At 42.3% G+C, this 53767-nt stretch overlaps 1 protein-coding gene across 1 annotated transcript; it reads right to left on the bottom strand.

Annotated features, from left to right (window-relative positions):
• Nucleotides 1–5771: 5771 nt before the first annotated feature.
• Nucleotides 5772–33551, bottom strand: NCS1 (neuronal calcium sensor 1). Its single transcript, XM_075260763.1, has 8 exons — nt 33181–33551; nt 17458–17482; nt 11465–11603; nt 11124–11202; nt 9610–9698; nt 9354–9431; nt 8858–8978; nt 5772–6572 (listed from the first exon to the last, which is right to left on the bottom strand). The coding sequence occupies exons 1-7, from the start codon at nt 33242–33244 to the stop codon at nt 8880–8882; spliced, it is 573 nt and encodes a 190-aa protein (XP_075116864.1). The 5' UTR covers nt 33245–33551; the 3' UTR covers nt 5772–6572; nt 8858–8879.
• Between the last annotated feature and the right edge of the window lie 20216 nt (nt 33552–53767).

Here is a 53767-nt window from a genome sequence, read left to right as displayed (position 1 = left end):
TACAGGATAAGTAATGTAAGTACACAGTGACTGCACCAGCAGAATAGTGAGCACAGCTCTGGAGTATAATACAGGATAATTAATGTAATATATCTACACAGTGACTTCACCAGCAGAATAGTGAGCACAGCTCTGGAGTATAATACAGGATAATTAATGTAATATATCTACACAGTGACTTCACCAGCAGAATAGTGAGCACAGCTCTGGAGTATAATACAGGATAATTAATGTAATATATCTACACAGTGACTTCACCAGCAGAATAGTGAGCACAGCTCTGGAGTATAATACAGGATAAGTAATGTAATGTATGTACACAGTGACTGCACCAGCAGAATAGCTAGCGCAGCTCTGGAGTACAAGAGGCTCACGGGCGGACATTTTCAAGTGAATGGGTTTGAAAACTGACTGCTGGGTTTCTGTCTCCTGTCCAGTTTCTCCAGATTGCCTAAAGCAGAGCCCGGGCGCTGTTATAAAGCCGCCCTCACTGATTACTTTTAAAACCCATTGAAATGAATGAGTTTTTATTTGAACTGTTTGAAATCAGTTTTTGAAGATGTCAAATACTGATTACGAATGGAATGGCCACACAAGGAGGCTTTAGGGGAACTTTCAGACCCCCAGCTATTGGACACTTGTCCCCAATCTTGTAGATAAAGGGTAAGTGTCCTTAATGGCACAACTCCTTTAAACAAGTACCACGCCGGGCTTTCTCCTTCACATCCAAAATCTTAGCACGTCCCATAGACACGACGTCACAAATGACAAACGAATATTAAAGTGCCGAATGACAGATGTGTTTTATTGAACATTTATAAAAAATAAAATAAAAGTCAAATAAAATAAAATCCACTTTATAAATATTGTACATTAGTTTGTTCCCTTTGTAACCAAACCAGGGTGCGAGCATTGCACAGAGCAGAGCCGTCTCTCCTCTTATCTCCATGGTGGTAGAAAATTTGTAGATATTTGTAGCATTTCCCACATGCGGATTATAACACTGACAGGCGAGCGTTTATCGAGTCCTTTCCCCGCACTGACTCGGACTAGTCAGCCGTGTAGATGAAACTGTAGACAAGGCAACAAGACATGCAGGAGAGAAGTCAGCGGGCGCATGGACGGACAGCTCACAATGGTCGTAGTCCTGATCCGCTCCATCGCCCCACTATACATATATATCCAAGTGAGTGTCCACCCCTGAACAGGACTGTATTTATATGGAAAGCTCCACAGCTCCCCCTAGTGGTGACCGCAGGCAGATAGGATTTTATCCTGTTACTCTATGCAGGGTATTTGGAGCTTTGTTTCAGACAAATGGAGTTGCATTCATTATATTAAGACATGATTTAGCATTGACATGGTGTTAAAGATGGAGATTCACTTAAAGGTAACCACACACATTATAATCAACCCCAAAGCCGCCAATGACCAGTACACTGATATCATAGGGCCGTATAGCGAAATGTAGTAAGGCAATCCCTTGTGTTGTGTTCAGCTTAGTCCATAGGAATCAATACAGCAAACACTGAAGTCAATGGAAGCTGTAAAAGTCTCCTTACATAGAAGTGGCTGCAGGAAAATGCAATGAAAAAGGAGAATATCAGCAGCGGGCCCCATAGCAACCGCATGGTCTGCCTACATAGTAGGTATGCCATTGTTTGAGAGGCCGCTGCTGGACACCTCTGGTGTTACTCATCCCCATCCTGTACAATAAGGAATTGCATCAAAAACCAACATGGTGGATGATCCCAAAACCAGCAGCCCCCGCTGTGTGTGTCGCCACATGGTGTAAACCTAATAACGGTGTGATGGGGATGATTCACAGCAGAAGGTAGGTCCAGCTGTCCCGGTTATGTAGCCTGCAGCTCATGGATTAATAAGCCTATAATAGGTAAATTGTCGGCCTCTTTTCTCCTGCCGCTTTGTATTAGGAAGAAACTACCAAGTAATCCCGCAGCAGACAAATAGCACTAGACAGACTACTGGGCATTGTACATTGGTGGCCATGGAAGCCGGCGTCCTACAGAATGACACATTTACTGCATATCTGGTATATTATATAGAATTCCATAGGTCTCACAATAGGCACAGGTCAGTATGTCTGCAGAGCGCTAGTCACATAGCTGGTCCCACCTTCATACAAGTCCCTGCACTTGGAGGAGTCTGGTACATCACTGTGTGTGTGTGTATATATATATATATATATATATATATATATATATATATGTGTATATGTAGATATGTAGATATGTGTCATATAACACTCTAAAGAATTCACCATTGGATTTTTATTAAAAAGAAAGCTTTTTGACGCAGTTCTCTTGAAAGCTGCAATATTCAACAAGCCCACGCACCCGGAAATGTAAACAGAGTAACTCATTCTAGCGGGACGGGACTTAGGAGGTGCCCCAGGACGGATTTCATACTGACGGCAGCTGTATAAAGTTGGGTGTACTCAGCTCCATTACAGTGAATGGAAATGGCTTCAAACTCTGCATATACGGTTAGTGCAGATTTTCCACCTGGTTTCTGCATGTCCCTGTACATGTACCTTTATACCCCAAAACTCACCAGCATTAACCTCTTCAGGGTCTCAATAAAATTGTCATCACTTGCTAGGCAATAGTTTCCCTGCGCAGGGACCTGTACACTGTATACAACCTACAATTTCCTAATCTCCCCGTTCTCCACAATACAGCCCACTGGAAGACAGCAGCCCTGTATCCGACTCCTCTTCTAGAGGCCTGTACATCAGTGCCAGCTAAGATTTCCAGATTCCATTTTTTAAAGGATGACTTTTTATTTTGGGCGTCACTTTCCTTCCACATTCCTCATATCACGGCGTCCTTACTAGAGCATGGTTTGTATTAGGCTGCGCCCCGGGTGTTGGGGAATTACAGCAGACAATGCAGCTCTCAATAGAGGAGGTAGGATCACATTCACACCATACTAATATATTTTCCAGAGCTCACGAGTGCTGAGAAAAACAGGCCAAAAATTCAGGATAATGCAATGTAGATCCTATTGTTCAGAAATCAACAAGAGGCCTCGGAGACCAAAAAATATCAGATAATGGAAATTATGGAAAGACCCCCGATGGTTTGGTCTGACATTGGTAAAGGTCTCTGCAACCCCAGTAATAACACAGTGAGATTACCGACAAAACGCTGCAGATCACAATCAGGCGACTACCGGCGACCCAGCGATAATACTGCTCAACCCTCAGCTATACGGACCCTAGGAGGCTGCGTCTTACAGGGGATTCTCAGATTTCATACAAAGATTATCCAGATTGCAATGAGACGTTCTCCAATTGCATCAGATTTAGTCTGCGATGCTATACTCTGCAATTGTATAAGATCTAGTCTGCAATGAGACAATCTCCAATTGCATAAGATCTAGTCTGCAATGAGACGTTCTCCAATTGCATCAGATCTAGTCTGGGACGATATACTCTCCAATTGCATAAGATCTAGTCTGCAATGAGACAATCTTTGATTGTATAAGATCTAGTCTGCAATGAGACAATCTTTGATTGTATAAGATATACTCTGTGATGCTATACTCTGCAATTGTATAAGATCTAGTCTGCGATGAGACGTTCTGCAAATAGTTATGAATTGTTTTATTGTGGAGAGGGCAATAAGCCAATCCCTTCAAACACCTTTTCCCTCCTCCTGACCAGTCTGTCCCTCTCCAGACACCTCTGACTCTTCTCCACACCCAGGGGCACATCTATAACTATATATTCTATAGGACACTAAGTAGGTACCGTCCACATTACAGATTTTGCATTGGAACACAGAAGCTTCTAGTTATGTCTCTGTCCTGACTCCTGTCTTTTCTTGACTCCTTTGTCCCCTCCAGACATTCTTTCTCCAAACTCCTATGTCACCTCCAGACCCCTCTGTCAGTGGCTGAATATCCTTGTGAACCAACCACTGGCCATGGTAAATCCGCCACTTCCCTGACATCAGTCAGTACCGCACCCTATACGCACTAGATGATATTTATGGCCACCTTTACCCTGGGCACTGACATTTCCATTCACTACGAGCCACCAGAGATCTTACAGATTGTGGGGAGTTAATATGAAGATTATTAGTTGCAGAACCTTCCATTATACAGTTAATAAATTATTCATATAAAGCTAGACAGCCCATATAAAGCTGGACAGCCCATATAAGAAGGCGGCCATTGTATATTTACAGTCTGCAGCCGGGGCCCCCAATAATCTAAAGACGCTACTAAGTGACGTGTAATGTGGCTGCACAAAGCGGACTAGAACTTTCAGAATCCTCAAGACGCGCCAAGAGTTTAATACAAAGCAGTCACAGATAAGATAGTGCCTGTAAATCCTGGAGCCGCCCTAATCCTGGAACCTTCTCTGGTATGTGCAAAACCTCCGGTACCTCAATATAGAGTAGCACAAGGAATTCACCCAAAACTGAGCAATCTTAAGAGTAATTCCAAGCAATTCTGCCATAATACAGATCCCAAAATGTGGTCAGATTACTGTGTCCTTATACATAGTAACACTGCATCCCTGGCACGGCCATAGTCTTTGGCATTGGTAGTAAATGGGCACAAGGTGGGACATCATATCCCACCACCTACACTCCTGAAGCCTATGCCGTCCCTGTAGGGTCCGAGACTACAGCGCTGAGATAAGAAGCATTGCACATTGCAGTCGGTGGCCATTCCGAAGCATTAAAGAGTAGATTTACATTCACAAAGGTCTTCTGTATCCAGCAGCAAAGGGGTTAAACAGCATGTAACACACCAGCCGCTCAGGCTAGGAACAGGCAGTGTGTGTATATATATATATATATATATATATATATATATATATATATATATATATATATACACATACATACATACATACATGCACTGGCCTCCTACGACTAACCCTGACAGCACTGTAATAATGCAGTGCGGCCGGGGACACCGGGGGCTCATTGATGTGACCGATTGTAAGAAAAAGGGGTTTGATTTTGGCACAGGGATTGGCACATTTCTTCAGAAACCCTAATGCCTTACATGTGTTCATATCAGCAATTCCTCATATAATAGTAATACTTTAGGAAGAGTCTCCATAGACTTCCCACAGCAGCGGGGTCTACAGTCTCCTTCTATGGGGTCATGTTGGTCTCTTCTGCGCCAGGGTTTGGAGGGGTATATTTTGGGCACTAAGTTATCCAGTTTTGGGAGGCCAATAATAATGACCTGCTTGTATTCTGTATATTTTATTGGTCTCTTTGTGCTTCCACCACAGAGAAGCCATGTCTACCTGCCCTCAAGAGCGCCCCTTCTGGTCACAGACAAAGTACCAAGCCTGTCTGCAGGTCTGATAGTGCTCTATAGAGAATGGGAAGAGCCGTGTCAGTGTACCTGGGTGATGCCCTGATATCATGCAAGTGCCCAGGAGAGCCCCTTTATGTGCAAGGCCCTGCGCTCCATGATTGGATGTTAGAGCCGTCACTCAGAGAGGAGGAGCCCCTACATATAAAGGGGTCACCACTGGGGCAATAAAAGGCCTCACCCTGGTAAGTTCACACTGCTCTCCGGCCCCTATAGGGCACCGTCAGTAGTTTGAGGGGTCCGCCTGCCCAAAGACTTGCCTTAAATTTACGTAATTCTTACCAAACCAAGGAAACCCACAAAATCTAAGTGTAAAGCCCTAAATCTTACAATCGTCCTTAGGGATGTATCTCATGATCACACGAGACGGGTCAGGACTTCAGGACTCCCCTGGTACAGAGTTAGTACCTTTTTACCTTCTGTTTGTTAACCCTTTTGCTGCTACGGTAAAGATGCATTAATGTACTGTGAATGTCTTAGAAAAAAAAAAAGGTGAATCGCAGCCAACATGTCCCCCCCACCCCCACCCCCCGAGCAGGTGACAAAACAATGACATAAAAAATAAATAAAAAGATATGCTGTGTATATATATATATATGTATAAAAAATCACTTATTCACAAAAAAAGCACAATTCAGCATCATGTAGATGGAGCCATGGCGTGCCGGTCACTGCAGGCTCTGGAGCGCGCACGTCCCGCCATGTCCTTTCACATCGCTTTTCCCAGAAGTCTTTGTTTCTGAAAATACTGCAGGAGTGCGGACAGCCTCATCCGTAGTCTCTGGCCACGTCTCTTCCAATCCTCCCCTTCTGCCTCCCGGGGTGATACTCTGCTCCTCTGCAGAAGGGACAGTTTAAGGATTTGTGATCCTCTGGAAAGTGAAGGTCTGGGGGCCCCTGGTCCTGGAAATAGGGGCAAGCTCTTCCTTGTGAATAAGCAATCCTCTCCAAGTGCAAGATAACACAAGAAGCAGCAAGAAGGAGATGGGACGCTGTAAAGACTGAAGCATGTCTGGTACCAGGGCGGACTCAGCGGCGCCCCCCACCTGCAGGCTGCCAGTGCTGAGTGAAGGTGATCAGGGAAGATGACGGCATGTCAAAATGGGCGTCCTCATCCTTGTACTGTATGGGAGTGATCGATAAGAGGGAGATAAGCTGCTGACATTGGTCTGGTGGCACAGGAAAGATACGATTACCCCGGGCATCTGCAAAACATACGTAAGAACGACAGTGAGAGGTCAGACTGGCACAAGGACTCAGAAAGTTCCAGAACTTTTTATGATAGTGTTGACCTTTATTCACATAAAACCTAAAATCCCCCTTCCCATCCTTGGTGCTGTTCTCACCCTTGGCTGCCTATCTCACCTCTGCTAATCCTCTCCGCCCCTCCTCATCCTCAGCGCTCCCTTGTGGTCTGTTTTATGGACATTCCTGATGGTTGGTTTCTCTCTGGCTCACGTTCTGCCCCTCGCACAGGTTCAATTCCTAGAACTGACATTCCAAGTAGCAGAACTACAGCGGCCTCCTGTAATGTCTGACACCTTCTGTACAAAAACAGGGACTGCAGCGGATTTACTGGGAAACCCTGGAGTTTGTAATAATGCACGCAACCGATTGGGCAGCCTGGGGGTCTCCGAGGGGGGATCTAAAGCTTCGCTCTGTTATATATAGATTGTGAAAAAGGATCGGAACCGAGCCAACCCCCCCCCCACACACACACACACACACAGTGGTATCAATGGAGGACAAAGGGCACCCAGATGTTATCTAAGTGCAGTCCATTAAAAAGCAGTGAGCAGCAACTGTATACTCTGTCATGTACTCTGAGGATGATTAGATACACAGCTCAGCAGTCAGTATCACACAGGAGAGGATTAGATACACAGCTCAGCAGACAGTATCACACAGGATAGGATTAGATACACAGCTCAGTATACAGTATCACACAGGATAGGATTAGATACAGCTCAGTATACAGTATCACACAGGATAGGATTAGATACACAGCTCAGCAGACAGTATCACACAGGATAGGATTAGATACACAGCTCAGCAGTCAGTATCACACAGGATAGGATTAGATACACAGCTCAGCAGACTGTATCACACAGGATAGGATTAGATACACAGCTCAGCAGACTGTATAGCACAGGATAGGATTAGATACACAGCTCAGCAACTTGAAGAGATATGATACAATCTATTGCTCTCTGTTATCAACCATTTCAGGCTGGGGACAGACTGACTGTAGTGACCCCTCCCTCCATTATCGCTCCTTGATGTCACACACCTCCAGCACTAAGAACCTCCAGAGACCTGTCCATCCTATGTGACCGCTATCAGCCGCTCCTATAATTTAGGATTCTGGCCCTGCAGCTCCCCCTTGTGGTGATACAATCTTTGTCTCTGGCATGCACATACAATCTTGTCTCCCTTTCTTGCTGGGGTCATTCAGGGGCATCCTTGGGCTTGATACACAAGTGATTGTCTTCTATTACATGGAGCGCGCCAGTGTCAGCGGTGACGTCGGTGCGATCGCATCCTCTGGAATTCACACCTGAATCCTCACACTGGTGCTATGTAGGGCAACGCAAAGTGTGACATGGAGCTGTGAACAGCGGGAGGCCGGGGCGGCAGATTTCCAGGGGAAGCTCCTGTGGGTGTCTATCAGCAGATAAGACGGGGAAGGCACCAAAAGTGCCTCCCGAAAACTGCATAGTGTAAGCAGGGTCTTATTAGAGGTGTGGATGTGGACATGGCCAGAAACCAGCTGCAAAATCCACAAGTGTTACAATCAGACTGTGTTGCAGATTTGGCTTGTGCAGCGTGTGTATGGGCTTTGTCATATGGACTGCACTTTTCTTTGTCCTGCAGCTTCCGGGGTGACTGCAACTTTATCCACCATGTCTTACTTGCAGGGGTGAAGAAAAAATAGAGAGGACAAAGTGATCCCAATCCAAACAATGCATTGAATGCCCGGACATCACACTACTGTATGTGATGTATGACATTATGGTGTATTATCATGACCCACCATGACACCCCTGCACTGGCCCTCTATGCATCTGCTGGTGTCACAGTAAGGCTCTGTTCATTTCAAGTTTATGGCCTCAGTTTAACATGTACCAGTCAGATGAAGGGCAATACAACCTTCTTACATGGCCACCGTCTGGCTAGCCGTATAAGCATGCTTAGTGTTTCCTGCATATACATCACAACCTCCATGTGAACCCCAATACAACAAGTGCAATACAATATATCCCTTACAGCACTGCACATCTATGCTAAAGCACTAATGAAGGTGCTGAGACTTGTAGTTCTAGTAGTCGGGTCACCACTTGTATGAATAAGCTCTAGGTCTCTATTCACATCTGTGCTGTGATTCCTGTTGTCAATATAAATTACAATGCCGGTGTGAACAGAAGCTTTCATGTCAGTGTTACTGTGCCTATACAGCGGTATTAGGATGGCGCCCCCTCAGGTCACTTACACACAGTTGTGGTCGGTGGTCCCTATACCAGTCCATCATATAGTGATAGCGCTTGCACAATTGAGGGGTCGGCCTTTGATCCTTCTTGAAACTCCTGCAGGGTGAGCTTACCGTCTGAGTTCTGGAAGGAAGACACAAGGAGGATTAATCTACTGCTAGGACACATTCACACTCTGCAGATTCCTTGCAGTCCTTGCAGATCGGACTGGACAGCCGCAGAAATTTCTGCAACAAAACTGATGCGTGTGAATAGGCTCTTAGGCCTCCGTTCACATATTAGAATTTGCCACTGATTTTTGGGCCAGATTGCGCCCATTGAAACAGAATTGCAAAACGGTAAAAAATAAATATCCAGCTCAGTCTAGTCATGGATACTGCGGGAGCCAGAAAATGAAGAGGCCTCCAAGATGGATGTCCGCCACAAATTCCACTTCATTTTCCAGTGTGTGAACAGACTCTTATAGTCCTCATGCAGAAGAAACACTGAATCTCTCACCTTGTCCATCATTGCAAAAATCCGATCTACTCTCTTCTCTGGGGTGTTCTCTTCTTCAGGAAGCTCTACTGTGTTCCCCTGCCAGGACAGACATGTGAATAAAGACCACCATTAACCAAATGACACCCCCTCCCCATAAACAAGCATCATATACAATAGGTGGCAAGGCAACTCCAGCCCTGGAGACAGCAAGCAGGCAATGTCTGTGTATATACATATATACCACCCCAGCAGGGACACCTAAGGGTTAACTCACCACCATCTGGTAGATTGCATCCACTATGTCCAGCATCTCATTCCGTGTGATATATCCGTCATTGTCCAGGTCGTAGAGCTTAAACGCCCCTGCATGTAATATACAGCAATGTATCATCATAGCAGTCACATGTATCTAATCCTATCCTGTGTGATACTGTATACTGAGCTGTATCTAATCCTATCCTGTGTGATACAGTCTGCTGAGCTGTGTATCTAATCCTATCCTGTGTGATACTGTATACTGAGCTGTGTATCTAATCCTATCCTGTGTGATACTGACTGCTGAGCTGTGTATCTAATCCTATCCTGTGTGATACTGTATACTGAGTTGTGTATCTAATCCTATCCTGTGTGATACTGTATACTGAGCTGTGTATCTAATCCCATCCTGTGTGATACTGTATACTGAGCTGTGTATCTAATCCTATCCTGTGTGATATTGTATACTGAGCAGTATCTAATCCTATCCTGTGTTATACTGTATACTGAGCTGTGTATCTAATCCCATCCTGTGTGATACTGTATACTGAGCTGTGTATCTAATCCTATCCTGTGTGATACTGTTTGCTGAGTGGTGTATCTAATCCTATCCTGTGTGATACTGTATACTGAGCTGTGTATCTAATCCTATCCTGTGTGATACTGTATACTGAGCAGTATCTAATCCTATCCTGTGTTATACTGTATACTGAGCTGTGTATCTAATCCTATCCTGTGTGATACTGTATACTGAGCTGTGTATCTAATCCTATCCTGTGTGATACTGTATACTGAGCAGTATCTAATCCTATCCTGTGTTATACTGTATACTGAGCTGTATCTAATCCTATCCTGTGTGATACTGTATACTGAGCTGTGTATCTAATCCTATCCTGTGTGATACTGTATACTGAGCAGTATCTAATCCTATCCCGTGTTATACTGTATACTGAGCTGTGTATCTAATCCTTTCCTGTGAGATACTGTATACTGAGCTGTGTATCTAATCCTATCCTGTGTGATACTGTATACTGAGCTGTGTATCTAATCCTATCCTGTGTGATACTGACTGCTGAGCTGTGTATCTAATCCTATCCTGTGTGATACTGTCGGCTGAGCTGTATCTAATCCTATCGCTGTTGTATCTAATCCTGTCAGGTGTGATACTGACCAGTAAGTAGATGTAAAGAGACCCTTAGCCGTTGTTCACATGCTATGACGATCTCTTTGTGTTTTATGGAGATTTTGGTGTAAATTTCTCTCTATAATTTGTGCAGGTGAAGTCTGTGATGTGATAGACATGATGGAGGCCTGACCTGTCCATAGCCTGCCCACTACTGCCCCCTACAGCCCTGGCTCTTACCACCTCTACATACACATTGGATCTTGCACTATAAACCGCAGGAGATATATTATCACAGAATCCTCACTAACAGATATAGAAATTCTGCAGCATGTGAACTCAGCCTAAGACTATACACAGCCGCTTCCCTTCTCTGCACTGATGTCTGAATATTCCACAATGTCACTCACATCTCAGCTTCTCATCCAGCGTCCCACGTGAAGTGACCGACAAGGCCTGGATAAATTCTGAAAATTCAATCCTTCCATCCTGCAAATGGGAATTGTACATGAGTGATAGAACCAGCGTAAATATCCTAAATATCCAGCATAGACCTCTGTACAGGAGTAACCAGACCAGACAAGGACATCACTAAGTATCAGAGTGTCCATCCATTACACATGAGAGCGGCCTGATAATCCCCACAGCACCAGCTCAGACCAGCCATGGCGGTGTTACAGGGAGCAGCGGGTACAACACCCCCCTCCCCCCCGCTCAGGGGTCTTTAGTCATTACACTGCCGGGGACTTACTTTATTTTCATCAAAAACATTGAAGACAAAAGTGGCAAATTTAGTTGGGTCTCCAAATGGGAAGAACTGTTTGTAAATCTTCTGGAATCCGGCGGCGTCGAGCTGACCGCTGGGACAGTCCTTAATAAAGCCTTTATACCTGCAGGATGACGACAGAGCAGAATGACATACATTACAGACGGCCGGGGGGGGTCACAGATCATCCTGTATAATACACATTATAAGACTGCCCCCCCCCCTGACTCCGACCAGACAGCGTGCTCGGAATATCACCTCCATGGTTCATATCTAGCTAGATCATCTGTTTGGGGGTGATATTCCTCTAAATGTACGCAGTCAGGATATTACCCACACCATAAATCCCTCAGGTCCGTCAGTCATTGTGATATCCGTTATCTCACGCTGTTCATTTAATATTTCAACCACGTAAAAAGGAAGTCAACAAGAGGAGATAATATCACACTGAACAATATCTATTATACTACAGGGACAGGAATAAAGCAACATGGAATATGTACATATAAATAGTAATCACTAGGGGGAGCTCACTGTGTATACATCATACAGCCACCACTAGGGGGAGCTCGCTGTGTATAGATCATATAGCCATCACTAGCTCACTACATACAGATTGTACAGTCACCACTAGAGGGAGCTCACTACATACAGATTATACAGTCACCACTAGGGGGAGCTCACTACATACAGATTATACAGTCACCACTAGAGGGAGCTCACTACATACAGATTATACAGTCACCACTAGAGGGAGCTCACTACATACAGATTATACAGTCACCACTAGGGAGAGATCATTATATGCATATTTATTATTGAGGTCAAAGAAAGTTGTATGAATAGACAATTGTGATGGCAGCTCCAGCTGTATTGCAGACATTGCTGGGACTATTTGTGACTTGTACTGTGTTCACAGGACCTGCAGACCACAGATGAATGGCCTGATATATAATGCCCCCCCCCCTCTCCATGTGTTGTATTTGTGCTTCCTCCTTGCTGTCACATCTCCTGCACCCTGTTCGTTGCTCCCCTTGGATGGTATCGGAGCAGGCGCCTCCTCCGTATAACCATCGCTGTCCAAATCCCACTTCCTCCTTCCAGCTCCTAATTAAGCAGAAACTGGAAAACGCCCAATTTCACCCTAAACCGCACAAGATGCAGCAAAAATACATAACAGGCGCAGCATGCCAGAGCCTGGAAAACACACACGTGTGGGAGGGAGCAGTCTGTCCATCTGTGCAGCACTAGGAGGGAGAAAGTATGCAGTATGTATGTATACAGTCAGTATACATTATCTGCATCACAATCATATCCTGTGACATTATAGGATTCCTAGGGACTGGATCACACATGAGAGGAGATACATTGGTAAATATAGCGGAAGTTACACTGTAGTGGACTGAGTTCTGAATGTGTCCGTCTTGTCATCTCCAGTGATATTTATAAGGATGTATATAACACACACATATATATATATATATATATATATATATATATATATATATATATATATATATATATATATATATATGTACACCTGTCGTATACATTACAGACTGTGGGTCTGGATAAACAACACAAGCAGTGTCTACCCGTGATATAAGGCTGGTTTATACGTTCCGGACGGTATTTATGTTGGATACACACCTGCAGTACACATGGCAATACTGTGACTCACAATACAGCAGAGCACAAGAGCGCAGGCATGTAAGGAAAGCACGAGAGATGCTAAGAAGGGGTCACATCCATAACCACAGCGGGGGGCTGCAGGTCGAACCCCAACATCTCTTCACATAGGACCCAGGAGAATTATGTGCACAGCAGGAGACATTCATATCCCAAATACTGTATATGCTAGAGGTTATACATCTTCTTGCATATAGTCCATGCTGGTATAACCTGGGTATCTCCTGTATATAATGCTATATGTACATCCGGTATAACCTGGGTATATATATACACAGCTGGTATAAATAACCTGGGTATCTCCTGTATATAATTCTATATGTACAGCTGGTATAACCTGGGTATATACTGTATATAATTCTATATGTACAGCTGGTATAACCTGTGTATATACTGTATATAATTCTATATGTACAGCTGGTATAACCTGGTTATATACTGTATATAATTCTATATGTACAGCTGGTATAACCTGGGTATATACTGTATATAATTATATATGTACAGCCGGTATAACCTGGGTATATACTGTATATAATTATATATGTACAGTTGGTATAACCTGGGGATCTCCTGTATATAATTCTATATGTACAGCTGGTATAACCTGGGTATCTCCTGTATATAATATATATGTACAGCTGGTATAACCTGGGTATATACTGTATATAATTATATATGTACAGCCGGTATAACCTGGGTATCTCCTGTATATAATTCTATATGTACAGCCGGTATATAGTGACTATATATATAATTTTCAGTATTAATGTGTTTGGCGCTGGCTCTCGCCCCAGACCTCGCGGTCTCCTCAGTATATACAGATATTCGGCAGATGGACATCAGCATGACTGAGTCTCAGTTTCCCTTCATTTACCAGCGGGGAGTATCACAGGGATCTGCTCACATGGATGGGGTGAGATATAAATGTCGCAGAGACAGGACACGCAGTGGTCACGGCTTCTGACATTATATTCCTGATTTTGGAGATCTGATACAGTGTGATGAAACCTATAGGGGGCGTCATTCTTAGATATTTACATAGGGGAGATCGATATGAAGCCTGTGAGGTTTATTGTGCCTCTCGCCTCCCGGACAATATCAGCTACTTATCAACTGAATACGCGCAATATTAAGCTATAACACCCCCCATATGGATATATATATATATATATATATATATATGTAGCGGTTTGCAGCGTGCGTAGGCGCGGGGCGCTCTAATTGTCCTGGCGCTGTAATTACACAAAGCAGATACTGAAATAGACGAGGCTGGAGATTGTAATAATATAGAGGATTCCAGGCGAGGAGAGCAAGGCTGTTATTATGTCAGGAGCGCAGACATCATGTGCTATGTACAGGAATGGGGACAGGTCAGGGAGGCGGCCATGATGTGCCTGGTTCTCATGGTAACCCCGCAGCATCACAGCAATTGACTGTCTGGTCCGCTGCTCCATGCCAGTGGTTTCACACCAGCGTGTAATGGAGACCTGTGTGTTATCTCCAGAGACACGCGTGTATACAGACGGAGAGTCCCTGTAAAATAATCATGTGAGGAATCACAGGGGAGGTCTCAGGCATGAACGAATGGCGGCAGCGGAGGTTGTCACAGCTCCGCCCCTCACAAGAGCACCCAGTATTCCTATTACGTCTTGTTAAAGTGATATGGCACTGGACATTAGAGAGGGATCTATCTGGGGTTTCATGGTCCGTTCCAGGGATCCACAAATTAAAGGACTCCTCCGGCCAGAAGAGATTTACTCATGTGCTTGTGCCTGCAATGTTTCCGGTCATGTCACACACTCTGCTGTATTTCTGGCACCCGTCATTTTTTCACACCCGCTCAACATAGCCTGGTTGTGACTTAAAGAAAAGGGGTGTGGCTTATAGAACGGAGGCGGGGCTGGAAATGCAACAGCCAATAGGAGGTGTAAACTTTTAGACAGGCAGTCTATGTGCCAGGGATTAACCAGGCTTATTAATTGATGACCTATCTTTAGGATAGATCATCAATTGAAGACAGTCAGGGGTCCGATACCCAAGACCCCCACTGATCAGCTGTTTAAAGAGATCACAGTGCTCTCATCAGCTCTCAGTGCACAGCATGGTACCTTGTATAGTAGCTGTGCTCGATATTGCCCCTAAGTCCCATTTACTTGAATGGGAATGAACAGTGACTGATGGACATGATGATGTGCTTACAGACTCAGAGAGGAGTTTATGTGTTAAGCTTGGTGCAGGGCCGGGGGGATTGATCAGGTCTAGGTGGAGTGTTCACAATATATAGACAGTCATTACCGGCCCCTCAGCTGAACCAAAGCAACTTCCTGATATTGGGGGTCCTTACAGGGGTGCATGCTGCAGAGTCTGGTGTGGCCCTGTCCTCAGGCCCTTATAGTTGCATCCTCTCCTTTGCTATTAGCACGTCACTGAGCCCCGGGGCCTGTGCTCTCTGGGTATATTTTGCATCACATCATTTGTAGGCAGCTCTGCAGAATGAATATTTGATAAGTGCATTACATTGCTCCACATCCCTTGGAATATACTATCTCTGGGAAAAGCCGCCAGTGGCAGGCAATGACGCCTGGTACCCCTCCCTGGACACGGGCGGCTGCATTCAATTATAGAGCTCACTTCTGCTCATAGCTGCGCTCTGCCGGCACTGAGGGGGTGGGGGGGTGGGGGGGATAATATTTGCACATTGGGCTGTGACAGACAACAACATCACTACAATGTCTGGGGAAGGGAACTCCGCTTATAGTCAGCGTGGTCCATGGCATTAGTCACAGCTTATATCAGATCTCACAAAAATCCAGATAAAAGATATAGATCCTAAAACCCTTCACTTCTAGAACTAGGTCTCCTCCTCCTATGTCCTGCACGGAGTGTCCGAGTGGTGGCCGAGCCTGCACCGTACCACGGGAACAACCAAAAACCCACACAATCATTGTCAGTAAATTAAAGCCAAAGTCCATGCCAAGGCCATACGGCTATGTGAGTGTCCTGCTCACAGGACTGCATGGCTCGCTACTACAGAGTAGGACTATGTTATCACACGCTACAGGGGAGCAGCAATCTGTCCTATATGTCTGCAGCAGGTTATTGTGAGGTTTACAAACCCCACTTATTGGAGATTCTGCAGATCTTGCCTAGTCTGAGATCACATGCTGCAGAATCCAGCCGGGATTTACTAATCTGCAGGGTAGATACTCTGTCACTAGTGTGCTGAATAAACGTCACATCATTGAGGGTCCGACTGTCAGGAAAACAGGGGACTTGTGAAGGTCCAGTGCCCTTGTGTGACCTGCGCTCCATTCATTGCTATGCAGTTTCCAGTGGCCCCCATGGAGTCTCCCTCATCATTGAGGTACCTGTCACCTGTTGTACACCCCAAAATTATAGACAGGACAAATGTGTCAACGGCCCAGGGCCTGGACCTGCAGCCTGAGGTTTATGACCGAGCGTCATCTAATCGTAGCATAAATCCCTCCCGTCCTGATGGTTTGTTACAATGGATCAGCTCACAGCAGGTTGTCCAGACTGTATCAAACCCTCAGCTGTTACAAGCATTTGGTCAGGAGGGTTCTGGCTCTGGATATAAACAATGTTTCCATTCACTGACAACATGCAGGGATCTTGAAGATGGTGAAGGGTTGTCAAAGTCTACGGAAGGTCTAAACAATCTTCATGATATATTCATCGGGATAAATGTGCAAAATCACTTCAATATCTTATATGTAAAAGTATCTGCCCCCCGACACATCTATAATAAGACATACGGTACGTGACCTGGGACGTGAACGACATCTACTAGGACATGATCCAAACCTGCCACCAAGTATTATATCAGTGCAAGAAACCGGCCATAATAATCATCTAGAGACACAGCGCTGTGCAAAAGTTATAGGCAGAGTGGGAATGCTTTCAGAAACACAGCAGTCATACTTTACGGCATATTTTTTTCTAACAGTACGGTATGCTCTATAAGAGTAAAAGCAGAACTCCGATAATAATTGTGACCTCCTAGGACAGCAGAGTCCGGGACGTTAGAGGGGCTTTCTATGATATATCAGATCAGTGGGGGTCCGACTCCCAGCGCCCCCCTCTGATCAGCTGTATGAGGTGCGTGTCGCCTCCTCTTCTCAGGTCACTTGACCATACAGATGGTTATAGCCATGCACCAAGGGGAGGAGCTGTGACAACAGCCATGCATTGTGGGCGGAGTTACGCTATATGTGTACATTTATGGTATCGCATGCAATAACACCAGGGAGATGTGTGTGACTTACCACTGCTGCACTTCCTTCTCTGTAACTGTAAGACAAGAAGATGAATACAATTAGATTGTAAGCCTTTCTGTACAACGCCCCCCCCCCCCCCCTTGCCCCAGCACACTGGATACAACACATCAGACCTCACAGGGAGCCGCGGCCGGCGTCAGCGCTATTTTAGGATTAATCATTAACACCCCGTGAAGTTTTTATCAATGAATCATGAAGCTTTCTGGAAAAACCTGAACATGGATCATCTGAATCCAAACTCAAGTCAAGAAAAAGGGAAACTCTCAGCGTCCGGGCAGCGCTTCACGAATAATCCGCAGCGGCATCAAAAACAAAGTCTGCCCCATATTTCACTTTATTATGACTCGAGGCAGCGATAAAACTCACATCTGTCTCATGGCGGCCGCGCACAACTCCCAGGTCTCACCCGGCTACTTCTGGCTTCATCTACTCACTATATACAGCTGTCCAGACTCCATTATACCTCTAAGGCAATAGCTCTCTGGGACTTGTAGTGCTGCAGCAGATGGAGACCCCTACTCTGTTATAACTTACAGCCATCACACTGCTGGGAGTTGTAGTTCTGCAGCAGCTGGGGAGCCACAATATGGAGACCACCGCTCTATTATATCTAAGGCCTCATGTTGCTGGGAGTTGTAGTTCTGCAGCAGCTTGGGAGCCATAGCAGGGAGACTACCGCTCTATTATATCTAAGGCCTCGTACTGCTGGGAGTTGTAGTTCTGCAGCAGTTGGGTAGCCATAGCAATGGAGACCACCACTCTATTATATCTAAGGCCTCGTATTGCTGGGAGTTGTAGTTCTGCAGCAGCTGGAGAGCCATAGCAGGGAGACCACCGCTCTATTATATCTAAGGCCTCGTATTGCTGGGAGTTGTAGTTCTGCAGCAGCTTGGGAGCCATAGCATGGAGACCACCACTCTATTATATCTAAGGCCTCGTATTGCTGGGAGTTGTAGTTCTGCAGCAGTTGGGTAGCCATAGCATGGAGACCACCACTCTATTATATCTAAGGCCTCGTATTGCTGGGAGTTGTAGTTCTGCGGCAGCTGGGGAGCCACAGTATGGAGACCACCACTCTATTATATCTAAGGCCTCATGTTGCTGGGAGTTGTAGTTCTGCGGCAGCTGGGGAGCCACAGTATGGAGACCACCACTCTATTATATCTAAGGCCTCATGTTGCTGGGAGTTGTAGTTCTGCGGCAGCTGGGGAGCCACAGTATGGAGACCACCACTCTATTATATCTAAGGCCTCGTATTGCTGGGAGTTGTAGTTCTGCAGCAGCTGGGGAGCCACAGTATGGAGACCACCACTCTATTATATCTAAGGCCTCATGTTGCTGGGAGTTGTAGTTCTGCAGCAGCTGGGGAGCCATAGCATGGAGACTACCGCTCTATTATATCTAAGGCCTCGTATTGCTGGGAGTTGTAGTTCTGCAGCAGCTGGGGAGCCATAGCATGGAGACCACCACTCTATTATATCTAAGGCCTCGTATTGCTGGGAGTTGTAGTTCTGCAGCAGCTGGGGAGCCATAGCATGGAGACTACCGCTCTATTATATCTAAGGCCTCGTATTGCTGGGAGTTGTAGTTCTGCAGCAGCTGGGGAGCCACAGCATGGAGACCACCACTCTATTATATCTAAGGCCTCATGTTGCTGGGAGTTGTAGTTCTGCAGCAGCTGGGGAGCCATAGCATGGAGACCACCGCTCTGTTATATCTAAGGCCTCGTATTGCTGGGAGTTGTAGTCCTGCGCAGTCACAGCTCTGTTATAGCTCACAAGTCCCAGACAGACAGATTCACCAGGCAGGACCCCCGCCCCTGCAGCCTTAATAGGGTTACATATTAAAGAATCCCACCATAAACATTGAAAGGTCCGATTGTTGGGGGTCCGACCCCAAAACTTCATCATTGCCCCATCACTGGGCCAAGATCCCAATCCCAGGTCGCCCCTTCATCCTCGGGGGTGCTATAAATATAGTCTAATTCAGTAGACACTGGACATACAGCCTGCCCTGCTGCACGAGGCGGACTGGACATCATCCTATTGTCTCCTGACCTCCGTCCGCTGCTCATCCAGACAGAGATTAGCGCGGCCTGAACTGCAGATCTTACAAGTCACCTCCTTTCATCTCCACCATCTGGGGATTTACACGAGGCGCAGGTACTTCATATCAAAGTAGTCGCCACCATTCAGGATTCCCTACAATCCTCACAATACGTCCCGGTCACGGTGGCTACAGCTGCAGTAACGCAGAGCGTATGTACATGCATGACATATGTTCTCCGTAGATGGTGACATCTCTTAAAGGGCCACATTGTCTATAAGACCACCCCTCAGTAATGATAGACGTCTCCTCACAGTGTCTTCCACCTTCTTCAGTAAGGCACATGTTCACAGTCTGACCTCTTATTTTTAGCAGGGGTCCTCTATATGGTCCTCCAATCTCCAGCATCTCTAACACTCCCATGATCACCTGACTCCTGAGACCCAATCACAGTCTGATCGGTAGGTGATCGCTGCCGATCGTCACATGACGTCTGATGGACATGGACCTCCCAGTGAAGCAAATGGATACAGATACAGGAACAATTTCACTTCTTTTTAGAATAAATGGTGATAAAATCGAGATGGATCTCAGGGCCACCTACATTGTCCAACACTGGAGCATCTCATGGGGCAGACAGCCCTTATGGTCCGGGGGCTCGGCTGTGACGTATGAGGTTAGGACTCTGCTAATGTGGGGGTTATGGTGCACAGATGGAGGATGAATGGTCGACTACCCACCCCGCAGGGTGCAAGGAAAACGGAAGCTTGTAGGACACCGGTCACCGGCACACAGATGTGTCCATGACTATTATGCTGAGACCACAAGGACACAGAAGGGCAATTCTATCCATGAGTGGTCAGGAGGCAGCAATGGCGTTTCTAGGTGACAGCACAGAGTATTTCAGGAGAGGAGTGTGCTGATCTTATACAGGAGGTTACAGACATAATGGAGTTACATAATGGAATATATGGATTCCATCAGCACAGAGTGTTTTAGGAAAGAAGTGTGATGAAATAGTGGTAGTATCAGACATGACCAGTTTGCTCTAGGATCTTGTATGATGTCTGTGGTGGAGAGTAAGCCCAGGCCCAAATCGTTCTCCCTCCATCCTGCACCTAATGTAGACACCCCAATCCATGTACACCAAGACACAGATCTGCGCTCTCCAGTCACCCCGTATACACCCAGCCACAGACCTCCGCTCTCCAGTCACCCTATGTAGACCCCCCCATATACACCCAGCCATACACCTCCGCTCTCTAGTCACCCTATGTAGACCCCCCACCCCATATACACCCAGCCATAGACCTCCGCTCTCCAGTCACCCTATGTAGACACCCCGTATACACCCAGCCACAGACCTCCGCTCTCCAGTCACCCTATGTAGACCCCCCCACCCCATATACACCCAGCCACAGACCTCCGCTCTCCAGTCACCCTATGTAGACACCCCACCCCATATACACCCAGCCACAGATCTCCGCTCTCCAGTCACCCTATGTAGACCCCCCACCCCATATACACCCAGCCATAGACCTCCGCTCTCCAGTCACCCTATGTAGACACCCCGTATACACCCAGCCACAGATCTGCGCTCTCCAGTCACCCTATATAGAAACCCCACCACAGATATGCACTCTCCAGGCACCCTATGAGGACGCCTCACCCCGTATACACCCAACCATAGATATGCGCTCTCCAGGCACCCTATGTAGACGCCTCACCCCATATACACCCAGCCACAGATCTCCGCTCTCCAGTTACCCTATGTAGACACCCCGTATACACCCAACCACAGATATGCGCTCTCCAGGCACCCTATGTAGACGCCTCACCCCATATACACCCAGCCACAGATCTCCACTCTCCAGTCACCCCGTATACACCCAGCCACAGACCTCTGCTCTCCAGTCACCCTATATAGACACCCCACCCCATATACACCCAGCCACAGACCTCCGCTCACCCTATATAGACGCCTCACCCCATATACACCCAGCCACAGACCTCCGCTCTCCAGTCACCCTATATAGACACCCCGTATATATAAGAGAAGCACACATATTACACCACCCATTATGTATCTAAGCTTACCACGTCTTATACCACATAGCACTACATCTCCCATCATGTAATGTTGCTGGATACGCAACTACAGGCAGAAGCCAAATGCAGAGATGTGCGGACTGTGCAGTAATGATGCAGTTTCTGTCCTTCAATGTGAATATACACTGAGCCGTATTGTATTATATGAGAACCTACCACGTGGACCCCCCTGCTGCCGCAGCCCCCCAGACACAGGCTGCAGCCATGCAGCGAGAGTCTCAGGTGACAGGAGCCAGTGGAGCCCCCTGTCCCCCTCCCCGCAAACGACAATCACAGCCCAAGCCTGAGACGTCTCTGAGCAATTACCAATTACTGCGCTGCAGGTGGAGGTCACAGGATAGAGGAGTCTGCAGGGAAGGAGTCGGGGTAATCGCCTGGTGCCGAGGGGGAGGGGGCAGGTAATGGGGATTGCTTCTAATACTGATGTTACCCCCGGCTCTCCAGGGACCCCCAGAATTCATTACATTCTCCATTACTTTATAGTCTGCGGTTCACGGACGTTCACATGAACAGCTTTGTCTATTCCTCTGCGACCGCCTGCAGTTTACAGCAGCAACATGGAGAGAAGGAGAAAATGGAAGGAATAGGGGAGCGCTGTGGGACGCTATCACCCCATACTGGTCATAGGTAGGGGCCAGATTATACCAGAGGAAAGGGGCAAACGCCCAGGCCTCCGATAGTATATGGTGTCACAAGGCCAAAGTGGAAAGACATCAGCAATGAGCTTAGAGAAGTAATTGTTGCTGTCCATAGACATGGGAAGGTTATAAGGTCATTTCCACACAATCTGAAGTCCGTCATTCTATTCACAAGTAGCCCTGGGAGTGCTCGGACCTTACAACAACCAGGGAAACTGTAAGAAACCCAGGAGACGTTACATGTACAGGCCCACGACAATACAGATAGAAAAAAACTTTACAAGTTTAGCTTGTAGGGAAGGTTTGTCAGGAGAAAGACTGAATGTGTATGGATTGTGGAACGGTTGTCAGGAAAAAAACTCATCTTTTTATAAAGAACATGGCGATCCGGTTTAAGATTACTAAGTCCTATCTGATAAAGTCCCAAGACTTCTGGAATAATTAATCCCCTTTGGATAGACAACACTTAAATGGAGAAGTTTGGCCATAATGTAGAGCGCCTCGTCTGGTGAAGACCAAACCCAGTAGGTCAGCACAGACGTCTTATAGCGACTGACGGTCCGGCCCGGGGGTGACTTGAGCTTGTTTCGCAGTCACAGGACTGGACATCTTGTAGTCACGGCGTGGACTGTATAGTATTATAGACAGATGTGAGGCCATGTATATACCAGCTAAAGCCCAAACGGAGTCATGTGACAGGACAAGGACCCCGAGCACAGCAGAATACTATGGTGGGTAATACAGGACACGGGCGATGCTCCAAGACGGGTCACTTATCAGTACGAGGATTATACAGACCTGAACGTGAGAGCCAAGTCTATCATTACAGGGTAAGATAGCGGGCGATAGAGACAGAGCTGGGAGGAGGGGGGGGGGGGGGTCCCATGGGACAGAGAAGCAATTTCACCAAAGCAATTTACAAGAAACTCTTCTAACTCCCAAAAGTAGAAGGGACAACAGTGAAGAGATTACTAACGCGCACTTCAATCTTCACCACAAGAAGACGCCGCTGAGAAATTACAAATAAGAGCGCCCCTCCCAACATGGCAGACTGTATATTATATGGCTGTCATCTCCCCATATCTACACCTGCAGCCCTGTGCTCACCAGCACCACCATGAGTGGACAGGCCAGAAAGTGCCACAACAACAGTGCACGCCTCTCCTGAAATACTCTGTACTGCTGGGGACCCTGCTCCTCCTACTATGTAACTGTCACCCTGTGACCTCTATAAGATCAGCACACGCCTCTCCTGAAATACTCTGTACTGCTAGGGACCCTGCTCCTTCCACTATGTAACTCTCACCCTGTGACCTCTATAAGATCAGCATACTGCTCGCCTGAAATACTCTGTGCTGCTGGGGACCCTATTCCTCTACTATGTAACTCTCACCCTGTGACCTCCCCTATAAGATCAGCACCCGCCTCTCCTGAAATACTCTGTACTGCTGTTAGCACTCATGTCCTAGCATTATCCTATAATACTAAACTGCCTTGAAAATGAAAGCCTGCGAATAATTTCTTCTTGGCAGTGAATAAGGAGGAGACAAGACACAGAAAACGCAACTTATTAAACCCTCTGAATTATGAAGGAGCGGCGAGGTGGCGGCTCAGGCGGAGTGCACAGACTGCTTTCATCTGCTGTGATGTGGGGCCGCAGCGTCAGGCAACGAGCAAACAGGAGGAGGCGACAATGAGGCGGAAAACGCAACCGCAAAGAGTGACAGAGCGAGGGCGAGTGACGGGGACACCCAGAAATCATCTCCTGACCTCGTGATACCATGTTAGATCAGCACACAGGCCATACACAACTGATACGTCATGTCCTCATTTGTCACCATAGCATGAAAAACTGCTGCAGAAATGCCTCATGTGAATGTGGACCTGGAGTCTAACCAACCGCAGGAGGTGGAGGTGCTGCAGTCAGAAAACGGGGCACTAAAATCCGGCTGCATTATAATCGCCACAGGCGGCCAGGACACAGATCCCCGACCGGCAGAAGATTTATAACTGGATTATTCGGCCCTGTCATTAAGCTGATGGATTTATCTAAATTAACAGGCGATCAATGTACTAGAGCCGTCCATTACCTGCGGCAAAAAGCACTCCAATCCAGACTGCACGTAGCGGAGAGGCCTACACACAGGGCCAGGCCAAAAGTATGTGCCCCCCTGTAAGAATTCAGAAACAGTATACTAAACAAGCAACTCTGCATTGTCAATAGATGAACCTCAGCCAGAGAACATGGGGTTCTAGTATAATGCAGAGAGCAGGTTTACCATTCAGGAGCCATGGGGAGATGAGTGACAAAAGGCAGCAGCACAAGGACTCACACTTTAAACTCTCTCCACAGGAAAGGTCATCAGTGGGTGATCTGTGGTGGTCCAACACCTAGACCCTGTACAGATCAGTTGTCCTAGAAGTCTCCAGTGACGGAAGCCGCTTCAGTGGACGGGCGGTGCAGGCAGTACTCAAGTGATGATGGGGCTGCTGCAACGCTCCGAAACAAAGCAAATTATATATATATATATATATATATATATATATCTTTCTGTACCTGCTGGCTTTTCTGCAATCAGTGCATGGGATTAGCCAGAATCCCTTTCACTGATGCATTTCCACAACACGGGGCCTCAGCCTTAAGGATTTTTGATCTGTACGTCTTAAGACATTCTATTACAAGTGCAGGGGATTCGCCAGTAAGTCAAGTCCACTATTGCTTCTCAGTCATAGTTGTCTTCATGCACACGACCACTGTTGTTTTCTGTATACTGCCTGCAGATATGGATCTGTAATTATGGATAGTATACGGACATGTCCATTGCTATGGTCCCATATACACACATCCATAGTATTTACAGATCAGTGTCCGGTCCCTTCTGCAAAACAGGGAGCAGGACCAAATCCTGCCCATATCCCCTGTATGACACCTGTATGAGAAGGTCTGCTGATCTGCGATGGCACGGGAAATCCTGACACAATGCAGCGCACGTGTTATTTTGTAGTATATGGATCCGTTTTTGTGGCAGTAAAAGCGATTACGGTCGGGTGTATTAGCAAAATACTGGGGTGAAGGAAGAGGGGGACATTGCCCCTGTGCCAGAGGTTCCCCCTTACGCTATGGCTAAAGATTTTTACAGTACATCCTTATTACTGTATAACTAGCCAGCTTTACTGATCAGGAGTCTAAGAAAGCTGGATAATAGCCTGTAAGTGGTAAATGTACAGACAGTAGTGTTGTACGCGTTTGTCTTGATTCTCTGCACCCGGCACACCCCGTCCTTCATTGTCGCTGATTGCTGGTGAACCGCTCAAGGTCCCTGAATGTACTGTAAATGCTCTTCATTCCTGGAAGGCTCATTACCTTCCATGGCCGCTGTCTGCATTGTTATTACACTCCGGGTGCTGAGAAGGTAACGCTATGTGCTTATTGATGCCTGTCAGCTGCCTGCACTAGCCTGACCCTGACAGCCGAGTCTACCTGCACCAACCTGCCCACCATGCACCACAGAGCCTGCACCCCTGGAGCTTAGAATCAATGCCATGAACAATTCATCATCATGTAGCACAAAGGGTTAAGAAATTATTGTAAGTATATAGTTTATACTGCATTTGTGGATACAGCACTCCTAGTTAGTGTATGCTATTGCTACCTGTTATCAGCCTCCCTTGCTCTATAAACACACCTTCCAGCTCTCAGCAATAGGCCCTGAAGAGACCAAGGAGAACACCTAATATACTATATACAGTATGGGGGCACACGTACGAGAGGGTACAGTACATAGCGACACCCCAGGCCTATAGCTTTACTATGCCACGGAACAAGAAGCTCCTGGGCCCCAATACAAAATGTGTAACAGGGCCCCCCTTACCATATGCCATCTATAATACTGGTGTGTGGTGTTGTAGAGAGGCCTTTGGGCCCCCCAGGCTCCAGGGCCCAGTAGTGACATAAACCCTATAGACCTCATACAGCATAAGACCATGCCCCACAAAAACCTGCAGCCATGCCCCTTTTATGCCACGTCCAGGACATAAAGTGTCCACGTCACATACAAATGAATAGACAATGTCCAGCTTAGATTATAAATGATGGGAGCTATAAAAAAGTTGCAGCCAGTCTGTAGTGCGGATGATTCGCAACGTTCTCCGTACACGCCATAAAGTAAGACATCTGCGAGGAGTGAGGAGCGCCCAGCGCAGCCCCCGTGCCCACGCACACACATGTCTCCAAAGGAAGGGGCATCGCCGGCTGCTGCAGCTCCACAACAATGGCAAACAGATGCAGAGAATTCGGCTACTACTCATTAACCCCGTGTGGACCCCGGGGGGGGTCAGTGACACAGAACGCAGATCATTCCCCCATCATGTTTTCTGTTTTAGAGATGAGAATGGATCCCACAGAAGGGAACATGACGAAGACGGTTTTTCTGGATCTGACGTTCTTCTGCCTGGGCGTTCACGCCTCGTTACCATGGAAACCTGTTTTTGGTGGTGCCCATTATCTCCAAGAAAACCCATAGATACACAGGTAATTCTGCCAATGTGACAGGCGCGTGGCCTTCAGGGTGAGGGTCTGCCTGTTTATGGGATCCATCTGGCCATCGATCAGATATATCACAGTCACTGCGAACAGCCGGGGAGAATTTATATGGATTTCTCTTACTGACAGTTTTGGTGCCCATGAATTTACTGACGGTTGTCAGACACAAATATAAACGGCCGGCGCCAAGTCTGACATGAAAAACCACCATTACCTTACTAGATTTATCTGGGTTCATTAAGCGGAACCTTTCTGTGATAGTGGCAATATCTTCTGGCTTCAGGTCTGAGATATCAAAAATTATATGATAGAAATGGCTACCAGCATGCCTTAAAGGGCCAGTAACCCTACAGTCCACTGCTTATAATAACACAGGAGCGTAATAATAAGTAGAAATATAACAGAGGGTCTCAGCACTGCGAGCAATAGATTGTATTCCCCTGTCCTACAGTCAGCCTCTCCTCTCCTGACATGGCTGATAACAGATAGTAATAGATTGTATTCCCCTGTCCTACAGTCAGCCTCTCCTCTCCTGACATGGCTGATAACAGATAGTAATAGATTGTATTCTCCTGTCCTACAGTCGGCCTCTCCTGACATGGCTGATAACAGAAAGTAATAGATTGTATTCCCCTGTCCTACAGTCGGCCTCTCCCCTCCTGACATGACTGATAACAGATAGTAATAGATTGTATTCCCCTGTCCTACAGTCGGCCTCTCCTGACATGGCTGATAACAGATAGTAATAGATTGTATTCCCCTGTCCTACAGTCGGCCTCTCCCCTCCTGACATGGCTGATAACAGATAGTAATAGATTGTATTCCCCTGTCCTACAGTCGGCCTCTCCTCTCCTGACATGGCTGATAACAGATAGTGATAGATTGTATTCTCCTGTCCTACAGTCGGCCTCTCCTGACATGGCTGATAACAAATAGTAATAGATTGTATTCCCCTGTCCTACAGTCCGCCTCTCCCCTCCTGACATGGCTGATAACAGATAGTAATAGATTGTATTCTCCTGTCCTACAGTCGGCCCCTCCTGACATGGCTGATAACAGATAGTAATAGATTGTATTCCCCTGTCCTACAGTCGGCCTCACCTGACATGGCTGATAACAGATAGTAATAGATTGTATTCCCCTGTCCTACAGTCGGCCTCTCCTCTCCTGACATGGCTGATAACAGATAGTAATAGATTGTATTCCCCTGTCCTACAGTCGGCCTTTCCTGACATGGCTGATAACAGATAGTAATAGATTGTATTCCCCTGTCCTACAGTCGGCCTCTCCTCTCCTGACATGGCTGATAACAGATAGTAATAGATTGTATTCCCCTGTACTACAGTCAGCCTCTCCTCTCCTGTCATGGCTGATAACAGATAGTAATAGATTGTATTCCTCTGTCCTACAGTCGGCCTCACCTGACATGGCTGATAACAGATAGTGATAGATTGTATTCTCCTGTCCTACAGTCGGCCTCTCCTGACATGGCTGATAACAGATAGTAATAGATTGTATTCCCCTGTCCTACAGTCGGCCTCTCCTCTCCTGTCATGGCTGATAACAGATAGTAATAGATTGTATTCCTCTGTCCTACAGTCGGCCTCACCTGACATGGCTGATAACAGATAGTAATAGATTGTATTCCCCTGTCCTACAGTCGGCCTCTCCTCTCCTGACATGGCTGATAACAGATAGTAATAGATTGTATTCCCCTGTCCTACAGTCGGCCTCTCCTCTCCTGACATGGCTGATAACAGATAGTAATAGATTGTATTCCCCTGTCCTACAGTCGGCCTTTCCTGACATGGCTGATAACAGATAGTAATAGATTGTATTCCCCTGTCCTACAGTCGGCCTCTCCTCTCCTGACATGGCTGATAACAGATAGTAATAGATTGTATTCCCCTGTCCTACAGTCGGCCTCTCCTCTCCTGACATGGCTGATAACAGATAGTAATAGATTGTATTCCCCTGTACTACAGTCAGCCTCTCCTCTCCTGTCATGGCTGATAACAGATAGTAATAGATTGTATTCCTCTGTCCTACAGTCGGCCTCACCTGACATGGCTGATAACAGATAGTAATAGATTGTATTCCCCTGTCCTACAGTCGGCCTCTCCTCTCCTGACATGGCTGATAACAGATAGTAATAGATTGTATTCCCCTGTCCTACAGTCGGCCTTTCCTGACATGGCTGATAACAGATAGTAATAGATTGTATTCCCCTGTCCTACAGTCGGCCTCTCCTGACATGGCTGATAACAGATAGTAATAGATTGTATTCTCCTGTCCTATAGTCGGCCTCTCCTGACATGGCTGATAACAGATAGTAATAGATTGTATTCCCCTGTCCTACAGTCGGCCTCTCCTCTCCTGACATGGCTGATAACAGATAGTAATAGATTGTATTCCCCTGTCCTACAGTCCGCCTCTCCTGACATGGCTGATAACAGATAGTAATAGATTGTATTCCCCTGTCCTACAGTCGGCCTCTCCCCTCCTGACATGGCTGATAACAGATAGTAATAGATTGTATTCCCCTGTCCTACAGTCGGCCTCTCCCCTCCTGACATGGCTGATAACAGATAGTGATAGATTGTATTCCCCTGTCCTACAGTCCGCCTCTCCTGACATGGCTGATAACAGATAGTAATAGATTGTATTCCCCTGTCCTACAGTCGGCCTCTCCCCTCCTGACATGGCTGATAACAGATAGTAATAGATTGTATTCCCCTGTCCTACAGTCGGCCTCTCCCCTCCTGACATGGCTGATAACAGATAGTAATAGATTGTATTCCCCTGTCCTACAGTCGGCCTCTCCTCTCCTGACATGGCTGATAACAGATAGTGATAGATTGTATTCCCCTGTCCTACAGTCCGCCTCTCCTGACATGGCTAATAACAGATAGTGATAGATTGTATTCTCCTGTCCTACAGTCGGCCTCTCCTCTCCTGACATGACTGATAACAGATAGTAATAGATTGTATTCTCCTGTCCTACAGTCGGCCTCTCCTCTCCTGACATGACTGATAACAGATAGTAATAGATTGTATTCCCCTGTCCTACAGTCAGCCTCTCCCCTCCTGACATGGCTGATAACAGATAGTGATAGATTGTATTCTCCTGTCCTACAGTCGGCCTCTCCTCTCCTGACATGGCTGATAACAGATAGTAATAGATTGTATTCCCCTGTCGTACAGTCGGCCTCTCCTCTCCTGACATGACTGATAACAGATAGTAATAGATTGTATTCCCCTGTCCTACAGTCAGCCTCTCCCCTCCTGACATGGCTGATAACAGATAGTGATAGATTGTATTCTCCTGTCCTACAGTCGGCCTCTCCTCTCCTGACATGGCTGATAACAGATAGTAATAGATTGTATTCCTCTGTCCTACAGTCGGCCTCTCCTGACATGGCTGATAACAGATAGTAATAGATTGTATTCCCCTGTCCTACAGTCGGCCTCTCCTGACATGGCTGATAACAGAGAGTGATAAGATGTCAGTCTTTGGGGTCCTGTAGTGTTCCTCCTGTTCCTTAGGGCAGTACGCTGCCATCTGCTGGTTCATGCAGGGACAGACATGTGGGGCCCCGCTGATGTACAATGTTGTATTCTGACTATTACTACTATCCCTATGTGGAGGGCCCCAGAGCTGTACACCTCCCAGATACCTGCTTTTATGGTTTGGATCCGGCCCTGACTGCAGCACTGTAGGGATGGTAGCGACCGTTATGTGATGCTTTATGTCCAGGCCATTACACAGCCAGTCAGGACAGTCCAGATATATAATGGGCTGATATATACAATAGATATCTGACCAGTTACTGTGGCATAGAGCTCCCCCAATCAGAGCCAGTCCTTGCCCATAAAACCACAACCCTGACAGTACAGACTGGTTACCTACCATACAGTGCACTACAAATACCATGCATTAGTGTCAGGGCTTCATTCATCAGCCCCATAGACTAGGCCTCACCCTGGACGCTGCAGGACCCATGTGGCTGCTCTGGAGGGGGAGGATCAGCAGCAAGAGAGGACAATGTCTCCTAAATGTACCAGGCTGCAGCCCAAAGCCCAAGATCTAGTGAAAGGAACCTCAAGATCTGGACAAGAACCATCAACATCATGAAGGAACCAGCACACAACTCAGGGCTAGCAAGAAGATGGGAAGTTGTGGGGGGGGAGAGAGAGATAAGAGAGCTACAAATGAGAGAGAAAGAGAGAGCACGAAAGATGAGAGAAATGAGAGAGCGAAATCACAGTGAAAGTTGAGAGAGAGCGAAAGATGAGAGAGAAATGAGAGAGAAAAGAGAGCACAAAAGATAAGAGACAGCAAAAGATAAGAGAGAGGGAGAGAAAGATAAGAGAGAGGGAGCAACATGAGAAGATGATATTTTATGAGATAGATAGATAGATAGATAGATAGATAGATAGATAGATAGATAGATGTGTCCTGAAGAGCTTACACTCTGTATCCAGTCTGTCACAGCTAATGACCCCCATCATCCTTTTGTACACTCAGCAGACATGGTGACTTTGGAAATACAATGTATATCTGTGGGGGGCTCTATTCAGGGGTCTGGGGGCTCGTGTAGACACAGCTTTGTTACTAGTAAGTGACTAGCCCTCCTCCGGTACACAGCCTGGTCTGTAGCCCATGACTACCAGTCCAGCAGTACCCCCTAACCAGACACCCCCAAAAGATCATATTGAACACCCCCCACCTCTCAGAAACTACATCCCCAGCCCTCCAGGCAGGCAGTAGGGTCTTCCTGGTCAGCTTCTCCACCCCCTCCCCAGCCCTCCTGCCCCTCTGGTGGGCACTTACAGTAGGTCTTCCTGGTCAGCTCCTCCACCCCCTCCCCAGCCCTCCTGCCCCCTTGGTGGGCACTCACAGTAGGTCTTCCTAGTCAGCTCCTCCACCCCCTCCCCAGCCCTCCTGCCCCTCTGGTGGGCACTTACAGTAGGTCTTCCTGGTCAGCTCCTCCACCCCCTCCCCAGCCCTCCTGCCCCTCTGGTAGGCACTTACAGTAGGTCTTCCTGGTCAGCTCCTCCACCCTCTCCCCAGCCCTCCTGCCCCCTTGGTGGGCACTTACAGTAGGTCTTCCTGGTCAGCTCCTCCACCCCCTCCCCAGCCCTCCTGCCTCTCTGGTGGGCACTTACAGTAGGTCTTCCTGGTCAGCTCCTCCACCCCCTCCCCAGCCCTCCTGCCCCCTTGGTGGGCACTTACAGTAGGTCTTCCTGGTCAGCTCCTCCACCCCCTCCCCAGCCCTCCTGCCTCTCTGGTGGGCACTTACAGTAGGTCTTCCCGGTCAGCTCCTCCACCCCCTCCCCAGCCCTCCTGCCCCCTTGGTGGGCACTTACAGTAGGTCTTCCCGGTCAGCTCCTCCACCCCCTCCCCAGCCCTCCTGCCCCTCTGGTGGGCACTTACAGTAGGTCTTCCCGGTCAGCTCCTCCACCCCCTCCCCAGCCCTCCTGCCCCTCTGGTGGGCACTTACAGTAGGTCTTCCCGGTCAGCTCCTCCACCCCCTCCCCAGCCCTCCTGCCCCTCTGGTGGGCACTTACAGTAGGTCTTCCTGGTCAGCTCCTCCACCCTCTCCCCAGCCCTCCTGCCCCCTCGGTGGGCACTTACAGTAGGTCTTCCTGGTCAGCTCCTCCACCCCCTCCCCAGCCCTCCTGCCCCCTCGGTGGGCACTTACAGTAGGTCTTCCTGGTCAGCTCCTCCACCCCCTCCCCAGCCCTCCTGCCCCTCTGGTGGGCACTTACAGTAGGTCTTCCTGGTCAGCTCCTCCACCCCCTCCCCAGCCCTCCTGCCTCCTTGGTGGGCACTTACAGTAGGTCTTCCCAGTCAGCTCCTCCACCCCCTCCCCAGCCCTCCTGCCCCTCTGGTGGGCACTTACAGTAGGTCTTCCTGGTCAGCTCCTCCACCCCCTCCCCAGCCCTCCTGCCCCCTCGGTGGGCACTTACAGTAGGTCTTCCTGGTCAGCTCCTCCACCCCCTCCCCAGCCCTCCTGCCCCTCTGGTGGGCACTTACAGTAGGTCTTCCTGGTCAGCTCCTCCACCCCCTCCCCAGCCCTCCTGCCTCCTTGGTGGGCACTTACAGTAGGTCTTCCCAGTCAGCTCCTCCACCCCCTCCCCAGCCCTCCTGCCCCTCTGGTGGGCACTTACAGTAGGTCTTCCTGGTCAGCTCCTCCACCCCCTCCCCAGCCCTCCTGCCCCCTCGGTGGGCACTTACAGTAGGTCTTCCCGGTCAGCTCCTCCACCCCCTCCCCAGCCCTCCTGCCCCTCTGGTGGGCACTTACAATAGGTCTTCCCGGTCAGCTCCTCCACCCCCTCCCCAGCCCTCCTGCCCCTCTGGTGGGCACTTACAGTAGGTCTTCCTGGTCAGCTCCTCCACCACCTCCGGCTTCAGTTTGCTGTTGGATTTGCCCATTGTCTCCGGCTCTGATGATTAATTCATGAATCTCCGGCCTCCAGATGTCCCGGGCTGCGGCCTCCTCTGCAGCCTCTCTGCAGCCTCCCTGCAGCCCTGTGTGTCCGGGGGGAGCCGCGCTCCGATCTGCTCCTCTCCCCGGGGGGCGGCCGGTGCTGGAGGCCGGGGCTGCAGGCAGGAGGTGCGGGCACTGAGCGCTGCTGCGGTCCGGGGCTGCTGCTTGTGTGGTTGTCCCTGGTTACTGGACTCTGCTACACATGCTCTGTGCTGCTGCTGCTGCCTCCTCCTATGTGCCTCCTCCACTGGCTGCAGCTCCCTGCTCCCTGACACCCTCCTCCTATGTGCCTCCTCCACTGGCTGCAGCTCCCTGCTCCCTGACACCCTCCTCCTATGTGCCTCCTCCACTGGCTGCAGCTCCCTGCTCCCTGACACCCTCCTCCTATGTGCCTCCTCCACTGGCTGCAGCTCCCTGCTCCCTGACACCCTCCCCTCCTTCCTGACACCCTCCTTCTGCCTCCTTTGCAGATAACGCCTCTCTCTTCTCTCCCCGCACACAGTTGCGTTTCTTTCATGTGAACAGCCCAGTTATCTGTCCATTAACCTCTGCACATTGTCTGTGCTCAGCTATTGTCTCTGTGTGCAGCCAGCAGCAGCAGGGTGACAGGCAGGTCAGTGACTCCTGTGTGCCTGGCGGGGGCGCTGTCTGCTCCGGGAACACAAGTTACTATATGTAGCCAAATGTATCAGATAAGGAGGATCCCAGGGCTACATGTAGTGTCTGCACGCTGCTCTCCTCTGTTATCAGCCAATTCTCATAAGAGTTTACTGGAGAAAAGGATGAAGGGGGTAGGGCATGCCTCAGAGATGTCCCCCAAACCCCAGTGCATCCCCCAAACCACAATGTGCCCCTCAAACATTAGTGTGCCCGCAGACCCTAGTGTGCCCATTTGTGGTCAGAGGATACATTATCCCAGTAAACAGTATGGAGACAGGAATTTGGTGTTGATGGACATAATCTAGGAGTTCTGTCTGGGCTTTGCCTTTGTATACAGGGTCTGGGGTCTGCTCCGTACCTCCCGGCTTCCAGGAGGCAGAAAGAGTGTAGTAGTTCACAGCAAACATACAGAATGTAAGCCATGCCTTTGGCTCTGCCCAATTTTACCTATTCCCTCTGTGCCCCCACAAATTATAACGTCCCTTTAGTGACCCCCGCACCCAGTAGGGTCCCCAGTCTACCCCTTGTGGTCCCCATACAGCAGAATGTCCTCCTTGTGCCCCTCTACAGTAACCTTCCCCTTGTGTCAACCATACTGTAACGTGTCCCCTTTGTACCCCTCACACAGCAGATTGTCCCATCCGCCATAGTCCACTCTGGTCTCTGCTGCTGGCGGTTTAGGATCAGCGGGCGCGATGTGGTGACGTCACTATACTCCCCCTGCCAGTACCCAGTCCGCGGGCACAAGAGATCAGGTCTGAATGGTGAAGCAGTGAGCGGACGGCTCCATCTATGTGACGTCCCTCCTTCTGCCTAATGTTATGGGGTTCCCTGCCCCCACCATGACGGATATTCAATTATCCCTATAAGGTTGGGGCCACACATTGCGGAAACACAGCTTTTTGTTGTTGCAGATTTTGCTGTTGTTTTTTGAGCCAAAGTCAGGACTAGATTGAGCAGAAGGGAGAAGTATAAGAACTTTCTAGATATTTCTGATTCCATTTGTAGCGATTCTTGGATTTGACTCAAAAAAACGCAACAAAATCTGCAACAAAAAAAAGCTGTGTTAGCGCAATGTGTGGCCCCAACCTTATAGGGATAATTGAATATCCGTCATGGTGGGGGCAGGGAACCCCATAACTCCCAACCATCCTGAATTCAGTGGGACAATCCTGGACATTAGGAAGAAGGAGGAACGTCACAGATCCAGCTCTGGAGCCTGATACCAAGTTATTACAAAAATCCTAACCCTCAGAAGGCTATTACAAGGTTTCCCTGTTCGCCCCTCCACCGTACACTGCCAGGTCATATACAGGGCCATAGGGTCTCTGTCTGTGGTCAGTATGGCGGCTCTATAGTGTCTTTGCTCCTGTGTAGATGGCAGCAGCTCACCCTCCTGTATTACCGCCAGGCGTCCGTCAGGTCTACACCGCCTGAATGTTTTTGCACGGATCAGCAGGTGTTTTGCAGAGTGATTTGGGCAGAAGGTCGCCGCCATTAAATAATATGCTCGCTGCTATATAATTTCTGTAATTATGACTCCGCACGCCGTTTCCATGGGGACTTTTTCAGGACTTTTAGCCTCAAGTAACGGCACGATATTGCTGGCTTTATATCAGGATCTTTAGTATACTGCGGTATGTGAGGTCTGAGGATATAAGGGCAGGTATTAGGGGTGACATCACTATTTATGATGTCATCGTCACATCTCCTATCCCACCGGTGGTACCTGCCCGGGTGGTCTATAGTCCTAAATTATTGTGATCCAAATGAAATTGCTGGCAGATAGATCCGCTGTATACAACCAACGCCTCCATTACAGCTCCCAGCATGCTCTCTGCCGCCTTCAGCTGAGACTTGTAGTTCCCCAATAGCTGTAAAGAGATCGATAAAACAGTAAATGACCCAGACCCTGCACACACCCAACAGGAGCATACTGAACCCTCCTGGATTTCAACTCCTTTAAGAGGTGACATCCCTTTAATAAAGACATACATTCATTTTCTTTGCACAGACGTGCAGCCACATCCTATAATGACAGCTCTCACACATCCCGCTGACTATACCGCATTACATGGAAACACCGACTAAATCCCGGGACTAGGAGAATATGAATTTATTAGGATTCCCCAAATTACATAAAGATGTCAGATGTAAGAAACTGATACCACAAAGCTCCAGATGTCCCAGGAGAGACCCCTGATAAATACCAAATACCACCGCCCAGTTATACTTCAAGACTAGCTGCAATTTACTCTGGCCATAAAAGAGGGAGATGCTGCAAAAACCCTATAGAGAGAAAAATACCTACAAACTTATAGTAGTTATATTCTTGTACATAGGAGTAGTATTATAGTAGTTATATTCTTGTACATAGGAGCAGTATATAACTACTATAATACTGCTCATATGTACAAGAATATAACTACTATAATACTACTCCTATGTACAAGAATATAACTACTATAATACTACTCCTATGTACAAGAATATAACTACTATAATACTACTCCTATGTACAAGAATATAACTACTATAATACTGCTCCTATGAACAAGAATATAACTACTATAATACTGCCTCCTATGTACAAGAATATAACTACTATAATACTACTCCTATGTACAAGAATATAACTACTATAATACTGCTCCTATGAACAAGAATATAACTACTATAATACTGCCTCCTATGTACAAGAATATAACTACTATAATACTGCTCCTATGTACAAGAATATAACTACTATAATACTACTCCTATGTACAAGAATATAACTACTATAATACTACCTCCTATGTACAAGAATATAACTACTATAATACTGCTCCTATGAACAAGAATATAACTACTATAATACTGATCCTATGTACAAGAATATAACTGCTATAATACTGCTCCTATGTAGAAGAATATAACTACTATAATACTACTCCTATGTACAAGAATATAACTACTATAATACTACTCCTATGTACAAGAAAATAACTACTATAATACTGCTCCTATGTACAAGAATATAACTACTATAATACTACCTCCTATGTACAAGAATATAACTACTATAATACTGCTCCTATGTACAAGAATATAACTACTATAATACTGCTCCTATGTACAAGAATATAACTACTATAATACTTCTCCTATGTACAAGAATATAACTACTATAATACTGCTCATATGTACAAGAATATAACTACTATAATACTACTCCTATGTACAAGAATATAACTACTATAATACTACTCCTATGTACAAGAATATAACTACTATAATACTGCCTCCTATGTACAAGAATATAACTACTATAATACTGCTCCTATGTACAAGAATATAACTACTATAATACTAATCCTATGTACAAGAATATAACTATTATAATACTGCTCCTATGTACAAGAATATAACTACTATAATACTACTCCTATGTACAAGAATATAACTACTATAATACTGCTCCTATGTACAAGAATATAACTACTATAATACTGCTCCTGTGTACAGTACAAGAATATAACTAATATAATACTACCTCCTATGTACAAGAATATAACTACTATAATACTGCTCCTATGTATAAGAATATAACTACTATAATACTGCTCCTATGTACAAGAATATAACTGCTATAATACTGCTCCTATGTACAAGAATATAACTACTACAATACTGCTCCTATGTACAAGAATATAACTACTATAATACTACTCCTATGTACAAGAATATAACTACTATAATACTACTCCTATGTTCAAGAAAATAACTACTATAACACTGCTCCTATGTACAAGAATATAACTACTATAATACTGCTCCTATGTACAAGAATATAACTACTATAATACTACCTCCTATGTACAAAAATATAACTACTATAATACTGCTCATATGTACAAGAATATAACTACTATAATACTACCTCCTATGTACAAGAATATAACTACTATAATACTGCTCCTATGTACAAGAATATAACTGCTATAATACTGCTCCTATGTACAAGAATATAACTACTATAATACTACTCCTATGTACAAGAATATAACTACTATAATACTGCTCCTATGTACAAGAATATAACTACTATAATACTACTCCTATGTACAAGAATATAACTATTGTAATACTGCTCCTATGTACAAGAATATAACTACTATAATACTACTCCTATGTACAAGAATATAACTACTATAATACTGCTCCTATGTACAAGAATATAACTACTATAATACTGATCCTGTGTACAGTACAAGAATATAACTACTATAATACTACCTCCTATGTACAAGAATATAACTACTATAATACTGCTCCTATGTATAAGAATATAACTACTACAATACTGCTCCTATGTACAAGAATATAACTACTATAATACTACTCCTATGTTCAAGAAAATAACTACTATAACACTGCTCCTATGTACAAGAATATAACTACTATAATACTACTCCTATGTACAAGAATATAACTACTATAATACTACCTCCTATGTACAAGAATATAACTACTATAATACTGCTCATATGTACAAGAATATAACTACTATAATACTACCTCCTATGTACAAGAATATAACTACTATAATACTGCTCCTATGTACAAGAATATAACTGCTATAATACTGCTCCTATGTACAAGAATATAACTACTATAATACTGCTCATATGTACAAGAATATAACTACTATAATACTACTCCTATGTACAAGAATATAACTACTATAATACTGCTCCTATGTACAAGAATATAACTACTATAATACTGCCTCCTATGTACAAGAATATAACTACTATAATACTACCTCCTATGTACAAAAATATAACTACTATAATACTGCTCATATGTAAAAGAATATAACTACTATAATACTACCTCCTATGTACAAGAATATAACTACTATAATACTGCTCCTATGTACAAGAATATAACTGCTATAATACTGCTCCTATGTACAAGAATATAACTACTATAATACTACTCCTATGTACAAGAATATAACTACTATAATACTACTCCTATGTACAAGAATATAACTACTATAATACTGCTCCTATGTACAAGAATATAACTACTATAATACTGATCCTGTGTACAGTACAAGAATATAACTACTATAATACTACCTCCTATGTACAAGAATATAACTACTATAATACTGCTCCTATGTATAAGAATATAACTACTATAATACTGCTCCTATGTACAAGAATATAACTACTATAATACTACTCCTATGTTCAAGAAAATAACTACTATAACACTGCTCCTATGTACAAGAATATAACTACTATAATACTACTCCTATGTACAAGAATATAACTACTATAATACTACCTCCTATGTACAAGAATATAACTACTATAATACTGCTCATATGTACAAGAATATAACTACTATAATACTACCTCCTATGTACAAGAATATAACTACTATAATACTGCTCCTATGTACAAGAATATAACTGCTATAATACTGCTCCTATGTACAAGAATATAACTACTATAATACTGCTCATATGTACAAGAATATAACTACTATAATACTACTCCTATGTACAAGAATATAACTACTATAATACTGCTCCTATGTACAAGAATATAACTACTATAATACTGCCTCCTATGTACAAGAATATAACTACTATAATACTACCTCCTATGTACAAAAATATAACTACTATAATACTGCTCATATGTAAAAGAATATAACTACTATAATACTACCTCCTATGTACAAGAATATAACTACTATAATACTGCTCCTATGTACAAGAATATAACTGCTATAATACTGCTCCTATGTACAAGAATATAACTACTATAATACTACTCCTATGTACAAGAATATAACTACTATAATACTGCTCCTATGTACAAGAATATAACTACTATAATACTACTCCTATGTACAAGAATATAACTATTGTAATACTGCTCCTATGTACAAGAATATAACTACTATAATACTACTCCTATGTACAAGAATATAACTACTATAATACTGCTCCTATGTACAAGAATATAACTACTATAATACTGATCCTGTGTACAGTACAAGAATATAACTACTATAATACTACCTCCTATGTACAAGAATATAACTACTATAATACTGCTCCTATGTATAAGAATATAACTACTATAATACTGCTCCTATGTACAAGAATATAACTACTATAATACTACTCCTATGTTCAAGAAAATAACTACTATAACACTGCTCCTATGTACAAGAATATAACTACTATAATACTGCTCCTATGTACAAGAATATAACTACTATAATACTACTCCTATGTACAAGAATATAACTACTATAATACTACCTCCTATGTACAAGAATATAACTACTATAATACTGCTCATATGTACAAGAATATAACTACTATAATACTACCTCCTATGTACAAGAATATAACTACTATAATACTGCTCCTATGTACAAGAATATAACTGCTATAATACTGCTCCTATGTACAAGAATATAACTACTATAATACTACTCCTATGTACAAGAATATAACTACTATAATACTACTCCTATGTACAAGAAAATAACTACTATAATACTGCTCCTATATACAAGAATATAACTACTATAATACTACCTCCTATGTACAAGAATATAACTACTATAATACTGCTCCTATGTACAAGAATATAACTACTATAATACTGCTCCTATGTACAAGAATATAACTACTATAATACTTCTCCTATGTACAAGAATATAACTACTATAATACTACTCCTATGTACAAGAATATAACTACTATAATACTACTCCTATGTACAAGAAAATAACTACTATAATACTGCTCCTATGTACAAGAATATAACTACTATAATACTACCTCCTATGTACAAGAATATAACTACTATAATACTGCTCCTATGTACAAGAATATAACTACTATAATACTGCTCCTATGTACAAGAATATAACTACTATAATACTTCTCCTATGTACAAGAATATAACTACTATAATACTGCTCATATGTACAAGAATATAACTACTATAATACTACTCCTATGTACAAGAATATAACTACTATAATACTACTCCTATGTACAAGAATATAACTACTATAATACTGCCTCCTATGTACAAGAATATAACTACTATAATACTGCTCCTATGTACAAGAATATAACTACTATAATACTACTCCTATGTACAAGAATATAACTATTATAATACTGCTCCTATGTACAAGAATATAACTACTATAATACTACTCCTATGTACAAGAATATAACTACTATAATACTGCTCCTATGTACAAGAATATAACTACTATAATACTGCTCCTGTGTACAGTACAAGAATATAACTACTATAATACTACCTCCTATGTACAAGAATATAACTACTATAATACTGCTCCTATGTATAAGAATATAACTACTATAATACTGCTCCTATGTACAAGAATATAACTGCTATAATACTGCTCCTATGTACAAGAATATAACTACTACAATACTGCTCCTATGTACAAGAATATAACTACTATAATACTACTCCTATGTACAAGAATATAACTACTATAATACTACTCCTATGTTCAAGAAAATAACTACTATAACACTGCTCCTATGTACAAGAATATAACTACTATAATACTGCTCCTATGTACAAGAATATAACTACTATAATACTACCTCCTATGTACAAAAATATAACTACTATAATACTGCTCATATGTACAAGAATATAACTACTATAATACTACCTCCTATGTACAAGAATATAACTACTATAATACTGCTCCTATGTACAAGAATATAACTATTATAATACTACTCCTATGTACAAGAATATAACTATTGTAATACTGCTCCTATGTACAAGAATATAAATACTATAATACTACTCCTATGTACAAGAATATAACTACTATAATACTGCTCCTATGTACAAGAATATAACTACTATAATACTGATCCTGTGTACAGTACAAGAATATAACTACTATAATACTACCTCCTATGTACAAGAATATAACTACTATAATACTGCTCCTATGTATAAGAATATAACTACTATAATACTGCTCCTATGTACAAGAATATAACTACTATAATACTACTCCTATGTTCAAGAAAATAACTACTATAACACTGCTCCTATGTACAAGAATATAACTACTATAATACTGCTCCTATGTACAAGAATATAACTACTATAATACTACTCCTATGTACAAGAATATAACTACTATAATACTACCTCCTATGTACAAGAATATAACTACTATAATACTGCTCATATGTACAAGAATATAACTACTATAATACTACCTCCTATGTACAAGAATATAACTACTATAATAGTGCTCCTATGTACAAGAATATAACTGCTATAATACTGCTCCTATGTACAAGAATATAACTACTATAATACTACTCCTATGTACAAGAATATAACTACTATAATACTACTCCTATGTACAAGAAAATAACTACTATAATACTGCTCCTATATACAAGAATATAACTACTATAATACTACCTCCTATGTACAAGAATATAACTACTATAATACTGCTCCTATGTACAAGAATATAACTACTATAATACTGCTCCTATGTACAAGAATATAACTACTATAATACTTCTCCTATGTATAAGAATATAACTACTATAATACTGCTCATATGTACAAGAATATAACTACTATAATACTACTCCTATGTACAAGAATATAACTACTATAATACTGCTCCTATGTACAAGAATATAACTACTATAATACTGCCTCCTATGTACAAGAATATAACTACTATAATACTACCTCCTATGTACAAAAATATAACTACTATAATACTGCTCATATGTAAAAGAATATAACTACTATAATACTACCTCCTATGTACAAGAATATAACTACTATAATACTGCTCCTATGTACAAGAATATAACTGCTATAATACTGCTCCTATGTACAAGAATATAACTACTATAATACTACTCCTATGTACAAGAATATAACTACTATAATACTGCTCCTATGTACAAGAATATAACTACTATAATACTACTCCTATGTACAAGAATATAACTATTGTAATACTGCTCCTATGTACAAGAATATAACTACTATAATACTACTCCTATGTACAAGAATATAACTACTATAATACTGCTCCTATGTACAAGAATATAACTACTATAATACTGATCCTGTGTACAGTACAAGAATATAACTACTATAATACTACCTCCTATGTACAAGAATATAACTACTATAATACTGCTCCTATGTATAAGAATATAACTACTATAATACTGCTCCTATGTACAAGAATATAACTACTATAATACTACTCCTATGTTCAAGAAAATAACTACTATAACACTGCTCCTATGTACAAGAATATAACTACTATAATACTGCTCCTATGTACAAGAATATAACTACTATAATACTACTCCTATGTACAAGAATATAACTACTATAATACTACCTCCTATGTACAAGAATATAACTACTATAATACTGCTCATATGTACAAGAATATAACTACTATAATACTACCTCCTATGTACAAGAATATAACTACTATAATACTGCTCCTATGTACAAGAATATAACTGCTATAATACTGCTCCTATGTACAAGAATATAACTACTATAATACTACTCCTATGTACAAGAATATAACTACTATAATACTACTCCTATGTACAAGAAAATAACTACTATAATACTGCTCCTATATACAAGAATATAACTACTATAATACTACCTCCTATGTACAAGAATATAACTACTATAATACTGCTCCTATGTACAAGAATATAACTACTATAATACTTCTCCTATGTACAAGAATATAACTACTATAATACTGCTCATATGTACAAGAATATAACTTCTATAATACTACTCCTATGTACAAGAATATAACTACTATAATACTGCTCCTATGTACAAGAATATAACTACTATAATACTGCCTCCTATGTACAAGAATATAACTACTATAATACTGCTCCTATGTACAAGAATATAACTACTATAATACTGCTCCTATGTACAAGAATATAACTACTATAATACTACTCCTATGTACAAGAATATAACTACTATAATACTGCTCCTATGTACAAGAATATAACTACTATAATACTGCTCCTGTGTACAGTACAAGAATATAACTACTATAATACTACCTCCTATGTACAAGAATATAACTACTATAATACTGCTCATATGTACAAGAATATAACTACTATAATACTACCTCCTATGTACAAGAATATAACTACTATAATACTGCTCCTATGTATAAGAATATAACTACTATAATACTGCTCCTATGTACAAGAATATAACTGCTATAATACTGCTCCTATGTACAAGAATATAACTACTACAATACTGCTCCTATGTACAAGAATATAACTACTATAATACTACTCCTATGTACAAGAATATAACTACTATAATACTACTCCTATGTACAAGAAAATAACTACTATAACACTGCTCCTATGTACAAGAATATAACTACTATAATACTGCTCCTGTGTACAGTACAAGAATATAACTACTATAATACTACCTCCTATATACAAGAATATAACTACTATAATACTGCTCCTATGTATAAGAATATAACTACTATAATACTGCTCATATGTACAAGAATATAACTACTACAATACTACTCCTATGTACAAGAATATAACTACTATAATACTACTCCTATGTACAAGAATATAACTACTATAATACTGCTCCTATGTACAAGAATATAACTACTATAATACTACTCCTATGTACAAGAATATAACTACTATAATACTACCTCCTATGTACAAGAATATAACTACTATAACACTGCTCCTATGTACAAGAATATAACTACTATAACACTGCTCCTATGTACAAGAACATAACTACTATAATACTACTCCTATGTACAAGAACATAACTACTATAATACTACTCCTATGTACAAGAATATAACTACTATAATACTACTCCTATGTACAAGAATATAACTACTATAAAACTGCTCCTATGTATAAGAATATAAGTACTATAATACTACTCCTATGTACAAGAATATAACTACTATAATACTACCTCCTATGTACAAGAATATAACTACTATAATACTACTCCTATGTATAAGAATATAACTACTATAATACTGCTCCTATGTACAAGAATATAACTGCTATAATACTGCTCCTATGTACAAGAATATAACTACTACAATACTGCTCCTATGTACAAGAATATAACTACTATAATACTACTCCTATGTACAAGAATATAACTACTATAATACTACTCCTATGTACAAGAAAATAACTACTATAACACTGCTCCTATGTACAAGAATATAACTACTATAATACTGCTCCTGTGTACAGTACAAGAATATAACTACTATAATACTACCTCCTATATACAAGAATATAACTACTATAATACTGCTCCTATGTATAAGAATATAACTACTATAATACTGCTCCTATGTACAAGAATATAACTGCTATAATACTGCTCCTATGTACAAGAATATAACTACTACAATACTGCTCCTATGTACAAGAATATAACTACTATAATACTACTCCTATGTACAAGAATATAACTACTATAATACTGCTCCTATGTACAAGAATATAACTACTATAATACTACTCCTATGTACAAGAATATAACTACTATAATACTACCTCCTATGTACAAGAATATAACTACTATAACACTGCTCCTATGTACAAGAATATAACTACTATAACACTGCTCCTATGTACAAGAATATAACTACTATAATACTACTCCTATGTACAAGAACATAACTACTATAATACTACTCCTATGTACAAGAATATAACTACTATAATACTACTCCTATGTACAAGAATATAACTACTATAATACTACTCCTATGTACAAGAATATAACTACTATAATACTGCTCCTATGTATAAGAATATAAGTACTATAATACTACTCCTATGTACAAGAATATAACTACTATAATACTACCTCCTATGTACAAGAATATAACTACTATAATACTACTCCTATGTACAAGAATATAACTACTATAATACTACTCCTATGTACAAGAATATTACTGCTATAATACTACTCCTATGTACAAGAATATAACTACTATAATACTACCTCCTATGTACAAGAATATAACTACTATAATACTACCTCCTATGTACAAGAATATAACTACTATAATACTACTCCTATGTACAAGAATATAACTACTATAATACTACTCCTATGTACAAGAATATAACTGCTATAATACTACTCCTATGTACAAGAATATAACTACTATAATACTACTCCTATGTACAAGAATATAACTACTATAATACTGCTCCTATGTACAAGAATATAACTACTATAATACTACTCCTATGTACAAGAATATAACTATTGTAATACTGCTCCTATGTACAAGAATATAACTACTATAATACTACTCCTATGTACAAGAATATAACTACTATAATACTGCTCCTATGTACAAGAATATAACTACTATAATACTGATCCTGTGTACAGTACAAGAATATAACTACTATAATACTACCTCCTATGTACAAGAATATAACTACTATAATACTGCTCCTATGTATAAGAATATAACTACTATAATACTGCTCCTATGTACAAGAATATAACTACTATAATACTACTCCTATGTTCAAGAAAATAACTACTATAACACTGCTCCTATGTACAAGAATATAACTACTATAATACTGCTCCTATGTACAAGAATATAACTACTATAATACTACTCCTATGTACAAGAATATAACTACTATAATACTACCTCCTATGTACAAGAATATAACTACTATAATACTGCTCATATGTACAAGAATATAACTACTATAATACTACCTCCTATGTACAAGAATATAACTACTATAATACTGCTCCTATGTACAAGAATATAACTGCTATAATACTGCTCCTATGTACAAGAATATAACTACTATAATACTACTCCTATGTACAAGAATATAACTACTATAATACTACTCCTATGTACAAGATAATAACTACTATAATACTGCTCCTATATACAAGAATATAACTACTATAATACTACCTCCTATGTACAAGAATATAACTACTATAATACTGCTCCTATGTACAAGAATATAACTACTATAATACTGCTCCTATGTACAAGAATATAACTACTATAATACTTCTCCTATGTACAAGAATATAACTACTATAATACTGCTCATATGTACAAGAATATAACTACTATAATACTACTCCTATGTACAAGAATATAACTACTATAATACTGCTCCTATGTACAAGAATATAACTACTATAATACTGCCTCCTATGTACAAGAATATAACTACTATAATACTGCTCCTATGTACAAGAATATAACTACTATAATACTGCTCCTATGTACAAGAATATAACTACTATAATACTACTCCTATGTACAAGAATATAACTACTATAATACTGCTCCTATGTACAAGAATATAACTACTATAATACTGCTCCTGTGTACAGTACAAGAATATAACTACTATAATACTACCTCCTATGTACAAGAATATAACTACTATAATACTGCTCATATGTACAAGAATATAACTACTATAATACTACCTCCTATGTACAAGAATATAACTACTATAATACTGCTCCTATGTATAAGAATATAACTACTATAATACTGCTCCTATGTACAAGAATATAACTGCTATAATACTGCTCCTATGTACAAGAATATAACTACTACAATACTGCTCCTATGTACAAGAATATAACTACTATAATACTACTCCTATGTACAAGAATATAACTACTATAATACTACTCCTATGTACAAGAAAATAACTACTATAACACTGCTCCTATGTACAAGAATATAACTACTATAATACTGCTCCTGTGTACAGTACAAGAATATAACTACTATAATACTACCTCCTATATACAAGAATATAACTACTATAATACTGCTCCTATGTATAAGAATATAACTACTATAATACTGCTCATATGTACAAGAATATAACTGCTATAATACTGCTCCTATGTACAAGAATATAACTACTACAATACTACTCCTATGTACAAGAATATAACTACTATAATACTACTCCTATGTACAAGAATATAACTACTATAATACTGCTCCTATGTACAAGAATATAACTACTATAATACTACTCCTATGTACAAGAATATAACTACTATAATACTACCTCCTATGTACAAGAATATAACTACTATAACACTGCTCCTATGTACAAGAATATAACTACTATAACACTGCTCCTATGTACAAGAACATAACTACCATAATACTACTCCTATGTACAAGAACATAACTACTATAATACTACTCCTATGTACAAGAATATAACTACTATAATACTACTCCTATGTACAAGAATATAACTACTATAAAACTGCTCCTATGTATAAGAATATAAGTACTATAATACTACTCCTATGTACAAGAATATAACTACTATAATACTACCTCCTATGTACAAGAATATAACTACTATAATACTACTCCTATGTATAAGAATATAACTACTATAATACTGCTCCTATGTACAAGAATATAACTGCTATAATACTGCTCCTATGTACAAGAATATAACTACTACAATACTGCTCCTATTTACAAGAATATAACTACTATAATACTACTCCTATGTACAAGAATATAACTACTATAATACTACTCCTATGTACAAGAAAATAACTACTATAACACTGCTCCTATGTACAAGAATATAACTACTATAATACTGCTCCTGTGTACAGTACAAGAATATAACTACTATAATACTACCTCCTATATACAAGAATATAACTACTATAATACTGCTCCTATGTATAAGAATATAACTACTATAATACTGCTCCTATGTACAAGAATATAACTGCTATAATGCTGCTCCTATGTACAAGAATATAACTACTACAATACTGCTCCTATGTACAAGAATATAACTACTATAATACTACTCCTATGTACAAGAATATAACTACTATAATACTGCTCCTATGTACAAGAATATAACTACTATAATACTACTCCTATGTACAAGAATATAACTACTATAATACTACCTCCTATGTACAAGAATATAACTACTATAACACTGCTCCTATGTACAAGAATATAACTACTATAACACTGCTCCTATGTACAAGAATATAACTACTATAACACTGCTCCTATGTACAAGAATATAACTACTATAATACTACTCCTATGTACAAGAACATAACTACTATAATACTACTCCTATGTACAAGAATATAACTACTATAATACTACTCCTATGTACAAGAATATAACTACTATAATACTACTCCTATGTACAAGAATATAACTACTATAATACTGCTCCTATGTACAAGAACATAACTACTATAATACTACTCCTATGTACAAGAACATAACTACTATAATACTACTCCTATGTACAAGAATATAACTACTATAATACTACCTCCTATGTACAAGAATATAACTACTATAATACTACTCCTATGTATAAGAATATAACTACTATAATACTGCTCCTATGTACAAGAATATAACTGCTATAATACTGCTCCTATGTACAAGAATATAACTACTACAATACTGCTCCTATGTACAAGAATATAACTACTATAATACTACTCCTATGTACAAGAATATAACTACTATAATACTACTCCTATGTACAAGAAAATAACTACTATAATACTGCTCCTATGTACAAGAATATAACTACTATAATACTGCTCCTGTGTACAGTACAAGAATATAACTACTATAATACTACCTCCTATATACAAGAATATAACTACTATAATACTGCTCCTATGTATAAGAATATAACTACTATAATACTGCTCCTATGTACAAGAATATAACTGCTATAATACTGCTCCTATGTACAAGAATATAACTACTACAATACTGCTCCTATGTACAAGAATATAACTACTATAATACTACTCCTATGTACAAGAATATAACTACTATAATACTGCTCCTATGTACAAGAATATAACTACTATAATACTACTCCTATGTACAAGAATATAACTACTATAATACTACCTCCTATGTACAAGAATATAACTACTATAACACTGCTCCTATGTACAAGAATATAACTACTATAACACTGCTCCTATGTACAAGAATATAACTACTATAATACTACTCCTATGTACAAGAACATAACTACTATAATACTACTCCTATGTACAAGAATATAACTACTATAATACTACTCCTATGTACAAGAATATAACTACTATAATACTACTCCTATGTACAAGAATATAACTACTATAATACTGCTCCTATGTATAAGAATATAAGTACTATAATACTACTCCTATGTACAAGAATATAACTACTATAATACTACCTCCTATGTACAAGAATATAACTACTATAATACTACTCCTATGTACAAGAATATAACTACTATAATACTACTCCTATGTACAAGAATATTACTGCTATAATACTACTCCTATGTACAAGAATATAACTACTATAATACTACCTCCTATGTACAAGAATATAACTACTATAATACTACCTCCTATGTACAAGAATATAACTACTATAATACTACTCCTATGTACAAGAATATAACTACTATAATACTACTCCTATGTACAAGAATATAACTGCTATAATACTACTCCTATGTACAAGAATATAACTACTATAATACTACTCCTATGTACAAGAATATATCTACTATAATACTGCTCCTATGTACAAGAATATAAGTACTATAATACTGCTCCTATGTACAAGAATATAACTACTATAATACTACCTCCTATGTACAAGAATATAACTACTATAATACTACTTCTATGTACAAGAATATAACTGCTATAATACTGCCCCCTATGTACAAGAATATAAGTACTATAATACTACTCCTATGTACAAAAATATAACTACTATAATACGGCTCCATAGGGATCAGTATTTTACTAAGTCTGAGATAATGTTAGGCAGAAATCCCCCACAACTGTATGGTCTGCCCCTTACCATATATCACATTGACATGTATTGTGGATCTGGTAAGGGTGGTGTATTATAAAGTTATATATTTGAACATTTTTTCTAGTCAGTGTTACGTCTCTGTCGCCTACTATTACGTATAAAGATAACAACTTTGTGCACTGTGGGTGGTCACAACACACGGTACATAAACTGATGCTTATACATACAGATTTGTTGATACGGTAAGTGAAGTAGATCACATATGTGTCATAATACTGTGTTTTGTTTGCTCTGCCCTGCTGATACAGCCGAGCTCTGTCCTGGAAAGTGATTTAGCAAATGCAGGTATAAGATTGACATATCCAGCGGCTGCCAGCTCACGCAGTGAAGAAGATACAAGTTAATAGGCATCTCGCTACATGCTGTTCCATCTCCTACGTCATGAACCATGACCACCACGCACTCGGACAGACAGCGCGGCCAGAACTTCACGTTTCCAAACTGCTCAATCAATACAGGAAACTCCACTAGGTCGGTGAATGACCGCAACGAAACTTCAGGAGGTAATAACAAGTAAACAGTTTTCCTTGCTGAATCTCAAAGGAGGAAGGATGGATCAGCATGGTGGTGGCTCGGGGGTTAGCACTGTTGCCTTGCTTCGCTGGGGTCCGGGATCCGATCATGGACAACATGGAGTTTGTATGTTCTTCCCGTGTCTATGTGGGTTTCCTCCAGGTGCTCTGGTTTCTTCCAACATGTCACATCAAGCTGAGGAAGACTAGTAGCTGAGAAGAAGCCAACAAACAGGATGTAAATTCTGGATGGACTACCGTATCAAACAGGGGTAAAGTAACGCCAAAAACTAGTCCAAGATAGGACATTGGATAGTTACAAGCACACAGGACCCCGGTAACAGCTCCAAAACTTAACAAGGTTTACTGGGACTTTTTATTGATGACCTTTCCTTAGTCCCCTATCCCAGGACTTTGTGGATTAGTTCATTAAATCAGCAGTGGATTCCTTGAGCCCATTTCTGCTTCCCAGGCCATGTAACGCCAACCCCTATACAATGTATAGCACCGTATGTGGCAAGATTGTAGTGTTCACCTGAATGCCATGGCCTCTTCAAGCAGCAGAATGGCCAGGGGCCCCGGGTGTTGGACCCCTAGGGATCACATAATGATGACCTATCCTGTATAGACAGGTCATCAATATGAAAAATCTATTTGGCGCTGGGCAACCCCTTTATGTAACGAACTATCCTAACAATAAAGAAAGAACCCCTTAGGTATACCTTTCTTAAGAAGCATGCTGAGGTCCTAGAGGGATCTAACTGGGCCCCAAGTCTACAGACTCTTGCCAATGTGTCGATTTAATCCCTGCAGTTTTGGGTAACTGCCCAATGGTAACCAACCTTTTGTTGTCTTTATAGCAATAGCCTGACATGCCGGGATGGCGGCCGGGCCCGGTCATTTCACATACGTCCACACACAAATAAACAAAGCGGCGACTTTCTGCGAATACGTTGCTGCTGCTATTTTAAGACTGACTCCAGACTCTCTTGGGTCTCGGTGAAGCCGTGTGGAGGTTCAGTCCTGTGTAAGTAAAGCGACCTCTACATTATGCTGATAAACATTCTGGAGCTGGCTGAGGCATGAGCTCATTCATCTCTATCCGGACCCTCAAGGGGGACACAACATCTGTCTCTTCTCTACTCCTTACTACGTGAGCAACTGCATTGTATGGACACATCAAACCAAGAGCGACTTGTATTATGACTGCCTATATAACATCATATCAGTGGCGGTCACAGCCAGAGGCGCAGCTATGGGGGAGGTAGAGGCAGCAATTGCTACCGGGCCCAGGAGCCTAAGGGGGCCCAAAGGCCTCTCTACAACATAAGAAGACTCTCCAGTATTATAGATAGCACATGGTAAATGCATTGGGGCCCAGGAGCCTCAGGTTACACCTCTGGTCACAGAATCTGTGTGAATTCAGGATGGCCCTGCTGCCCGGTTGGCAGGACCTGCTGCGCTGCCTTTACACCCCTGAAGGCTTTAGGGAACAGACTAGGCCAGGTTCGGTGCCTGGAGATGCCTATGGAGAACTGAAGTCCTTCCGGTGTTTCCCATGATGCTCAGCAGTTTCTCACACTTCCCCCAGGTCTATTGGCCTCTCGTCCTTGCCTCATAGTTGCAGTAAGGGTTGTATTGATTGTACATTGTATAGCGCAGCATCCTATAGGTGACGGCAGGGAACACGCCAGTGGTCTTAGTGCAGACTATTAAATACATTAGCTGTGAATTGTGGCCTCTGCAGGTCCCGGATCAATACTCCAAGAGCCTCGCTACTGAAAGCCTCTCCCCATGGACCCGAGGCATGGAGGACGTCACTAGCCAAGGTTCTGTATTACATAGTGACAGCACCTTTATCACATTGCATTCTATACATTGTGTAACCTGCAGGTGATACTGTCCATAGTCATGGCTGCTCAAAGGCCCTGCAATTGGAAATGAGCCAATCTGAGCAGAACTTCAGTGTAAAGCTTTAGCGGCAGCTCGGGGATATTTGGGAGCCCTGTTTAGATGAATCGGACAGGTGCAGACATTGTCACAGCTACCGTACTGCATGTGAACATACGCTTAGTGCAGTGATATTGGAGTCATAACTGTGTTGTAATAGAGAACGACTGCAGTATAAAGCATGATGGACTGAGAGATTGGCTGCTGCACTCACATGTTGTGCACGTGATGTCATCCTGATCCAGC

This window comes from Leptodactylus fuscus, chromosome 11, assembly GCF_031893055.1.
Source record: "Leptodactylus fuscus isolate aLepFus1 chromosome 11, aLepFus1.hap2, whole genome shotgun sequence".
Lineage (NCBI taxonomy): Eukaryota > Metazoa > Chordata > Amphibia > Anura > Leptodactylidae > Leptodactylus > Leptodactylus fuscus.
This window is presented reverse-complemented; position numbering and strand designations above follow the sequence as displayed.

Bases quoted from the DNA above. Each gene is read 5' to 3' on its own strand.
- NCS1 (XM_075260763.1), bottom strand. From the start codon at position 33,244: ATGGGCAAATCCAACAGCAAACTGAAGCCGGAGGTGGTGGAGGAGCTG. The intron at 11,604-17,457 runs GTAAGTCACACA...GTCATCCTGCAG, and splicing joins GAGAAGGAAGTGCAGCAGTG to GTATAAAGGCTTTATTAAGG. The intron at 8,979-9,353 runs GTGAGAGATTCA...TCTTCCTTCCAG, and splicing joins TTTTTGCAATGATGGACAAG to AACTCAGACGGTAAGCTCAC.